The sequence below is a fragment of the Malus sylvestris genome, chromosome 1 (assembly GCF_916048215.2).
Source record: "Malus sylvestris chromosome 1, drMalSylv7.2, whole genome shotgun sequence".
Classification (NCBI taxonomy): Eukaryota; Viridiplantae; Streptophyta; class Magnoliopsida; order Rosales; family Rosaceae; genus Malus; species Malus sylvestris.
The window spans coordinates 16,326,609-16,388,427 of record NC_062260.1 but is presented as its reverse complement, the minus strand read 5'-3'; the positions used below and the strand labels follow the sequence as shown (position 1 = coordinate 16,388,427).

At 37.6% G+C, this 61,819-nt stretch overlaps 7 protein-coding genes across 8 annotated transcripts; 5 read left to right on the top strand and 2 right to left on the bottom strand.

Annotated features, from left to right (window-relative positions):
- The first annotated feature begins 5,023 nt into the window (after positions 1 to 5,023).
- Positions 5,024 to 8,162, top strand: LOC126621503 (abscisic acid receptor PYL3-like). The gene is made up of 3 exons (XM_050290013.1): positions 5,024 to 5,505; positions 6,215 to 6,430; positions 7,404 to 8,162. The coding sequence occupies exons 1-3, from the start codon at positions 5,383 to 5,385 to the stop codon at positions 7,617 to 7,619; spliced, it is 555 nt and encodes a 184-aa protein (XP_050145970.1). The 5' UTR covers positions 5,024 to 5,382; the 3' UTR covers positions 7,620 to 8,162.
- Positions 8,135 to 11,262, bottom strand: LOC126621496 (pentatricopeptide repeat-containing protein At4g01030, mitochondrial). Its single transcript, XM_050290001.1, has one exon. The coding sequence runs from the start codon at positions 11,093 to 11,095 to the stop codon at positions 8,360 to 8,362; it is 2,736 nt and encodes a 911-aa protein (XP_050145958.1). The 5' UTR covers positions 11,096 to 11,262; the 3' UTR covers positions 8,135 to 8,359.
- Positions 11,263 to 13,285: 2,023 nt separating this feature from the next.
- Positions 13,286 to 14,161, bottom strand: LOC126613941 (histone H1-like). The gene is given in 3 exon segments (XM_050281555.1): positions 13,286 to 13,345; positions 13,513 to 13,666; positions 13,668 to 14,161. Coding segments are annotated over 3 exon segments (708 nt in total).
- Positions 14,162 to 26,045: 11,884 nt separating this feature from the next.
- On the top strand, positions 26,046 to 29,864 carry LOC126614125 (uncharacterized). The gene is made up of 8 exons (XM_050281757.1): positions 26,046 to 26,328; positions 26,532 to 26,605; positions 27,058 to 27,138; positions 27,562 to 27,646; positions 27,915 to 28,012; positions 28,176 to 28,263; positions 28,770 to 29,118; positions 29,475 to 29,864. Exons 1-8 carry the CDS (start codon positions 26,074 to 26,076, stop codon positions 29,726 to 29,728), a joined length of 1,284 nt encoding a protein of 427 aa, XP_050137714.1. The 5' UTR covers positions 26,046 to 26,073; the 3' UTR covers positions 29,729 to 29,864.
- Positions 29,865 to 36,500: 6,636 nt separating this feature from the next.
- On the top strand, positions 36,501 to 40,016 carry LOC126614234 (rhodanese-like domain-containing protein 4, chloroplastic). The gene is made up of 8 exons (XM_050281848.1): positions 36,501 to 37,289; positions 37,903 to 38,005; positions 38,096 to 38,182; positions 38,582 to 38,656; positions 38,762 to 38,836; positions 39,135 to 39,215; positions 39,311 to 39,484; positions 39,618 to 40,016. The coding sequence occupies exons 1-8, from the start codon at positions 36,670 to 36,672 to the stop codon at positions 39,663 to 39,665; spliced, it is 1,263 nt and encodes a 420-aa protein (XP_050137805.1). The 5' UTR covers positions 36,501 to 36,669; the 3' UTR covers positions 39,666 to 40,016.
- A 191-nt stretch (positions 40,017 to 40,207) lies between these two features.
- LOC126614634 (histone H3-like centromeric protein CENH3) lies at positions 40,208 to 42,149 on the top strand. Of its 2 annotated transcripts, XM_050282366.1 has the most exons (5): positions 40,245 to 40,660; positions 40,763 to 40,797; positions 41,055 to 41,130; positions 41,781 to 41,874; positions 41,954 to 42,149. In XM_050282366.1, the coding sequence occupies exons 1-4, from the start codon at positions 40,600 to 40,602 to the stop codon at positions 41,834 to 41,836; spliced, it is 228 nt and encodes a 75-aa protein (XP_050138323.1). In that variant the 5' UTR covers positions 40,245 to 40,599; the 3' UTR covers positions 41,837 to 41,874; positions 41,954 to 42,149. The 2 variants fall into 2 exon arrangements, with proteins under 2 accessions (XP_050138273.1, XP_050138323.1); XM_050282316.1 differs by having other exon boundaries at positions 40,208 to 40,660; positions 41,596 to 42,149.
- An 11,135-nt stretch (positions 42,150 to 53,284) lies between these two features.
- Positions 53,285 to 55,359, top strand: LOC126614544 (transcription factor CPC-like). The gene is made up of 3 exons (XM_050282225.1): positions 53,285 to 53,564; positions 53,850 to 53,937; positions 55,044 to 55,359. The coding sequence occupies exons 1-3, from the start codon at positions 53,513 to 53,515 to the stop codon at positions 55,180 to 55,182; spliced, it is 279 nt and encodes a 92-aa protein (XP_050138182.1). The 5' UTR covers positions 53,285 to 53,512; the 3' UTR covers positions 55,183 to 55,359.
- Positions 55,360 to 61,819: the final 6,460 nt, after the last annotated feature.

The window sequence follows — 61,819 nt, the reverse complement described above, 5'->3', positions numbered from 1 at the left end:
GTGGGCTGCTTGGCAGGAGCAGGCTGGGCCACCGGAGTGGGCTGCTCGACGAAAGCAGGCTGGGCCACGGGAGTGGGCTGCTCGTCGGGAGCAGGCTGGGTCACGAGAGCAAGCTGCTCGGGAGGAGCAAGTTGGGCTGTGAGAGTGGGTTGCTTGACGGGAGCAGGCTGGATCACGGGAGCAGGCTGCTCAATGCGCGGTGCATGTGAATGCGAGGCTTGGGCTTGGGTCCACGTAAACTTAGATGGCACGACTTGGATTGTGGTCTTGGTACCGTGAGCCTTGGATGGCACGGCTCGGGCCGTGGTGAAGGCTCCATGGACCTCGCCACGAGTGGCTACCGAAGTAGCCATCGCGGTGGTCCCATGGTGGCCGTGGTGAAGGCACCATGGACCTCGCCGCGGGTAGCTACCGAGGTAGCCACCACGGTGGTTCCCATGGTAGAAGCTTGTGGTGATGATGCCGCTCCCCTTATTGTCGCATTTTGCCTCACGGATCTCCGGGCCGTGGTGAAGGCTCCATGGACCTCGCCACGAGTGGCTACCGAAGTAGCCACCGCGGTGGTTCCCATGGCGGCCGTGGTGAAGGCACCATGGACCTCGCCGCGGGTGGCTACCGAGGTAGCCACCACGGTGGTTCCCATGGTGGAAGCTCGTGATGATGATGCCGTTCCCCTTATTATCGCATTTAGCCTCACGGATCTCCGCAATCCCATTTCTTGAACATTAGAATTTTCACTTGTGGAATTTTCTAAATTTCTAGCCATTATATTTTGCTTATACGTTTTATCAAAGAACCTTTGCAAGTAAAAAATTCTAATAATAAGAACGTATGAAAAATATTCAAATGGACTAGAAAATAAAGAAAAAACCTTTTTGTGCGAGAGTCTTCTACGAGTATGGATTTCAACTCTCAATGAAAGCACCAATTTGTGGATGCAAATTTCTTCCTCCTTGATCTTGGACAATTTTGCACCTACAAAACAATTAACACTTTAGGTTAAGGCCAAGAGCCTCACGCGCCCACGATGAATGGGGGGGCTTTGGCCGAAGAATCTCCGATGCCAAAGTTAGAATTTAGAGAGAAGGAGTGTTTAGAGAATTTTAGGATTTTTGCCAAAGTGTTGGAATTGATTTTTTGGTGAGAATAGGTGCCTATTTATAGAGTTAGGAGGTGGCTAGGGTTTTTAGGTTTAATTTAGGTTTAATTAGCCAATTTATTATGATTAATTGGCTAATTTAAACATAAAGGAATGTTTTGATGGTTATGGGTTTAATTGGCTAGCTAATTAGTGTAATTAAAAAGGGAAAATGGTAGAAAAGGTAGAGAATATGATAGGCTCTTTTTGGATGGGAATGGCCGGCCCTTGGTGTGATTTTGGGGTGATTTGGTGATGTAATTAGCCTTTAATATATTGATTATATTAATTGGTTGAGGATGTTATGGAATGTTTGAAATAAATGGCTAATTGAATAAGGAAAAAATGAGGTAAAAACATATATGAAATAGGTTTTGAATTGTTACCCATTTTGGGTACTTCTGACTTGGTTGATGGATGATTCTCCACTGCTCGCGTGTAGGAGACCCGGTATGCCTCGAGGGTATTTTTGTCCTTTTTGTCCAAAAAACCCACGTGTCGCCTTGTGAATATTTTTGGCTCCACAAATGTGTGCCTCCAATCTTAACTCATAAACAAATCAATGTAAATTAAATAATAAGTCTAAAGTCTTTGTTTTCTTTAAAAAAAAAACCAAGATTAAATATCTAAGTCTAACATATGTAAATTATATATCTTTTTTTTTTGTGTGAATAAATGTAAATTATCCATCTGTATAGTCAAATATAACATCAAAAGTTAATTATTTAGATGTCACTAGTATTGTGTCTAGTGACATTTTTCATCACTTACAATAAAGAAACAAAAGCAAGTGTTGTAACCAGTTCGATACTATACTATTTTAATGGCTCATTATGGTAATTAGTCGAAAATTTTCTGCTTTTAGTATAAAAGAAAGTTGTAGAAAATGAAAAAAGAGATTACATATAGATCGGAGAGAAGTGAGGCTTATGGGGAAGAAGGTCCTAACCTAATGATATGGGGTATTTTGGTTTGTTAATGTCGACCAAAGTAATATTCACAAAGAAGAACAAAGTTGCAATTGGAGGTAGGGTCCTAAATATATGGCTTTGCATAAATAAGAGAATAATATATTTTATATTTTTGGTTAAATAATGAGAGAATAAGTTTGAAAGTGAGCAGAGAAAAAAAAAAATTAGGTTTTAAAAAAGTAGAAAATGACAAATGATGGACCAGAAAAGGAAAAAATAAAAAACAGAAACTGGCCACTTGGCTTTTGTTTCTTAATACCAAACCGTGTCAGCTCTCTTGTCTCGTGTGGATTTCACATGGAAAGTGTGAAGAACTCAAAAGCAAGTGGCAAACATAACACAAACAAAAGCTAATGCCACTCTAACCGAAAGTGCTAAATATAGCTCCGTCTATAATTATAACCTTGCAAAAAAAAAAAACTTTTTAATGAAACAATGTCAGACCATACTCAAGTATCATCACCAACCGAATGGGCTAAACATAACCATCTCAATAATCTATTAGTTTTAAGTTTCAATTTATTAGTTAATTTAGTTAAACTACAGTCGAATTTTTCAAATATAGCTATTGAATTTGAATTAATTATTGCAACTGAGGAGTTGAGTCCGAAATAAAAGATTAAGAGGGGGGCTTACATTTGGCATGCTTTTTTGGTCAAATAATAGCATGGTGGGCTTCACATAATTGTACCCCTACCATCGGTTAGAGGTATTTTTTTGATAAATCAGATCATTTTTTAGCTTTTAAACCTTTAGCCCTCTCCATTAAAGATGACCTAAGGGAAGCAACAAAACTTGGACCACTAGCTGGGAATATGACCAAGGGAGATGGCTCTGTTGCCATGGAAGGATTTTCAAAAGGTTCACGCTTGCATTCATCACATTCCATTTATAGGTAAACAGTAAACTCAAAGGGTAAAACCCTAGATGTAAGTAATTCCATGACTTGAGGGATTGGACTACTACTCTAATCATTATTCCTCATCTTTATTCCAACTCATTGATATTATCCTTTGATATTGGTGGAACGAAGATTATATTCATTTATTTTCTAATTCAATCTTTGATTCGAATGCTAACACAGTTAGTACAACTCCCCTTTCGGTCGGTCAATTAATTGTGTAAATTTTTTGTCATTATCGATTAATCGACACAAGTTTTTTATTTAGATTTTAAAATGCTGAAATTTGGGTCCAATTCGAGAGTTGGAATTTCTATGTAAGCTCTTAAGTTTATTCTATTCCTTAAAAGCATGAGTAACTCAGCTAAGGGTGGGCAAACAAGGATCAGGATCCTCTCCTAAGCAGATGGAGAGGATCCTCCTGACCAGGCCCATCAGGCCGTTCATTTTTTATCTAACGGTTATAATTATTATAACTTTTAGAAGGGCCTCCTGTTTGTAACTGTTGGATAAAAAATGAACGGCCCGATGGGCCTGGTCAGGAGGATCCTCTCCATCTGCTCAGGAGAGGATCCTGGTCCGGCAAACAAACCGATTCATGTTATAAAATCAAACCAAACCGAAAAAATTAGTTTAGTATGCAATTTCTCTCTCCTCCTAGCTAAATTTAGTTAGTTACTGTTTAAAAAGTTATGATAGCTAGGTATTTAGCTAATTTATTAGAGCATCTTCAAATGAAATGTCAAATTTTTAAAACATAAAATATAAAATTGACAGCCTATGTGACATTTTGTCACTTTGACAACTTTTAAAGTTTTATGCTCCATTTGATATGTCAAATGGTTGTTTTTTTAATAACACCTCACAAATTATTAACTACATCCCATATACTGAAATCACCCAATATTTACTTTTTAAATGAGAAAATATCTTAATACACCCATTTTAACTTTCCAAAAAACCCTCTCACCCCTCACTTCAAAAATAAGGCACTCTTCATCACTTTAAGAAAAAACAGAAGAAAAAATCTCGTTCAAATATAACTATTATTTTATTACCTTATAAACTATTATAATAAATGTTTTACCAAAAACAAATAAAAGTAAAAATGCATTTAGTAATTAACTGAAAAATGAGGGCTGATAATTCATGTTTTGTCTCATCATATTTGAATTTTTGATTAGAAAATATTACTGCTGTTTTTCTTACTTTTGACATTTATTTGGACAGAGATGCTTGAGTTTTTTTTATTGCATTTTTTTTTGTATTAAAGTAACAAAACAAATCTCATTTGGCTTGCGTTAAAGATGCTCTAACGCAGGCAAGTGGGCATCGTCCCCAACCCCACTCCTTCAAATCTTGACTTTAAAAATCATCCACTTGCTCAGTGGCTAATAAAACAAAGCCAGCAGAATCCATACCTACTAAACCCATAAAGCTAACCCAATGAATGGCATCCCCACTTGACCACCCAACAAACCAACCCAGATAGTGGTCTGTCGCCACACAATTCATCACCACCATGCCAACCTAGACAAAATTTTGTGGGAATTTTTTTCATATTATTTTACTGGTAAAAAAAAAAAATGAATAAACTGTACAAAGGCATAAAGCACTTTTTTAATACAGGACAACAAATGGGGCCGAAGAGGCTCGTTTTTAGTTAAAATGGCTAGAATTCTGCACTCGAATTTGAATCTCACTTTTATAGTACACAGAGTAATTGATATGTTCTTATTACGTTGAAGGTGTAGTGTCTAATAATGATATGACAAGACATTTAAGTCTATATTCACATAAGATGTTACCTAACATTGTACACACGCATATATATATATATATATTTTGTTAAGTATACACATATTTTATAAATCTACCTATAATTTAAATAAATTAATTGTAATTATCTTATTATTTGTAAATTAGTACAAATGGACCCAATGGAAAAAGAGAAGGCTTTGGGCATAAATTTTGGAATTAAAAATTTAAATTGTCGGTGGGGGAGAGTGGACTCTCCTCCTCCTCTCATAGGTTTTATGATAACCCGCCAAGCTATAAGCTGAGGCACTCCCCTTTTCACACCGAAAGCCTCTCTCTCTCGTCCTCCTCTTCTCCCTCTCTCTCTCTCTCTCTCTTCAAGAAATAAAGAAAGGAAAAGCATTTTTCTCTCTCTCTCTGGAAGCGTCAGTCTTGTATTGCCTTCTCTTCTCTCTCTCTCTCTCCCTCTTCAAGAAATAAAGAAAAGCATTTTTCTCTCTCTCTCTCTGGAAGCGTCCGTCTTGTATTGCCTTCTTCCTCATTTGTTTGTAGAGAAAAAGAAGGAAACGGTGTGAGGGTTGTGAGATTGAAAGGAAACAAAACTTTATCGGAAAATGAGCATCGGCGGCGGCGACTCGGTGGAGGCGGAGTACATAAGGAGGCACCACAGGCACGAGCCCAGAGAGAACCAGTGCACTTCCGCTCTGGTCAGGCACATCAAAGCCCCTGTGCATCTCGTAAGCCTCTCTCTAACTTTCCCTCTCTCCTTATCTCTCTCTGAACCGTCTGACCGAGCTCTGAATTGTGGTTCTTTTTATTTGGGTGGTGTTGATTTGTATGACTCTTTGTTAAAGATTGGATTTTTTTTTTGTGGGTTTGACTTTTTTTGGGTTTTGGAGATCTGGGAAATTGGGGATGATGGGAAGTTTTTCTGGGTTCTTTCTTATGTTAGTTCTTCTGGGGCTTTTATTACTTTGTTCAATTGGGTCGGATATGTGTTGAGAAATTGTTATTAGCTTTTTGGTCTTTGTAATATTCGAGTTTGTTTGTTATTTTCACCTAATTTATGGTTGCTAAAAGTAATTTTGGTGTTGAGGATGATTTAGTAAAATTGAATTTTGTATGGTTGGGCTTAATTTCAGTTTGTTGTACTTATTTTGTTAGGTATAATCCATTTGGTTGTTGAAATATTGTAAGATAATGTAAAAGAACTATGAAAATTGGAAGGGGGTTTCTTTTTCTTTTGCCGTTTTTTCTTTAATTTTAGCTTGCACGCAAAGAAAATGCTTCCTTTTTTTTGCACTTTCTCAGTAGCCAAACAAATTGTTAGTTTTTTAATGGCAAATATCTAGTGGAAGTTTGACGCTTTCCTTTTGGGTTCACTGTTGTTTTGTTTTTGATAAGATGTTGATTTAGTAGTGTGATCAAGTTGGTTTATTTTATCAGGTCTGGTCCTTGGTGAGGAGATTTGATCAACCGCAGAAGTACAAGCCGTTTGTTAGTCGGTGCACCATGAAGGGGGACCTTGGCATTGGGAGCGTTAGAGAAGTGAATGTTAAATCTGGTCTTCCCGCAACAACCAGCACTGAGAGGCTGGAGCTTCTTGATGATGATGAGCACATTCTTGGCATCAGGATTGTTGGCGGTGATCATAGGCTAAGGGTAAGAAGCTTTCTTGTTCTTTTTGCCTACTGGCGTGTTCTTGCTTTATCCAGCTGATTGTCAAATAGGAAGTACACTTGTGTCTGCTGCTTTGTAGCCCTTGTGTTTTAATGCCACGCGTATGCGGCACATTCCACAGCTCCACGCTTTACAAATAACTCGTGCCATCACCATGGATGGCTATGTTAGTTTCAGGTTAACCCAAGTAAAACTTCGGGTACACATGGCAGTAAAAGTGTAAAAAAAAAAAAAAAAAAAAAAAAACTACTGTATTGATTTGTAGTTTGGGACTGTTCCATCTGCGTGCCTGAGGGTTTCTTATATGTTAATTTGTGACTGCTCTTTAATCACCAGCATATATTTTAGGGTTCCCTGGCTGTGAATACATCACGAGTAACCGTTTAGCTTGGATTTCAATGCTTTTGACAATGTTTTTTCGTTTTAATATCTTAATTTTCCAAATTGTGTTGCAAATAATTGATTTGTTTTGCTTTCTATTTATAGATGGAGTGGATAGAGAGTGTGTTTGACTGCTAGCATTAGCTGCTTGTTTGTGATAGCCATAGGCACTCAGTCGTGGATCGGGCCATGTGTATGTCGAATTATCTCACATGCTACATATGCATGGTATGAGGAATGCATGTAACATGTGCCTGCAGATATTGGTCCTTGGTGATTGCCCTTGGCAATATTCTCAACTTGTCTCAAGACTTAAGCTTAAAACATGTAATATTGATAATGGCAATTTTTGTCTGGCTTTTAGTTTGTTGGAATTTTGTTTTAGGCAGATGACGCTGCCAGGATCTGGCCATCACATGCATGAAATAAGTATATTTTGTTAATTTATCATGCTCAATTTAGTTTTCTATTTTTTTTCGTTAATATTTGGATCATATTGTTTACACTTCGGTATTATTATGTGGTACAAGTATGCTTTCCCAACCTCATTTCTATATGTTCTTTGGATTTGCAGAACTACTCTTCAATTATTACCGTCCACCGTGAGGTTATTGAAGGAAGACCAGGGACACTTGTTATTGAATCCTTTGTAGTGGATGTGCCTGATGGGAATACCAAGGATGAGACATGCTACTTTGTTGAGGCTCTGATCCGGTGCAATCTCAAGTCTTTGGCTGATGTCTCAGAGAGGATGGCTGTCCAGGACCGAACCGAACCTATCAATCAATAGTGGATTTGGGGGATGGCACAGGAGTACGATGGACTATAGCTATACCAACCATGTGGTTTTTTTGTCTTAGATGCTTTGTAGGGATAGTACGAGCTTTCCTTCCATTCACAGAAGCTTTGGGAACATTGCTGCTTTTAGCATTTCCGACTGATGAACATCCTTCCTCACTCTGGTAACGATGCTGGGGTTTCTCGTATTTGTGTTTCAAGGACGAGCTTTCTAGGTTTTTATAAGCTCTCCATGAAGGGAAAGGGAAAGCTACTGTGAGTTTTATTGTTCCTGGGTTTCGTGCATGGTGATACCGATGTTAGTACGACTCTGATCTGTAAATATATGTCTTGGAAAGAGATGGTATCTATGGAATTGGGGTTTTCATCTTGTAGGACAGGGAGGATTCAGGGCGTCGAGCCGCTGTTCCGTTGTTTGTGTGTATACTTTATGTATTTGCATTCTTAATAAGTTATTGTAATCGCGTTACTTCCGTTTTTTCTTCTTGTTGGATAATACGTCGAAACTTCAGTAAAAATGGCCTATTCTTTCTTATGATATCTCTGTAAAACCTTAAGAACATGTACATCTCAGGGGCTTTCCTAGTAACCCAAGTTCTGTTAATCTTAACCGGCTGGCGGTTGAAAAACCAGCTTCAGCAATCCTCGCAGAGCTCTGTGCATTGTAAGGAGCATTCACCAAAAACTTGACCAATTTGGGCGAAGTTTTCACTCCATCTGCCTTGATCTTCCTCACCAGCAGTCATTGCAGGTACACTCTCCTTCACTAAAACGGTGAAACCGGACACCATCCTTGAGTAAAATCTCGCGTTTACGTGCTAACGACATGTATTTTGCTGCTGTATGGCAATCGGAACAAACTCGTGTGTTCTTAATCACCCTGATAAGTTCTCCACTTTTCGTATTCATCAGTCCGTAAGTAATGGCCAGTTTCTCTGTGTGACTTAGCAGCAGCTTCTTCTTCTCCGCCTCATCAATGTTCTGATGTACACAGCTAACGTCAGGCTCATACCCGAATTTCTTCATCTCATGAACCAGATGATACAATTCAAAATATATTTCTCCTGCATCGGTATGAGGTTTCCCTTCGGCAGAGAACACATGAACTGTCTGATCAATTTGTATCCAGCTCCACACAGGCCCGTTTTTCACCCCGGCATTCTTCATCAAATCTTTAAGACGCTCTACATCCTCCCATCTATTTGACATTGAATATAAGTTCATCATCAAGACATAATTGGCTGGATTATGAGGTTCCAACTCAAAGAGATTCTTTGCTGCAATCTCTGCAAACCTCAAGTTTTTGTGGATTCGACAGGATGTGAGGAAAGCACCCCATATGGTTGCATCCGGCTTTAATGGCATCGTTTGTATAAAATCCCAAGCTTCGTCAAGATAACTAGCTCTTCCGAGAAGATCTACCATGCAAGAGAAATGCTCAATTGTCGGAGCTATGTTATAATCGGTTGTCATACTATCAAACAAGTTCCATCCTTCATCAACTAAGACCGAGTTCTTGCAACCAGAGAGCAGAGCTGTAAAGGTTATAGCATCTGGCTGCACACCTACTCCTCGCATTTCTTCGAAAAGAGAAATAGCCTCTTTCCCAAAGCCATAAATGGCAAACCCCATAATCATGCAGTTCCAAGAAGCTAAAGTCTTGTTCTTAGTCCTCCTAAAAACCTCATGGGCACTTCTGAAATCACCTGCCTTACAGTACATGTCGATGAGTCCTGTGGCTACATATACATCCTCAACGAAACCTTTTCGTATACTGAGACAATGTATCTCTTCACCCTTGTGCAACAATGATAGGCCTGCACAAGCTTTAAGTAGGATGGATATGGTGGCAGAGTTTGCCCTGATACCTTCTTTTTGCATTTGGATGAAAAACTTGAGTGAGCCTGCGTAATTCTCATTGTGCGAGCAGCCTGATATAAGAGCAGTCCATGAAACCACATTAGGAGTTAACCCTGAACTTTTAATCCGATGAATCACAGCCAAAGCTTCCTTATGGAGGCCCCTCATTGCATACCCCGAAACCAGACCATTCCATGTAACTAAGTCGGGCTTGATTCCTTCCTGACTCATGTTATGTAATAGTCTTTCAGCATCTTTGAAAATACCCTTGAAGGAATACCCTGAGATCAATGAATTCCAAGCAAAAATGTTCTTGTTCTTCATATTATCAAAAACATTTCGAGCACTGGACAAACAATCATTCTTCACATACATGTCTACCAACGAAGTTCCTACGTAAACATCATACTCATCAAGCCCATTTCTTATCACGAAACCATGAACTTCTTTCCCATGTTTCAAGACACATAACTCAGTAACCGCTTGAAGAACACTAGTGATAGAGCTTGAATTTGGCTTAAAGCCCGCTTTTTGCATTCGCTGCAAAACCACCAGGACAGCTTCATATGAGCCATGGTTAAAATGTCCTGACAGAAGGCAATTCCAAGTCACAATGTCTGGCTTCACATAAGACAATTCCATTTCATGGAAAAGAATCCAAGCATCATTCAAACAACCAAGTGAAGCATAAGAAGAGATAATCGAGTTCCACGTCGATAAGTTACGATCTTTCATTGAATTAAAAACTTTCCTAGCTGATTCTAATCTGTCATTTCTTGAATACATGCTAATAAGTGAATTGCATATTGACAAATCTGAATCCAATGCCCATCTTAAAACATACCCATGAATCTGCTTTCCTGCATTGAGAGCTCTAACTTTTCCACAAGCTTGTAGTTCTTTGACAATTGTAGAACTGTTTGCTTCAGCACGTGAAAACTGCATACTTCTGAACAATTCCAATGCCTTCACCCATCTCCCATTCTTCAAGTTGAGCTTGATTACCTCATTCCATAAAATATCTTCCTTCTCAGGCATTTCATCAAACATTTGGTTGGCACTTTCTATGCCCCAACAACTCTCATAAAAATTGATCAATGCACACTTCAAATACACATCAAATTCAAAACCCCTTTTGATCAAATACCCATGAATTTCCACCCCAAGCCACAACTTCTTCAAACTTGCACAGATTTCCAAAACAACACAAAAAACTTTGCTATTAAACATCGCTCCACCTCCATGAAACTCACAAAAAAGCTCAAGAATTTGTGGGTCCCCCCCAAATCTTCTAAGTTCATCTAGGCAAGAACTCCATGAGTGATAGTTTTGTGCTGAGCTGGCAAACAAAGCCATTGCAGCAGACCTACAATCACCAAATTCCAAGTAATATGTGACCAAATTATTTCCCTTGGCATCCATGTTACTCTTTTTAGACAATTTTATCATCTGGGCATGCCTTGCTTTCACTAAATTCAGAGTTTTGACCTGACCCAAGTCATCCAATAAGGTAAAGCCTGGAGCTTTTTGGGTTCTTGGGGGGTTGAAGATTGTCGGGTTTAAGAGGAAAGGTGTGGAGAGGTGGTGAAATGGAGCTAGTTTGTCCATGGAGGTTAGGTAGTTAATAAGGAAAGCCAAGGTAGTTTGGCTGTGAAGAAATGGCAGTTATGAGAATATTGGGGAGATTTCATATTTGCAATTGGAAATTGGGAAAGTATTTGGATTTTTGGATTCTTTTGGATAAGGTTGATCCTCTTACGTAATTCTTTTTGAACCGGCCGGTTATGTCAGAATGATTGCTATTGGGTCCGGCCGGAGTTGGTTGAACCCAGTTAAAACACTTTTTGTATGCCATTTTAAAAGTGGCAAACAATTTAGTTGGTCGAGTTTTGATACTTTACGTGTGCTGCTAATTGCTATATGTGATGTGAGTCAGAATTGGTGTTGTTATTACCGGATCAGGATCCTCTCCTGAGCATATTGAGAGGATCCTCCTGATCAGGTCCATCGGACCATTCAATTTTTATCCAACGGTTACAAACTGGAGGTTTCTCTAAAAGTTATAATAATTATAGCCGTTGGATAAAAATTGAATGGCCTGATGGGCTTGATCAGGAGGATCCTCTCCATCTGCTCAGGAGATGATCTTGATATGTTATTACCTTTGTTGGTTAGAATATCTCCAACCGTTTTAGGAAGGCAAGGACAAGAACTGTGAAGTTGCTCTTCCTATTCATTGAAATGTCTTTGTGCAAGACCACCATTTTAAGGCGAGGAAGAGCAAGAGCGAATACTATTTACAAAATATTATTTTTTTGTATGCCTTGAATGTGTGTACCATGTAAGTTTGTTTTTTGAAAACAAATTTTTTTGTTTAACTCTAATAAATTAATTTTAAATAAAAAAACAAACATGCATTACAATTTACAAGCAAGCATGATTAGTTAAAAAATTAATTAATTTGTTTAAGTATGTTGAAGAAAAAAATTGCATTTTTTTTACATGTGGATAAATCTTGACCATTGATTTTCAATTTTTTTAATTGAGATGCACCAGATTGGGCCAAGTGACACAACCTAAAATTTTCAATTTTCACATTTTATTTATTTTTTAACCAAGTAATTACAATTCCAATTTCCTTTATTAAGTTGTTAAATATTTTAAGTTTTTTAATATAAATTAATATAATCTTATAGTTAATATACATTTAGTCATCATAGATCCTAAAAATAAAGACCTTAAGAAAGCAGAACTCATATTCCAGTTGCCACTAGAATAAAAATTAGTGGTTTCTGTATTTAGGCATCTACTACCATAAAAAAGGAAAAAGCTCTCATCGTTCTCTATTCTTTTTGTCCAACATTAAGATGGTACAAATTCGAACTTAATTCTAAAATTGTCAGAGCATGTAAAATTGATATTATTCCTGACAATCTCTCTAATATTTTGAATTGAAATTACTTGCTTAAAAAATCACAAACATAAATATAAAGACAATTTGTCACCCCAAAGAGTCTTAATTAAATTCTCTTCATCACTTATCATCTCATGACCAACTTCTAGATCTTCTAGGACCCTTTGCTCACGTGTGTGTGTATATATTCTTCAAGCTAATTATACTTGTGCACGTCACACTCAATCATATACCTAGTTGCGCTTAGTGCCGTCCGAAATTCTAAGGAGACTTGCTTAAAGAAAGATTTTGTATGGACTTTTTGTCACTTCAGGTTCCAAAAAATGCTAAGCGCTAGTCGGACAGCGGACTAGGGCCTAGTAGGGGGCCTAGGCAGATTTGAGTAATTTATTATATATTGTATAAATAAATGTCTACTTATACTTGAATATTACATAATTTCATTGAGATACATAAATTGAAAAATAAAATGACATATAGATTATAAAGTACTAGAACATAATGAAAACATGAGAAACAAGCATATGATATGTGTTCATCTAAGTATTTGAAAAAGTATCATACAATTTATTGAAAAAAAATAAAATGCAAAATGAAAGTTAACAATTCCTGTCTATCTGAAAGTTGCGACCTAGGCGGGTCTTGGTGGGTTAGGCGAGTGCCTAGGCCATTTAGGCAGATGCCTAAGCAGGTCTAGGTGCTCTTTCTTAATTTTCATACGCTTAGGGAGTAATCGGGGTGGTGATCAACTGCCTAACACCTAGGCGGGGCCTAGGCTGTTGTGAATGAGTCTCACATAGATGGAAGGAGGAACCTTGCATGAGATTATAAGAGGTTGGGCTACTCCCCATAAAACCAATTGGCAATATGATGAGTAGCCCAACTTACTTAGAAGTCCATGCAAGGTCCTTCCTCTCATCAATGTGGGATTCATTCTCAACACACTGTTTCATGTATGGTGAATTTTCAAGCTTAACATGTGGATAGCACAATGGGTGACATGGAACACGTGTGGCCGTTTGGCTTCACACGTGGGACAACCTGCTCTGATACCATAAAGAAGTTGAGGTTCCATTATAAAACCAATTGGCTTCGATTTTAGAGCAGCCACATTAGGCTTGGCAACATCTTTTGGCTTGGCGGCGTGGGCTTTAGGCTTAGCATCATGCTTAGGCTTTGTTGGAGTAGTCACTTTGGGCGTTAGAGCAATAGCTTTTGGCTTAGATGCGGGTTTTGCCTTAGGCTTGGTTGCAGCAGCCTTTGGTAGCTGGCTTTTACCTTCCCTTAGGTTTCGCAGCAACAACTTTTGCCTTCAGTTTAACGGCGGACGTCGGCTTCTTCTTCACCAGAGAAGCAGGCTTTGGAGTCGATGACTTCACAGGCGGGAGCTTGAAGGAGTTTTTGACCTTGACGATCTTATTAGAACTCACAAGCTTTTTCAAATGGAAAAGCAAAAGATTCTTGAAGTTGGGTGGCAGCTGGTTATGTTTCTCCTCGATGTACTTAGTGATCGTGTACTGGCTCGAACCAGTCATTTCCTTCAACATCACAATCGCTTCCTTAACCATCTCTTCATACAGAGGATGAACCGGAGCACTTCTAGGCTTCCTCGAAGCGGGTGCCTTTTTCGCCTTGGGCTCCTTTGCCTTGCTGGCCTTTGTCGTCGGTTTGTCGTCTGCGGTATCGGTGGTAACTGGCTCAGGAGGAGGATTCTCAACCATCTTGGTCGCGACGACCACAGAGGCTTCTTTGGTCGCCATAGGATAATTCGAATTTTAGGGTTAGTGTATGGAAATAAAGGGGAAATAGAGGACTGAAATTTGAAAGAGGGGAGAGAGATCTGGATCGACCAGCAATGTACGTGTGTGAAGCCCAACTTTCTTCATATAATCAGAGTAGGTTGGCCCGCGTGTAAAGCCCAATGGCCACATGTGCTGCACGTCACTTAATTTGTGTTGTCCACGTGTTTGGTTTGAAAATTCACCACACGTGAGGTGGCGTGTGAGAATGTGACAGTAAAAGAGTCCCACATTGGTGAAAGGAGAAACCTTACAAGGAGTTTATAAGAGGTTGGGCTACTCCCCATATTGCCAATTGGTTTTATGGAGGAACCTCAATTTCTTTTGCCAATTAGTTTTATGGTGGAACCCCAACTTTCTTCATAGGCGGCGCTAGGCGGTGGATTTTAGAATAGTGCCTCACAGTTTATCGTGAATTTATGTACGCACATTATAAAACATTGTGCTAAAAACATGAGGTGACAAAAAATCCATGAAGAATCTCACTTTGATTCTCCTTAACATTTCTCTTATGCCGCATCTCACCCCTAAGCTTCACTTCAAAGTTCCGACCAACTTAATATATAGTTAATTAATTGATTAACAAGAGCAAGAACTATTCATGGAGGCTTTCACAAGAATAAAATTAATGACCAATTGTATTTGTCCACCTCATTCCCTTTCGTATCATCTCTTTAGATTATTAGTAATTTTTTTGGTGTTTCCCTACCTGCTTAAATCGATTACCTCACCAGATCCATCTATTCACTTCATGATACGTGACGAGTATGAAGTATAATCTACTTCAATGACTTATCTTTTTGTTTCATTTAGAAGCCACTCGTCAAGGATGAAACCCTTACCCATTCCTTCTTCACCTGTGCATTCTACATATTTAGTTGCACCTCCTAGCGGGCACATGCACAGAAATTTACATCTCAATATGACGTAGGATTGGAAGAGCAGTTCAGATTGGCGAGTTTCAGCGTGAATAGTGATTTTCGTATGAATATTGTTTTTGGCGGTGAATAGTATTATTGAAGATTATACCAGTCTCAAGATACATTTCCGGAAAAAGAACGACGTGATGAAATGCATCAAACTCGTCCCTATACCAGATGGATTTAAGGAGTTTAATGATGCCCGTTCATAATCTATGTGTCGTAGGAATATTGTTATGGGCGACGATCAAAAGACCCCTCTGCAAAATGTAAATTTCTATAATAACCTAAATCAATTAGTGAAACCAATTAATTTGATTCGTTTCCATTTTAGTTTTATTAGCAAAGTAGTAGTGTTGCTAATTGGTAATATGGAGAGTAACCTAACTTATAAGCTTATATAATGTCTTTTCTCTTATCAATGTGGGTGCCTCGTCATATGTGAGGAATATTCAAGTCAAATACATATTTTCGAGCTAGATACGGGGACGAAACAACTGAAGTGACGTGGAGTACGTGTGGCCGTTGGACTTCATATATTGGATAACTTTCTCTAATACCATGATGTTGAGGTTTCACATAAAACCAATTGGCAATATAAAGAATAACCCAACGCTTACGTAAGATCTCTCTTGTCGTCGTATAGGATTCATCTCAACAATATCATCATAGAGTCACCGAATGTGGAGCGTCCATTAATTAATTGCTGAGGGTAACAAATGAACATGAACCCCAATATCTTTTTTTTTTTAGTACAGCATGAACCCCAATACTAATCATAAAGCCTAGTGAGATACAAATCATGTGTGCGAGGACGGGCATCAGACGATGATGACCTACAGCTTCGATAAGCTATGGCTCAAAATTACAGCTCCGACGAGTAGAAGAAACCAAATTCGAGAAAGAAGCAAACTCATCTTTCAAGGGTATCCCACGAGTATCAGAGTAGGTTGGCCCATATGTGAAGCTGAACAGTCACACTGCTTCACTTCACCCAATTCGTATTGTTCACGTTTTTTACTTGAAAATTCGCCATACATGAGGAGTGGGTGAGGATGTGAAGGTAAAATAGTCATACATCGGTAACAGGAGAAACATTGTAAGGGTTTATAAGAGATTGAGTTACTCCCCATATTATCAATTGATTTTATAATAGAACCTTAACTTTCTTCAACTTCAGCTCTGGTGAGTTTTTTTATTCTTCTACGTCTGTAATTCCTTTACTTGTACTCTAAAACTTTGTTGCTCGATATCACATTGTATATATAAAGGTGTTAACCTGTCAATGAAATCTATCCAATTATATCAAATCCCTACATGGTATCAATAGTATTGATGGTCTGGATTCTTTGGTCCATTTGCTCTGAACACAGAAATTCGGAGGATCTAAATTCGTATTTATGGTTTATTTTTCTTGTTAGCCGCTCACCCTCTCCTTTCTAGACCCTAGCTCCCTTTCGGCCACCCCCTCCTTTTGACGTCAAATTAACACATCCTCAAAACACTTGATTTCAAGCCCTTCAAAATAATTAACTTCATCCAATTGGTGTACAGAAATGTACTGCTAAATAGAGATGAAATAGGTTGGAGAATTACAGTAGAAAAAATCAAAATTGGAATGAAAGTTCAAAGACTAGAAAACAACTAAAACGAAAATTGAGCCACTTTTAAATCAGAGGTCCTCCCTATCATATATATCCTAACGATATTTTGTACCAAATTGTGCGCCATCGTTTGTTTGTACTATTGTACACTAACGTGCTGGTTTCTCTCAAATTGTTCGAAAACAATAGTTATATAAATTGGAGCATTTTGTTTGATCAACGACTGTCTTATAGCTTTACAAAATTAAACATGATTTGAATACAATGTTTCTTTGAAAACTGCATTTACTCACCTATAATACAAGAACAAACATAGATTAAAGGGCCTTTTGGTGCCATGTAACTTTCTCATCTTTGCTTTTAATTTCACCAATTTAGTACTATTACCTTCCAAAATTCGCACAATTAGGTGTAGTCATACGTTGCCTAATTGGTAACTTTTCTAACAGTATTAGTTACTTCAGCATGCATGTCGTCAATGCTGAAAATATAGTGCAGATGTTTTAAAGAGTTTATGCAACAAAGAACATCTAGTATGAACCATAAGGTCCTATACATCTCAAGTTTTCTTTTATATTTTTTACTATTTTTCCATCTATCTTAAGGAAACATGCTTACAGCTTAAGAAATTTTGGTAAAAGATAAAAGACCAATGGGCAGCGACTGAAAAAGTATAATTATTGGAGAATGGGAATTGAGAAGCTCTTACATGAAAGCAGGAACTGCTGTTCACTCTCCCTGGAGACTTCGACCGTTTGATAAATTATTGTCAAGTGCATGCAAGATCTCGTGACGGAGTCTGTCCACAGTTGGATCAAGCAACAACGGACCATATGTGGAAGCAAGGCACGTCTTGTTCCATACCCCGACAATGGCCTCCGACTATGTCTCAGGATCATGGTAGAGACGTTGAGATGGCAAAAGCCGGAAGCCCTTGAAGGGGAGGGAACAACCAGTGCTTTAAAGCTTAATGTATAAAGTGCCCTGCAAATACTTCTTGTCTTTATGAATTTTGAGCTACGGCCATGCATATTTATAGGTTGTAGTCTTGTACATGTGTAACATTGTATGTGCCAATTATATATAATTTTTCTTAAACAGAACGCACGGAGGACACATATCCTACATAATATGGGATACATAATAAATATAATCGGCACATACAATAATTCTTCGTGCGATAGAAAAGAGATGAAGTTGTACATAGACTATGGAGCAATGTGGGATTGGGACATGCGCTGACTTCAAATGTGTGGCAGAACAAGAGATTCTCAGTGATTCCCATGAAGGGTTGGACTTTTGCTGCACTTGATATGCGTGGCATAACAAGAGATCCTCAGGGATTCCCACGAAGGTCTCCGAAAACCAAATGGACAAAAATAAGTGGCTCTTAAGAGCCAATGCAAATGATCAATCACCATAAGCTGAGAACTGAAGAATAATAAAGCAGTGGTTTTCTGCATTATTAGGTCGCAATCTCCTACCATAAAAAAATACATATTTATTATTCCTCATCCTTCCCATATATATTCAACACTAAATCAACAAACGAATATAAAAGTTAGAAGTTTCTTCATCCAGTAATTTAAAGTTGTAAGTTTCTTCATCCAATCACAAAGGTTTGAAAACATGATTCTTAGATCTTCACCCAAAAGATTATTATTAGATTCCCTCATCACATATCATCTCATAGCCAGCTTCCAAATCCTCTTGAATCCTTTGCTGTTACACACCTCTTCGTCAATGCCAAATGACATGTTTAGAAGCTGCACTTTGTGCCGCATCTCACTCCTAAACTTCACTTGAAAGTTCAGACCGGCTAACTATAGTTAATGAATTGATTAACAAGAGCAAGAACTGTTAGTGGAGGATTATATAAGAATAAAAGGACCAACTGTATATGTCCACCTCATTATCTCTTTGTTTCATTCGGATTGTATTATCTGCTTAGATTATTATTATTTTTGCTGGTGTTTCCTACCTGCTTGGATCGATTACTTCACCATCCATCTATTCACCTCAAAACAAGTGAAGAGTATAAGTATAATATCTACTTGGATTAATTATTATTTTGTTATGTTCGGATTGTACTTCACCACCAGGAAACCCTACCTACTATCCTCCATCTGTGCATTTGAAGACCTCGTAGTCGTACCGTGCAAAAGAATTTACATACCAATTGACCAATAAGTGTGTGTTTATTCTTTGTTTGATTCATCTGAAAATGTTAAATGGTTCATTTGTTTGGACTGAAAATATGACAAAAATTGGGTCTAAAAGCTTTGGTTTCCGGAGCCCATTGTTTTAGGGTGGTGCTATATCCACACATCCATTTTCTCACACACCCCTCTTAATTTTTTAAGGTTGGATTGTGTGAATGGAAGAAGATTAATGGACAAAAATTAACAAAGGTGTGTGGAAAGTAAAATGAAATGTGTGAATAGAATTACCCTTGTTTTAAGTGGGAGTTGATCATATTTGGGTTGTAGCCTTATGGGTTAAAGTGTGATTATGGGCAAACTGTTTTTGTGGTGAAAATTATGTGATTGTGAGGCATTCTTGGTAGTAGACTTCAAATGAATATATTTTGATGAGGAGAAGGGAAGGCTAGGGTTTGATGGAGCACTATGCATAGAGCAAGTGGAAAGAAAGGGACACAAAAACAATATTTCTCAAATTCAAGCTTTTTAGCAAAATAATCGCCATTGCCATCACACACACACACAAACACCGTCTACTAGCGGCAAATAGTAGTGGCACACTTGAAATCTTTAAATTCATGTTGATGTAAATTTTTGGCCTACGTATAAGGCCAATGGGAAATTTTAGGAGCGAACAGTTTGGCACGTATGGTGGGATACTTATAGGCAAAATTAAATCATGAACAATCCTAGTGTTTTTCAACATACTGTCGATAATTATATGATGATAAGGGCGAGTGCTACTTTCTTGAGTAACTATTTTATATCTGGATGATTTTCCAGTATTTCATTCTTTTTGTCACCAGCGAAGGAACTGCTTAATTAACTCTGTAAGGTGGGCATCATACGGAGGTGGTTTTTATTTTTTTTAAAATTTTTTTATTTAGAACAATCGACATTATCTACATTAAGGAAAGAGAGGGTGGGCTTAGCCTCACAACGGTCTAGCAATAATGTGGTTTAAATTCGCCTTTGGAGAAAATCGAACTTGTTTGTACCATACTTTTTTTTTTTGGAGTACATCGATATTTTTACACTAACTGAAGGGAGAGTTCGGCAAAGCCACACAATGGGCAACCTAATTTGGTATCGAATTCGCCATCCACGAGATTCGAACTTAAGACCTCTCACTTCCAAGTAAAGAGGAATACCACTAGATCGTAGTACTGAGTGGCTGTTTGTACCATACTTGACCAATCTTGAAACTACAAAGCACCGGTCAACTTCATACCTTTAAGGACCCACTGAGGGGTTCATGTTGAGGCTCCCCTGCCGAAGCACAAGAGTTTTCCTCCACCCAGAGGCCAATCACAGCACGACACGTGTCAATGTTAGAATAAAGCTCCTAGAATCCCACATCGTCTGCGAACAAAAGATGAAGACTCTCCTCAACTTTAAAAGAAGACCATTCTCCTACAATTAATAACTAATGCCATTATTGTACTTAAACTCATCATTAGAATCCACTAATGATGATTATGCTTGAACCTATGTATTGTGTAAACCCTTCATTATTAATGAGAACTGCTCTACCCCGTGGACGTAGCCAAACTTAGGGTGAACCACGTACATCTTGTGTTTGCTTCCCTTTCTCTATCTCTTTACATTTCATCCTCAATAGGTGATTGGAGTAACCGTACGAAGGTCACAAACTCAACACTTTATGTTGTTCCAAAGTCTCACCGATTTTGTGTATCAACAGAACTTAAGACCTCTCACTTATAAGTGAAAAGGAATACTACTAGACCGTAGTACTAAGTGGCGGATCTCAGAGGTTAAAATGGCAAGAGATGCTTGATATGAAGAACAATTTTCTCAACCAACCCTACTTTTGGTATTTGACTTATATTTAGTAGTGATGATAAATTTTTATTGTGTATTTAACAATTTTCTCATTTGCCAAACAGAAAAGTTTATGTTCTTGTAGTGTTTTTATTGATAATGTGTTTTGATAAATTCACGACAATCCTAGGGTTTCAGAAAATTCAAGTAGCAGGCACTTTGCATATCCTGTATTGGCCTTTCCTCCATGATATGTGTAATTTTCTCTTAAAAATTAAACGTTAGGCGTTCAAATTCCATTATCTAACTCACTGTTTAAATAGGGACCACTATACATGAGAATGTCAGTTAACATTTCAAATAAGAGAGCAAAGAACTTGGAATTGAAATATGTAAGATTTGAGGATTTATTTGGTAACCGGACACACTTGGAATCACAGTACAGAATGTAGTAGGGTTTGAACTAGTTCATTGGTCTTTCTTGGTAGAAAGTGCTGCTCTTTTGGTCCAACATAGCTTGGTCTATCTAATTTGATTATGCATTCAAGATTTACAAAGCTAAAGTTGAAAAGAAATTGGATTTGAAAATTAAAGTGGTGATGTCTGATAGGGAGAGAATACTATGGCAGATACATTGAAAGTGGTAGGAATTTAGGACCATTTTGCATTGTTTTCTAGACAAGAAGGTATTGTTGCCCAATACACCAATCCTGATACACCACAACAAAATGATGTTTCAGAGAGAAGAAATCGAATTTTAATTGAAATGGCACGAAGTATGATGAGTACATGAGAGAACCAATGGTTTCAAGTTTTACTGCCCAAATCACACTACTAGATTCATTGAGACCAGAAACGCAAGGTTCTTGGAAGATGATTTTGATTCAACAGAAGAAAACAACAATCGTGTCATTGTCAACAAGAACCTCACCATAGAAACTATTCCTTGCAGTAGTCCAAGTAACAAGGAAGAACGTTATTCTAAATATCCCCGCCTAAAGTTGCCTAGGTGTTAGGCCAACTAGCCACTGCCCCAGTTCATTTGAAAATTAAGAACGGGTAAATAGACTTGCCTAGGCACCCCTAGACTTATTTAGGCACCTGCCTAGGTCGCAACTCTCATTTAAACAAACAATAAATAATGTCCATTTTGCATTTTATTTTTTCTAGAAATTGTAAGAGGTTTGCTGAATACTTGGATGAACATTCATTATATGCTTGTTCCTATGTTTTCAATATGTTCTATTATAAAAATAACATATATGTCACTATATTTTGGAATTGATTTATCCCAATACAATTATGTATTACTTTAAGTATAAGTAGATATTTATATGTTATATAAATAAATTTAATTAAAACTAAATAAACACCTAGGCTTCCGCCTAGACGCCTAGGCGCTAGGCCCTTACCCACCTCCCAACTAGAGCTCGGCACCTTTTAGAACCTTGATGAGGAATAGACTCAAATGCATGATCAAATGGACTCAAATAATGAAGATTGGTTGAAGACAATGAAGTCAGAATTGCAATCTATGAGTGATAATGGAGTGTGGGAGCTAGTTGAATTGCCTGCAAGATGTAAACCAATTGGTTGTATGTGGGTTTGTGAAACTAAAAGAAAGGCAGATGGTGAGATTGAGAGATATAAAGCTTGTTTGGTTGCAAATGGCTTTACTCAAAAGGAAAGAAAAGACTACAATGAGACATTCTCACTTGTCTCAACGAGTGATTCTTTTAGAGTCATTATGGCACTTGTTGCTCACTTTAATTTGCTTTTGCATCAAATGGATGTGAAGGTTGCGTTTTTAATGGTTATTTGGTTGGAGAATTTACATGAATCAACTTGAGTGTTTTGTGCAAGAAGGAAAGGAAAGTTGGTCTATAAATTGAAAAAAATCAATTTATAGTTTGAAAAAAGCTTCAAGGCAATGGCATTTTGAAGTCGATCAAGTGATACAGTCTTAAGGTTTTACGAAAAATCCGCTGGATGAGTGTATATATCTTAAAGTCAGAGGAAGAAACTTTGTTATCCTCATGCTTTATGTAGATGACATACTTCTGGCTGAGAGTAATTTAGCAATGATATGTGAGAACAAGTTGTTTTTGTCAAAACATTTTGTAATATGTAATAACCTGTCCCTAATTTTACAGTTTTTATAATTTTAAAAGTGTGAATTTACAAAAATACCTTTAGAGGCGAGGATGTTCATTTTCGTTGACCATCTTATCGTGCGACGTATGACTCATTCTATTAGTATATCCTTGTAGTGCTCGACTTTATGAACACGTAGGTGGACGGAGACGTTACGAAACTATGAATCCAAAAGATACCTTTGAAAATTACTATTTTAGATATTGTAATATTATCTTAGGGTAAAAGACTGTTTACTACCCTCATGTTTCAAGGTTTTCAACATTTAGTACATCAAGTTTTTTTCGTCTCATAGTCATACCTAAAGTGTAAATTTTGGGACAGTCTCATACATCCGTTAGTCAAACTGTTAAATGTGCCTTTAATTGTGACGTGATGCCCATGTGAACAATGACTGGGCGCCACGTGTTAGCCACGTGTTTTTTTTCTTCTTTCTTCTTTCTTCTTTCTTCCTCCGACTGCAATTTTTTTTTCCTTCCTCCTTCTCCTTCTTCCTTCCTCCTTCTTCCTTCCCCTTCTTCTCTTTCTTCCTTCTCCCTTCTCCTTCTCCTTCTTCTTCCTCCGAATCTGGGGAAGTTTTTTTTTTTTTTTTCCTTCTTCCTCCTCCTTCCTCCTTCTTCCTTCTTCCTTCTCCTTCCTCCTTCTTCCTTCCTCTTCTTCTTCTTCTTCTTCCTCCGAATCTGCCCAGATTCGGTTTTTTTTTTTTTCTTCCTTCTTCTTATCCTTCTTCCTTCCTCCTTCCTCCTTCCTTCTTCCTTCTTCCTTCCCCTTCTTCTCCTTCTTCCTTCCCCTTCTTCTCCTTCTTCCTTCTTCTCCTTCTTCCTTCTTTCTTCTTCTTCCTCCGAATCTGGGGAAGATGAAGGTTTTTTTTTTTTTTTTTTTTTTTTTTGAGGAAGATGAAGAAGAAGGAAGAAGGAAGAAGGAGAAGAAGGTGAAGGAAGAAGGAGGAAGAAGGAGGAAGAAGAAGAAAGAAGAAAAAAAAGAAGTTGCAGTCGGAGGAAGAAGAAGAAGAAGAAGAAGAAGAAAAATGAAAAAAGAAGAAAAAAAAAAAAAAAGAAAGCCGAATCTGGGCAGATTCGGAGGAAGAAGAAGAAGAAGAAGATGAAAAGGAAGGAAGAAGAAGGAAGGAGAAAGAAGGAGGAAGAAGGAGAAAAAAAAACCGGAGGAAGAAGGAGGAAGGAGGAAGAAGGAAGGAGGAAGAAAAAAAAAAAAAAAAAAAAACTTCCCTAGATTCGAAGGAAGGAGAAGGAGAAGGGAGAAGGGAGAAGGGAGAAGGAGGAAGAAGAAGAAAGAAGAAGGAGGAAGGAAGAAGGACAAGGAGGAAAAAAAAAGGTTGCAGAGAAGAAGAAGAAGAAGTTGCAGAGAAGAAGAAGAAGAAGAAGAAGAAGAAGAAGGAAGAAGGAAGAAGGAAGAAGGAGGAAGGAGAAGGAAGAAGGAAGAAGGAGGAAGAAGGAGGAAGAAGAAAAAAAAAAAAAAAAACTTCCCTAGATTCGGATGAAGGAGAAGGAGAAGGGAGAAGGGAGAAGGAAGAAGAAGGAAGAAGGAGAAGGAAGAAGAAGGAAGGAAGAAGGAAGAAGGACAAGGAGGAAGAAAAAAAAAAGTTGCAGAGAAGAAGAAGAAGAAGAAGAAGAAGAAGAAGAAGAAGAAGAAGAAGAAGAAGAAGAAGAAGAAGAAGAAGAAGAAGAAGAAGAAGAAAGAAGAAGAAGAAGAAGAAGAAGAAAGAAGAAAGAAGAAGAAGAAGAAGAAGAAGAAGAAAGAAGAAGAAACAAAAAGAAAAAAAGAAAAACGTGGCTGACACGTGGCGCCCAGTCATTGTCCACATGGGCGACACGTCACAATTAACGGCACATTTAACAGTTTGACTAACGGATGTATGAGACTGTCCCAAAATTTACACTTTAGGTATGATTCTGAGACGAAAAAAACTTGATGTACTAAATGTTGAAAACCATGAAACATGATGGTAGTAAACAGTCTTTTACCCATTATCTTATTATTTTAAATAATTATGTTTTATTATAATAATAAACTTTGGTCCACTCATCTTTTTGTTTTGCGTCCCCCTTTAGGATTTAGAATCGAGGCGTACAATCCTGGTGTCAAGGCATTCCCGCATCGATATCTTCGAGTCCTCTCGGTGTAGGACCCATTTTCTCTTTTCTTTGTAATCTCATTTATTTCGTAATATTCCTTTCACACTTTTCTTAATTAGTTGTATGCTTTAAACACGTTCCTGCATTTGCACATTTTCATTATATTTAAATTCACTTATTTTATTTACGTTAGTTTTTTCTTCATAACTTGCACACATGTTAAAGCGGCTTCGTCATTTTCGGGTGTTGTCCAACACGTGTCTATCTTGATCTTTGGAGGATATCGGGATCAGGGCATGTCATAATGTCTGACATGACAGAAGCTAAGTGTGTGCTTGGTATTAAGATCAGTCGTGACAAAGATAGAGGATTGTTAGGTTTGTCACAAAGAAGGTACATAGAGAAGGTGCTCGAATGTTTTAACATGGATAAGGGTGCGGATAGCATTTTCTTAAATTTAAGGGAACTTTAAAGAAAAGTACCCACTACTGTTCACTTTAACGAAAAATCACATTTTTACACTAAAAAGTCAATCATGGTACTATTCACTTTACCCTTTATTTTGTCATTTTTGTTAAAACTCAAAGTTTTCAAATCATTTTCATTAGTTTTCCTTAAATTTAATGCCTGTAATTAATTTTCGTACCACCAATATCACCTAATTTAATAACTTACATCACTATCATCCTCACATATTTTACAAGACCAGATATCAACTTGGGATGAAAAGAAGTTTGAGTACCAAACTGAATCCAACTTTTTATTTTTTTATTTTTTATATTTTACATTAAGGGGAAGAGTTCGATTAAACCACACAATAGACAATCTAATTTGGTATTGAATTAGTCATCTATAAGATTCGAACCTAAGATCACTCACTTATAAATGAAGAAAAATACTATGGACCGTAGAACTAAGTGACTAATCTATTGAAGGGATCAAATTTTCAATTAACTCAAACTTGAAATACAAGTCACTAATGGGGAGGAATTAAACTCCAACGACATGACGTTTTCTTGTACCTAGACGACCGCGTAAACAACGACATGTCATTTAACGTCAATCTTTCTCGTGTGTCTGTAAAAGTCCGTTAAACATTCCCCGCCTTTCGACATAAAAATGGCCAAGAAAAGAGAGCGCCGAGTCGCCCCGAGTGCGAAACGCGGCTACGATCGAGTCGAACCGCCGGACCAGTTCTGCGGCGCAATCCGGCAGCACACAATCACCGCATTTCTCTTCTTCTGCGTCGCTGTATCGACCGGCGTGCTCGCGTACCGCATCAAATATGCTCCGACGGCGAACCTGGCGGATTCCTACCCCGTCCACGAGCGAGGAATCGTGAAGCGTGATGTGAATTACCAAGAGATCCTCACTGCAAGTACCCTCCATACTGATTCTTTAACCAGATTATTTATTGTGTTCTGCATTTGGCCTGTTTGGTTGCCGGGAAAATGCGGGAAAATTAAGACAAATGGAAGTTATAGCGAAATGCAAGAAATGATAAGAAACTTTAGTGTTTATACCAATTTTATGATCTTACTGTGTTTTTATTGATGAAGTGTTTTGAAAAAATTCAGGAAAATGGAAAGGTTTCCGAAAATACGAGTAGGAGGCACTTTGAATATCCTGTATTGGCCTACATTACTCCATGGTATGTCATGTCTTACGATCTGTTTGGCTATAAATAAATTATGGGATTGTATTGGTTTCTAATACACTGTTTGGATTTGAACGAAATACAACGAGAATTTTAGTTAATGTTTCGAATATGAGAAGAAAAAAAAAAAAAGGACTTGGCATCCAAGTATATGTAAAATTTGGGGGATTCATTTGGTAACGGAATTATGGTAAAGAATGTAGCGGAGTCTGAACCGGTCCATTAGTCAGTCTTCGGTACAAAGTGCTGGTCTTTTGGTTTAACATAGCTTGGTGGATCTGATATGGTTATGTAATGGTTTTTCGTTTTAAAGTTTGTTGTTGTATAATAACCAAGTATTTGGTTAGTAATTTATTTAGCTTGGTTGCTCATATAATCATATTTAGACGTATTTGCATTACTTAGCTTGAAATTTTTGTGAACTCCTCATATTTCAAATTATACAGGAATTCCAAGGGCTATGATATGGCAAAAAGGTTCAACTCCAAGTTTACTCATTTATCTCCAATTTGGTACGACTTAAAGAGGTATGCTCCCTGTTTTCGTTGTTGGAGAAAGTGATATGAGTAGTTGGGGTTCTGTTTTGCACCATGTTTTTAAAGAGTTATCACTGCCCAAATAAGCAGATGGTAACTGTCAAAACTCTGCTTAGTTATTTGCTTATAGACGTGACCATTGAGGTGTCTTTTTTCAAGACTCTAGATTAGAACCGTCTGCTAAATAAATTTGGAGCCGAATCAAACTTACCGTTATGATTACTTTTTTGTTGTGGGGTGTTGGGGGGATGGTAATTGATGCTCTCATTTATGACCGTCAACCTCAAGAAGTAGTAGGAATATCTATTAAGATTTAGTAAGTTGTAGATTTATGAAGATTAAGCGATAATTAAGATTTGTGTTGCTATTTTATTTGTGGATAAGTTTTCAGTATTTCACTCATTTTGTCAACAGCCAAGGCAATAGCTTAATTCTGGAAGGTAGGCATAATGCTGATACAGGATGGATCTCAGAGATTAGGATTGCAGGCGATGCTAGGGTACGAAGAAGAACTCTTTAACCCCCTTCTCACTACTTTTCGTATTTGATTAATATTGAACAGCTGTGACATCAAATGTTCACAATCGAATCTGGGAAGTCATGGAATAAAATATGAGAGGTCTTTTCAACAGTTCGTCAACTTAGAAACAATTTAAATTCTTTTTGCTAAGTTGTAGATAAATTTCCTGTGCTTTAATATGCAGTTGAGGCACACTTTCGATCTGGATTGATAGTAGTCTCACCTGTAGCACACCTCTATAATGTAGGTATTGCCTAGAGTCGTTCTGGAAGCATTTCCAGCAGAGCTCCTTACAAAGAAGAAGCAGAGGAGTAAAGCTATTAATCTTATAGTGAACGAGTGCAAGTATGCCTCCGATCTTGACTACTTTTTGTTTGTTTGTATGTTTGTTTGTTTTAATAAGATATTTAATGATTTATGCAGTCTGTACCAAAACTTTGGTCATTTTTCTTTAAATCGAATGCAGATAAAGTACTAATTTTGTGGGGGGGGCTTTTTCTTTGATCAGGGAGATGGGATATGATGGTATTGTACTGGAATCTTGGTCAAGGTGGGCAGCGTTCAGAATTTTGCATGATCCAAGCATGCGGAATATGGTAATGTGCTAATTTTTCATGATCCAACTAGGCAAATGATGATAATACTAATTTTTCATGCGGAATTTGGGAAAACTTCTGTTTGTTGTCTGTTCAAAATACTTTTCTACTTTTCACAAGTTAAGTATATAAGTTTCACCTATTTTGAAGTGTCAGGACTTCGAACAACTGTAACTGCAATATTCCAAATTCGAACTTCATTTGCTATTTGGAGAAGCAACTGTTTATTATATTTGCCTCAATACAAAGAAGAAGGATATACAAAATTGTATTAGCCTGCTTATGAAATCTTTGAATCGGAGTCACTTTGTTACCAAATACAGCAAGCACTTGCCTTTTTCATACCTAAATCCAAGTTTGCTGAAAGTCATTATTGTTCGGAGGTGTAGATGTTTCCTATTGAACTTAGTTTGTGGCTATTCGTTGGTGCTGTTTTCTAGAAAGTGATACCATATATTTTCTCCTCAAATTATATAACATCTGTGGATCTTTGTTGTTCTGCGCAGGCATTGCAGTTTATTAAAGAGCTTGGAGATGCACTACATGGTGTGAGCTTAGAGAAGAATGATAAGCAACGGTTGCAATTAGTCTATGTTATAGGTCCACCACAATCAGAGAAGCTCCAACCGCATGATTTTGGACCAAAAGATCTTCGGAGCTTGGATGATGCTGTGGATGGGTTCTCACTTATGACGTATGATTTCTCTGGGCCCCATAATCCAGGTCCCAATGCACCTTTGAAGTGGATTCATTCCACCCTGTGGCTGCTCCTTGGTACCGATGAAGATTGTGCTCGAGCTCGCAGAATATTTCTTGGCATCAATTTCTACGGCAATGATTTCCTCCTCAAAGGAGGTATTTTTCTGGTTCTTCCTCTTTGTACAATTTTTGCTGTTGATTGCCATTGGAAAATCTCTATCTGATTTATGATTTCTTGTTCGTTATAACCCATGGGGAGTGAACTTAGGTGAATAAATAAACTTACCAATTCTTGTATGACAACTTTACGCGGTCTGGATTGATCATCTTAACATCGTACATTTGAGTAGTTTATCTAAGTATCTGTCTGTTATTGTCTCCGACTTTCCAACTCCTTGTTAATTCATTTACGAGGACATCTCTTGGAGTTTTTTTATATATCTTGAACGTGAATGAATTCTGTAGCAGTTCCTCATCTTAGGGAGAGTGCTTTAATGTTATCGAAAATGCAGGTCCGGGTGGTGGTGCTATCACTGGAAGGGATTACCTGTCCTTGTTGGAGAAGCACAAGCCCCAGTTGCAATGGGAAAAGAACAGTGCAGAACATTTGTTCTATTACTCCGATGATGAAAATAACTACCACGCCGTGTTCTATCCGTCACCAATGTCAATTTCCGTGAGGCTAGAGGTAGGTCGCTACTGGGGATGCGGCATCTCGATATGGGAAATTGGGCAAGGTCTGGATTTCTTTTTCGATCTTCTGTAAACCAGTCCTCATTTGATCTTCTACTACCTGCAACCTATTTTTTTCATTTTGAGCATGTGCTCATTCTAACAAAGTTTTTGTTAGGGGTGACAATAATTTGAAGAAATATAACACATTTCAAGAATTCGATCCATCATTTATGTTTCGTTCTTCGAAGGTCATGGGAACTTTTTTTGATATGGATGCCGAGACGGGGAGGGAACGCGGTGGCGTTATTTGAAAGAAAAATAAAAAAATGTTCATTCCGTGAACCAAACCAAACTGCCCGAATATTTTAGAAGCTACATCTAATAGATCGAGCTTGGTTTTTTCCTTTCTTTTTGGGCGCCATTGGTTGGTTGGACGATTAAGTTTATAGATCAAAAGGATAGTGAATTTCACTTTTAATTTAGAGTGTCGGAAGTTAAAACCCATTACCAAACTTGTCATGTGTTTTAATTTTGGCTTATTTGTCGATTTGCTCTCCAAACTTATATAGAGGTGTTAATTTCTTCCATGAACTTTAATTTTAGCCAACTATCTTTCTAAACTTTTATAATTAGCCAATTTTTCTCTTGAGATTTAATTTTAGCCGATTATCTCCCTAAACTTTTATAAATAGGCAATTCTCCCCCTAATGCTAGATTTTAAAATATTTCATCTAATTTTCCATCCATTTTGGTCGAACAAGCAACATGACAACTTGTTTGGACCCGATTTTACACTATCGGCCCGAATAATCAAGGTCGTTGAATGAATGGGTTCTAAACCGTTGGATTTCATATTTTTCTAGATATTACTATTGGATTTTCGTAGTAATTATCTTAAGTATAATTTTGGAAGCAAAGGAGATCAATGTCAGTTCAAATTGCTATGCGACTGGTTTGAGAGCCAACGTGGTGGGTTAAAAGATTATCTTCCATGCACTTATGGAGATAAAGATGGTGAAAAAGAATAAGGGCCAAATTTTTTCGAAACCGAATATGCGTGCAAATTACCTCAGTAATGATGGTATCTGATGAGTACCAAAAGATAAGGAATGGTGGGGTGATCAGATGGGATAGATAAAGAATATTCCTTGTGTGTTTCTATTTGATCAAAATTACAATTGCAAATTGAATTTGTGTCAAGTTGATAAAGATGAGAAAGGATGGAATTGCATGCAACGTGTGGGGTCAAGGTTAAGGCGATGCAATTCCATTGGTGCATGGTTGCACGGTTCTAGCAAGAAGGTCACGAAAAAATTTGGGTCACGATTGGCTTGCACAAAAATCGTGTGCGCGCCAGAATGCGTGAAATGTGAATTACGTGAGCACGACCCTATAAATACATGAGGCTGTGGAATGTTAAAAGGGACCTCCAATTCAACACAAAACTGCCATGCGCAAACTTTTTCAACAACTTTGAGATTTTTTATCTTCTCTTTTCGCTGACACATCTTCCGTTGGCATCAACAGCACTGTGAAAGCAACCGGTGATATCTTAAGTCGGCATAGATAGCTCTGTCACCGTACAATCAGCCGATCTCGCAGCATCTTCCATTGGCATCAACAACACTGCAGCGAGGATGGTTGATTACCTATCCAAGTCTCGGTCGAGAAGGATTTCTGAATCCTTATTGGTCGAGGTCATCTCATCAGCCTTCTCGGCGAAGTGAGGTGTTACAAGTTATTACATTCGGCACATTGAAAGCTGAATTTGATATTGAACTTCGTAAGAATAGTAACCTTGTCTTCAGGTTCGAGAGCCCAAGAGGCCGAGACGTGTTCCTTTCTCGGCCTCAATCGCAAGACGCAGAAGTCAACCGCGCACCCAACATCAATAAATTTACTCATCGGTCTAGCTCGGCCGACGAGTTGGCACGCCCCGCATTCACCTAAGGACGTAGTTAGCTTATAGATTACTCGGCCTGCGTGCCACGTAGGCTTGGTAATTTTTAGGGTCAACATTTTAGCATGCCCAGTGGAACCCAGTGCTAAAATTACGAAGTTCACATGATCTATCTCGATCAGGCTTCATGGGAAGAGTGTCATCTCCTATTAAAGAAGCAAAAACAACTCTTTGAGAGTTTGGGAAGAATTTCTGAAAGGCAAGAGGCCGGGGGGAAAATTTCCGCTCTAGCCACAACCAATATTCGGCCTAAGAAAATTGTTAATTTGGCTGAAGAACAAAGGCCACCTATTTTTTTGGTCGAGACTGAAAGTGTAGTAGGCCTAGTAAAAAATGTTCAAATTTATGAGCCACAAATTGACTCAAACAATGATTCGTCAGAGGAGTGCACCAATGACGAACAAGGCCTCAACATTGGCTTAGCCCAAGAAACCACGACAATTGATATGATTATTGGCAATAAAGCCGATATGGAGAAATCTCGTTCGGCTAAGATGTTTGAATTAAAAGCCGAAATTATTATGCCCGGGGGGCATAGTAATTGTTCAATACATTCGGCAGCCGATGATAAAAAATATTTCGCTTAGTCAAAAGTATTTGGAGATGATTCTTTATTCGGCCTAGAGCAAAATCAATTTCAAAATTTTGTTATTACAAGATCTCGACTTGGACTAAAGCATTGTTGGCCTCCTCCTGACTATGATTCGGCTACTTTTATTTCCATTTAGAAAAAAAAAAAAAATTCTGGTCGAATAGTTATACACCCAATTCCCCTCGGCCTGTTTTACAAAATTATATAACCATACATACCGAGCTCGGCGGGGTGTATTGTTGCCTTTTTTCTCGGCCTAATTTTCTCGGTGGCCCAACCAAGTCATCCACCAATTATGGGATGGTCGAGGTGGTCTATTAAGGTGCTTGAAGTCGGTGACTCCGAGGAGCAAATCAGTTTCCTTAACCATTCGGCTTACGAACCGAAGCTCAAGGAAACTGGGGGGCAATGTTTGGACTCGATTTTACACTATCGGCCCGAACAATCAAGGTGGTTGAATGAATGGGTTCTAAATCGTTGGATTTCATATTTTTCTAGATATTACTATTGGATTTTCGTAGTAATTATCTTAAGTATATTTTTGGAAGCAAAGGAGATCAATGTCAGTTCAAATTGCTATGCGACTGGTTTGAGAGCCAACGTGGTGGGTTAAAAGATTATCTTCCATGCACTTATGGAGATAAAGATGGTGAAAAAGGATAAGGGCCAAATTTGCTCGAAACCGAATATGCGTGCAAATTACCTCGGTAATGATGGTATCTGATGAGTACCAAAAGATAAGGAATGGTGGGGTGATCAGATGGGATATATAAAGAATATTCCTTGTGTGTTTCTATTTGATCAAAACTACAATTGCAAATTGAATTTGTGTCAAGTAGATAAAGATGAGAAAGGATGGAATTGCATGCAACGTGTGGGGTCAAGGTTAAGGCGATGTAATTCCATTGGTGCATGGTTGCACGGTTCTAGCAAGAAGGTCACGAAAAAATTTGGGTCACGATTAACTTGCACCAAAATCGTGTGCGCACCAGAATGCGTGAAACGTGAATTACGTGAGCACGACCCTATAAATACATGAGGCTGTGGAATGTTAAAAGGGACCTCCAATTCAACACACAACTACCCTGCGCAAACTCTCTCAACAACTTTGAGATTTTTTATTTTCTCTTTTCGCTGACACATCTTCCGTTGGCATCAACAACACTGTGAAAGTAACCGGTGATATCTTAAGTCGGCATAGATAGCTCTGTCACCGTAGAATCAGCCGATCTCGCAGCATCTTCCGTTGGCATCAACAGCCCTGCGGCGAGGACGGTTGATTACCTATCCAAGTCTCGGTCGAAAGGATTTCTGAATCCTTATTGGTCGAGGTCATCTCATCAGCCTTCTCGGAGAAGTGAGGTGTTACAAGTTATTACATTCGGCACATTGAAAGCTGAATTTGATATTGAACTTCGTAAGAATAGTAACCTTGTCTTCAGGTTCGAGAGCCCAAGAGGCCGAGACATGTTCTTTTCTCGGCCGCAATCGCAAGAAGCAGAAGTCAGCCGCGCACCCAACATCAACAAATTTACTCCTCGACCGAGCTCGGCCGACGAGTTGGCATGCCCCACATTCACCGAAGGACGTAGTTAGCTTATAGATTACTCGGCCTGCACGCCACGTAGGCTTGATAGTTTTTAGGGTCAACATTTTGGCACGCCCAGTGGGACCCAGTGCTAAAACTACGAAGTTCACATGATCTATCTCGATCAGGCTTCATGGGAAGAGTGTCATCTCCTATTAAAGAAGCAAAAACAACTCCTCGAGAGTTTGGGAAGAATTTCTGAAAGGCAAAAGGCCGGGGGGCAAATTTCCGCTCCGGCCACAACCAATATTCGGCCTAAGAAAATTGTTAATTTGGCTGAAGAACAAAGGCCACCTATTTTTTTGGTCGAGACTAAAAGTGTGGTAGGCCTAGAAGAAAATGTTCCAATTTCTGAGCCACAAATTGACTTAGAAAATGATTCGTCAGATGAGTGCTCCAATGACGAACAAGGCCGCAACATTGGCTTAGCCCAAGAAACCACGACAATTGATATGATTATTGGCAATAAAGCCGCTATGGAGAAATCTCGTTAGGCTAAGATGTTTGAATTAAAAGCCGAAATTATTATGCCCGTGGGGCATAGTAATTGTTCAATACATTCGGCAGCCGATGATAAAAAATATTTCGCTGAGTCAAAAGTATTTGGAGATGATTCTTTATTCGGCCTAGAGCAAAATCAATTTTAAAATTTTGTTATTACAAGATCTCGACTTGGACTAAAGCATCATTGGCCTCCTCCTGACCATGGTTCGGCTACTTTTATTTCCATTTAGAAAAAAAAAAAAAAATTCAGGCCGAATAGTTATACACCTAATTCCCCTCGGCCTGCTTTACAAAATTATATAACCATACATACCGAGCTCGGCGGGGTGTATTGTTGCCTTTTCTCTCGGCCTAGTTTTCTCGGTGGCCCAACCAAGTCATCCACCAATTATGGGATGGTCGAGGTGGTCTATTAAGGTGCTTGAAGTCGGCGACTCCGAGGAGCAAATCAGTTTCCTTAACCATTCGGCTTACGAACCGAAGCTCAAGGAAACTGGGGGGCAATGTTTGGACTCGATTTTACACTATCGGCCCGAATAATCAAGGTCGTTGAATGAATGGGTTCTAAATCGTTGGATTTCATATTTTTCTAGATATTACTATTGGATTTTCGTAGTAATTATCTTAAGTATATTTTTGGAAGCAAAGGAGATCAATGTCAGTTCAAATTGCTATGCGACTGGTTTGAGAGCCAACGTGGTGGGTTAAAAGATTATCTTCCATGCACTTATGGAGATAAAGATGGTGAAAAAGGATAAGGGCCAAATTTGCTCGAAACCGAATATGCATGCAAATTACCTTGGTAATGATGGTATCTGATGAGTACCAAAAGATAAGGAATGGTGGGGTGATCAGATGGGATAGATAAAGAATATTCCTTGTGTGTTTCTATTTGATCAAAACTACAATTGCAAATTGAATTTGTGTCAAGTAGATAAAGATGAGAAAGGATGGAATTGCATGCAACGTGTGGGGTCAAGGTTAAGGCGATGCAATTCGATTGGTGCATGGTTGCACGGTTCTAGCAAGAAGGTCACGAAAAAATTTGGGTCACGATTGACTTGCACAAAAATCGTGTGTGCGCCATAATGCGTGAAACGTGTATTACGTGAGCACGACCCTATAAATACATGAGGCTGTGGAATGTTAAAAGGGACCTCCAATTCAACACACAACTGCTCTGCGGAAACTCTCTCAACAACTTTGAGATTTTTTATTTTCTCTTTTCGCTGACACATCTTCAGTTGGCATCAACAACATTGTGAAAGCAACCGGTGATATCTTAAGTCGGCATAGATAGCTCTGTCACCTTAGAATCAGCCGATCTCACAGCATCTTCCGTTGGCATCAACAACACTGCAGCGAGGACGATTGATTACCTATCCAAGTCTCGGTCAAGAAGGATTTCTGAATCCTTATTGGTCGAGGTCATCTCATCAGCCTTCTCGGCGAAGTGAGGTGTTACAAGTTATTACATTCGGCACATTGAAAGCCGAATTTGATATTGAACTTCGTAAGAATAGTAACCTTGTCTTCAGGTTCGAGAGCCCAAGAAGCCGAGACGTGTTCCTTTCTTGGCACGCCCCGCATTCACCGAAGGACGGAGTTAGCTTATAGATTACTCGGCCTGCGCGCCACGTTGGCTTGGTAGTTTTTAGGGTCAACACAACTGTATGGGGCAAAAAGAATGGAAAATTAGATGGATGAATGAATGAAAAATAGATGAAATTTTTTAAAATCTAATGCTATAGGAGAAATTAGTTATTTAAAAAAATTTACGGGATAGTCGGTTAAAGTTAAAGTTTAATGGGAGAAATTAGCCAATTTCAAAAATTTATGGGTAATTGACTAAAATTACAGTTCAAGAAAAAAATTAGCAATTCTATACAAATTTGGAGAGCAAATCAATAAATACTTTAATTTTTTCAATGCCACTATAAGTTGTTTGAAAGTTGTTCGGAAATCCTCCAACAGCCACCATGGAGTGTAGCCTGTACTGCACCCGCAAAGTTTCTCAGTACTTCTAGCGACTCTTTTCTCAGCCACACATTAATTGCAACCCAAAGTCATCATCCCAGCAATCAAACAAAATAAAGTGATCAACAACCTCGCAATCTATACTCGCCACGGGTCTATCCCTCAATGGGCAACCTCTCATCTTGCATGACACGTCAGCGCCACCCTGCACCCAAAAGGCACCGGCCAAATTGCACCCACTGAAGCTAAGGCTTGTAAAGCCCTGCATCATCCTTGGAAGAAACAAAAAAATCCTGCACAAAAGACTTCAATCTCTCATTGTGGCTCAGGATTTTCCATCAATATTCTGAGAGCCCCAAAAGAGTCTTTTTCTCTGTTTCTCTCACTAGAATCTCCCTCTAGAATTATGCCATGGAGGCCCTCCATGCAGCAAGCTTGACCCCCATAAGATCACTTCTTGGTGACAGAAAAAAAATCCCATCACTGCCCTCCATTTCCGTTCCCAAATTCTCAAATCCCACAAGTTTGAGAGCTTCACAAGAGTCTTCATCTAGGAGTTTCCATGGCGGTTTGCCGCTCTTATCTTCGGTTTTCAATGCCGGGTTTGCCAAGGCTTTGACATATGAGGAAGCATTGGGGCAGTCAGTGAGTGGTGGAGGTGGAGACTTGGAAGTAGGTGGGGTTCTTGACAATGTTATCAGTTTTGTGACTGATAATCCTGCAGTTATAGCTGGCGGTTTTGCGGTTTTGGCGGTTCCATTGGTTCTGTCTCAGGTTCTGAAGCCTCCTAAGCCGTTTGGTGTTGACTCTGCAAGAAGTGCTTATGCAAAATTGGGTGAGGATGCCAATGCTCAGTTGCTTGATATAAGACCTCCCGCGGAGTTTAGGCAGGTTGGTACTCCCGATGTCAAGGGTTTGGGGAAGAAGGCCGTGTCCATTGTTTACAAAAGTGAAGATAAGCCGGGGTTCTTGAAGAAGCTTTCTTTGAAGTTCAAGGAGCCAGAAAATACCACATTGTTCATCCTAGATAAGTAAACTGTTAACCCAATTCTTTAGTTTCCGTTTCCTCATTGTTTTATGAATAATGAGTCGTCAATTTCTGAGCTTATTTCGAAGCAGTTGTTGATAATCACGAGCTGCTATCAAGTGCATTGAATTGAGATCACCTTAGAGTGTGTACATTGTGCAATTGGTTTATGTAGGGATCACTATTTCCACGGCGAAAGAAAATTTCAATTCACATTACCATTTAGTTTGGAGAAGAAACAATGGAGTAGAGAATCCACACAATATAACTCAGTTAATACTTAAAAGACGTTGGTTTTCATATAATTTCATACAAATTGTGATATGTTAGTTCAAAAATATAGAAGACAATGCTTGTAATCGGTGCTGTGAAAGGGGCGGAAGCAAGCTTAATTGAGTACCTCCATATAGAAGATAAATGAGACAGGAAAACAGGCTTTTTGCCATTTCCATTTTTAGTTTACCGTAAGGTGGATTCCGATTTAATGTCCTTTCCTTGACATTCATTTTTCACAATGCTTGTGATTTTGTGACAAACCTGGTAATATGGGACTGGATTTGTGTTATTCCAAAAGCCAGTATGTAAGCTAATCCTGCAAACTTTCTGATGAAAGCCAGATTTGATGGGAACTCTGAGCTGGCTGCAGAATTAGTCGCTGTAAATGGGTTCAAAGCTGCTTATGCTATTAAAGATGGTGCGGAAGGACCACGAGGATGGGTGGTTAGTCCCATTTCTCCTTCCACGGCTAGTCTTTGTTTCCATAAAAGTCTTGCCGATCTTTAATACTTGACGTGGATTATCATTTTGCAGAACAGCGGTCTTCCTTGGACACCACCACCAAAAGCACTGAGTCTTGATTTTGGAAATTTAGCAGATGCTCTTAGCGGTGGAGTTGGAGTAATTTTCTTCACTTTCCTTTGTTGATTATTATTCACATGTGAAAAACTATTTTCTTGTTGAACGATAGAGTACTATTTGGTTCGTACATTTCAAGAGGGATGTTATATTGTTGTTTATGTATTGAACACAAATATAAGACGTTGGATAGCCTACAAAGTTTAGTAGAAATGCTTAGATGGATGAATGGCAAGGTTAGTGAATATGGGTGGAAGTCATAGACGAAAAGTTCACTACATCTCGCTACCATAATTCATAATTCTTCAAGATGGAATAAGAAAGCTGTTGGTGTGTACTACGGTGGAAATCTGTTAATTATCGGTTTTCGGTGATTGATTCTCTTCGAAGAATTTTGATTTTAGGACGGTTCTTAAAGAGCTATGTGGTATTTATGTACAGGAGGGATCGGGTGCCTTGTCTCTTTCCCTTGGGGTTGCTGCAGCAACCGGATTGGGTTTATTGGCTTATACTGAGGTAAAGTCCGTTGCATTGTGATTTTTTTTGTTTGTTTTCCTTTTGGTGTAATATGTATCCTTCTTGAGGATATTTCGAACTGACTGTTGCACTCTATATTTTCAGGTAGAAACAATCCTCCAGCTTTTAGGCTCGGCTGCACTAGTTCAGTTTGTGAGCACGAAACTCCTTTTTGCCGAGGTGAGTCTCTCATTGTTTTGTATGCTTCAAAGTAGTTATTTTGATGGAATGTTTATCAGGGCTAATATCGTTTGTCTCTTAAATAATGCGCAGTGGCCAAAAGTTAATAGCGTACGGTTATATTATGGCATTTTTCCTCTTAGTTATTCCTGTGAAACATGTCTAACTCGTCATAAATATGGAGGTCTACTCATCATAAACGTTCTTAATCTTCGCGGCCTTGAAAACTTGCTCCATTCTCAACCCGTGGATTAGCATTTAACTTCATTCACGTAACCTAAGTAGCTTTTTATGACAGGATCGAAAAGAAACTCTACAACTAGTTGATAAGTTCTTGACCACGAAGGTTGCCCCAAAGGACCTCGTCGATGACATAAAGGTATAAGACTACAAATGTGTTAAAAGCATTTTGAACGGATTCCCACATCGCTACATCAGACTAGTTATTTTAACCTCGACCGCCTTGAATTTCAGCAAATCGGGACAGCTTTTCTGCCAGTAACTGTTAGCAAGGTTCTTCCTGCACCTGCAGAACCAACTGTAGAAGCAGCTGCAGAAGCCACACCGGAACCAAATTCAGTACCAAAACCAGAAGTTAAAGCAGAATCACTTCCCAGGATTTCGAAACCACTTTCCCCATTCCCTTATGTAAATCCTCACTTTACTTTCTGCTCGAATTTTGTGTGTGTATAATGTCTATATATCATCACCCTCACGATTAATTAGTTTGTGCAAGAACTTACCAAATCTTGCTTTCTTTCATGTTTTTTAATGGTTGCAGTATCCGGATTTCAAGCCTCCGGCATCCCCCAGACCATCGCAGCCCTAGAGAGGTATCTTAAAGCGCGTTCCTTCGACAGCAAGCAATCAAGGATTCTTCAGAGCCATACTCTTAGCTATGCTCCTGTTAGTGTGATACAAGAAGTTTTGGAGGCTACATTTTATATGAAGATAATTCACTGTCATGAGTTGGATAAAATAGTTTTCCATAAGTAGCCCTCTTGTTTTTTACTTTTTACTGCTTAAATTCAAATCCAAACAAAATTAGTTTTCTTTGGACTTACTATATAAATTCTCTCTTTAGGGCCTTTGGGGTGTATATGTGTGTTGATCATAAGATGGAATAGTCATGAACTAAGCTTATTATTTTCAATCTTTATTGGAGGGATGCGTTTACTTACTGGCTAATTTACTTTTACCTTCAACTAATACAATTATTCTTTCAGTCAATACATAATGAATCTAGTGAATTGTCCATTTCAATTAAATAATTGTCACCAAACGAGGCCTTGGTACTTTGGAAAAAGAAATCAGCTAATGTTAATCAAATGTTAGTAATTCGGTCTGTAAATTCACATAAGTCTCAAGTGAGACTAAAAGATTTTGAACAACCGTCAGCATGATTTTACTAATTCACATGTTATAATATAGATGGATAAATTACACACTCATTAGACTTCTAATATAATATTTAATTAATAAATGTACGTGTTACAACATTAATAAATTAATAACCCCGTGACTCAAAAAATTTATTGATATAAGCTTACCACTCCCCTTTTAATTATGGTTACGTAAACGAACCATAAAAGTTGAGCGGGAGTTTTTTACTTTCACTTTAAATTAAGTAACTGAAATCAGTGGTCGGAGACCCACGACGGCTCACCGAATCTGTAACAGTTTGAAACAACCAGCAAAACCGAACGACGTCGCTTCCCACAGCAGCGAAAAGCTCCCTCCTCCTCCTTCTCTCTCGAACTTCAATGGCGAGAATCAAACACACCGCCGGAAGAAAAGTCAAGAAATCTACTCCCGCACAAACTGGTATCTCTCTCTCTCTAAAATGTATGGATGTATGTGTATTTTGTTGAGGATTGTGATTTTTGCGTCTTAAGAAACCCTAATTTTCTCCGTCTTCGGCTGCAGGAGGAAGCTCTCCGGCCTCACCTGGAAATCAACCGGTACTCTTGCTCTTTATTGCACTTCAATTTCTCATTAGTTTCGGATTTTTCTTGTCCTGTGTTTGGTTACCGAGAAAATGCGGGAATGTGAGGAGGGGAATTTGGGGAAATTTTATTTGGAAAGTAATTAGTTTTGAGACAAATTGAAGTGTTTGAAGATTCTATAAATTTAGAAATCCTCTAAATTTCAGTAAATTGAAGTGGGTAGTAGGTACTATGAATTATTTGAGACAAATTGGTATTTTGTTGTTTTGCAGGCAGCAGAGGATTATGTAATTCAGTTGTTTGAAGATTCCAACCTCTGTGCAATTCATGCAAAGCGAGTCACTCTTAGTAAGTAAACTTGAGATCCAATATCTGCTTAATTAATTGTTATTTCCCCCCTAATGCTATGTAAATTTACAAGCTGTGACTGAGATGCTTGTAGTGAGATAAGATAACACCTAAACCACGAAAAAAATTGCATCTTTTAGATTATTCTGTTTCTTTTAAAAAATATATATAGATTATATCCAATCCGATAAATCTTTGGTACTAGTGGAACTTTAATTGTGGGTAGTGGATTTCGACGAACACAAAAGGGCTGTCCTCAGATGCATTACTACATTTTCTGTGTCCTTGGATTAACCGTCTGTTTAGACTTTATGACTGTCCTAAAACATGTCAACTCCTTCTGCATTTCAGCTAACTGTTTCATCTTATACTTACTTCAGGTGTCAGTTAGTCTTTGACGGTTTGTACCAGTATTGTACAATATAATTGTTAACAAACCTGTTTCATTTATTTTTGTATCCTCAGTGAAGAAGGATTTTAAAAGAAGTCGCACTTGGTGCGATGGCAAGTGCCTTCGCCCATGAGCGGTAGGTCTCGGGTTCGAGACTTGGGAGCAGCCTCTCCATAAATGGGGGTAAGGCTAGCCGACATTCACCTCTCCCAGACCCTGCGTAAAGCGGGAGCCTTGTGCACTGGGTACGACCTTTTAGTGAAGAAGGATTTTGAGTTGGCTCGTCAGATTGGAGGGAAGGGGAGGATCTGGTGAGAGCATGACAACAGTAACCGACTCCATACTCACTGATGGTAACAATTTTAGAAACAGTCAGCATTTTCTGTAATCACCTGTATACCAACTGCCTGTGATTCTGGATTCCCATGTCAGATTTCAATGATAGACGTATTATTGCAATTGTCGGGTTCTATCATTCATCGGTTTGGGATTCTGAGTGTGATTTAAGTTAACCTATAAAGCTAACTGGCATTGGGCAGAGAGGTTTATATCTCTGTTTTGTATATAAATTTTGATGTTTATGGTTCTGCAACTAATACATTATATAAATATCATTGAATTCGACATATATGATAATTTCGGAAGGATAGTCAGATTTTTTTCAGGGTACCATTTACAGAAAGATTCAGACTCATTTTTTTAGTTGGATTGCTCCTTAGAATACAAGGGAAACGCCCTTACGGTTTTAGAGTCGGTTTATTATTTTTTCATCAAAAAAAATTTGTTATAGTATTTTCTTGATAGAGTTAGCATTTTTATTAAAAACTTCACATCGATCCCATATTTTGGATGCAAGTAAAATATGGCCAATGTTTTTTTCATATTCTTTTGGTCTTTTTGGTACACAGACGATCCGAAGTCTAGAAAGAGAAGACATCCTCCAATTATCCATAGCAAAGTTTTTGCTATTATTTCTTATAAATCAATATTCTAAACTATTATCATGCGGAGGGAGAGTCGAACTTGGGTGCAAAGATGCAAGTACATTACTTAACTGACACACGTCTGCACCATCATCAAAGTTTTAGGATTGGAATTTGTTAGACTATTATGTTCATTTTTTTTTTCTCCTGATGGGAAACTTGTTATGATTTGATTTGGTATATCATAGCTCATTGTTTTGAAGTTTGTTTCGATTAATCCTGCATTATTTTTGTCCTCAAATCGATTGATCATATATAGGTATGAGATTGTTGGATAATCATTTGTTTGTTTTCTCGACCTTGCACGGTTTGAGGGGTGCTTAAGTTATTTTGAAGTTATTAAGTCGGGATGAAAACTTTAATAATGTGCGAGATCGGTTCTGCGTCTGCAAAGTCTGCAGCGTTAAGTGTGGCTTAGCGGGATACGGTAGAGTTTAGATTGAATGTTGATGATTAGCAAATTCGTTCATGATTTATTGTACTGTCTCGATGGATGCTTAGAGTTGATGCCAGGGTTGATGCTGTTTTAGTGTGTACTCAACTTGCCTGCCTTATATCCCTCTATCCCATTGTGGCAGTGAGTTCACAATGTCATCTGTTTAAGTTCCGGAGGGGCAGTTCCTGTGCCAGGTTAGTGTTCACGCAGCCGCGTTCTTATCCCGTGTAATCGTCACATTCTTGCACTTGGATTTGTAAGTGCTATGACATCTTCGGCCATATGATTTTTATGAGTCTTCCTCTCTTCTTTTTCTTTCGGTAATTTCCATCCCGGTTGCGGATCTTGAAATGTGAATATTTAGGAAGGGGTGAATTCATAACCTTCTAGTTACTTATCTGTCAATCGATCAATCCCGATATTTTTAATTTTCTGTCAATTACAAATACATATTTGTTGCTTGCTCTGTAAGTAATCAGCTGGATTCATGGACTGGCTCAAAAGAAAATCATTTTCCAGAATTTGTCCCTGATTTATTTCTTTCTACGCCACATTATTCTGCCTGTTTTTATAGCCGAGTTTGGCAGTGAGCTTGCATCCTATTTCATGTTCTTAGAGCTATACAATTTGAATTCATTTGGTAAAGAACTTTGAAATGGGAAGGTCGGAATCGACATTCGACAACTAGTACCTGGGTAGCTTGTGTACGGTTGAACATCTTATTCGAAAATTCTATTATGCTACACGTATCTTATACTCCGGGGCTTTTGGCGGGTAAATTTTTGGGCAAAAAGGATAGCTTGTGTTATTCCATGTCTTATCTGATAAATTCTATTATACTTCACGGTACTTTATATTCTGAGATTTTTAGTCGTTAATCTTGATCATTATATGTTTGCCCTAATAATAAAAATTTCTGAAATATAAAAGCTTATTAGACAATGTCATCTTATTTATTTGTTTTCTCTTTTTTGGACGATTCTTTGCTCTTTCTGTACGTCCAAGACTCAAGTTTATTAGATATTGGTAAGCCCAAAAAAGAAATAAAAAAGAAAAGGAGAAGGGTTTTTGGTGCTGGACAATGAAAGGTAGGGCTGGTCCAGAGATTTTTGAGGCTCGGGTCGACACTAAAAAATGTCACCTCACTTCATATAAAAAAATTATTCATTTTTACACGTAAGACATCGATAAAATTATATTTAGAAAAATACTTCAAACTCAATAATTTAGAAACACGGAAAAACTAATTTATTTTGTATCGAGAGAAGGAAACAAAAAAAACTTCAGGCTTACAAGTATATAGATTATGAGTTTTGTCTTCCATATGAACTTTTAAAATGTTTTTGTATAAATCGTGATGTGTATTTTGTTTTTTTCTTATTTACTAACCTCGTCAATATAAGACTAAAAAAATAATTATATTAAGGATATGTATAATTAATGAATGGGCACCAAATTAAACCTTTTGATGACACGTCGTATGATTTGCAAATTTGGTTTAAAAATTTAGTCTACACATTACCCTTTGTTAAAGATTAGACTTGAATTGGAAAGAATGTTTAAAAATAGCAATCCACATAATTACTAGCTAGTAATTAAAAATAAATTAACAACCAAACAAAAATTCGTAAAAATTGAAAAAATAAACATGCACATAGCATTTCGAACTAAGGACCTCTCGTTAATTTTAAATACAAAAAACCATGGCTTCTAATTAAACTTCTAATCATTTAGCCAAATTTTATAAACTTATAATTGTATACTGTTATGAAAAGAAATTTCTAAAAATTGGAATTTAAATAAGCACACATGGTGTTTTGAACCCAAGACCTCCTCATTAATTTCAAAGAACAAAATCACCGGTTCTAGTTAAATTTCTTTGTCATTAAACCAAATTTTATAAATTTATACTTTTATGAAAACGCATATATATATGCCACACTAATAATTTTGGTGCACCTAATTTTTTGGGCCCCGAAAGGTCACCCTACCTGCACTGGGCCTAGGCTGGCCCTGATGAAAGGTTGTGGCTGCAGATTTAAGTTATTGATGGAGAGATTTTTCAATATACTAGAAATATCACAGTGTCATAATACAAGTGATTGAATTTTTTTTTTTTTAAGTATCCAACTACTTATTGTCACATCCCGACCCAGTCCCTCATCACATCCCGGGCTCGACTCCGCCTTAGCACAATATTGTTTGCTTTGGGCCCCGACCTCACCCTCACGGTTTTGTTTTTGGGAACTCACACGAGAACTTCTCAGTAGGTCACCCATCATGGGATTGTTCTCGTGCGAACTCGTTTAACTTCAGAGTTCTGATGGAACCCGAAGCCAATGAGCTCCCAAAAGGCCTCATACTAGGTAGAAATGGAAAAATACATATAAGGCTTACAGGATCCTCACCCTTGGGCAATGTGGGATCAAACAATTCACCCGCCTTAGGGGCTCGACGTCTTCGTCGGCACACTTCCAACCAGGGATTGGCTATGAGACCAAATTGTTACATCTCGGCCCAGGCCCCCACCAAATCTCGGGCTCAACTCTGCCGTAACATGATATTATCCGCTTTGGGCCCCGACCACGCTCTCACGGTTTTGTTTCTGGGAACTCACACGAGAACTTCCTAATGGGTCACCCATCATGGGATTGCTTTCGCGCGAACTTGCTTAACTTCGGAGTTCAATGGAACCCAAAGCCAATGAGTTCCCAAAAGGCCTCGTGCTAGGTAAAGATGGGAAAATACGTATAAGGCTTATAGGATCCTCACTCTTGGGCGATGTGGGATCTAGCAATTATATTATGACACTCGGCTTACCGGAACCCGAAAAAATCTCTCATATTGATTGGCAGGCAATCCTGCATTGGGACAATCAACAGATTTAGCATTCGGAGATAATGTAAATTTGGTTTTCATGCATTTGCACTCTGAGACACAAGATAACTATTTTGTTCTTGGCAAAAGAGTGCGTATTATGATTCATTCCTTCCCCCTTATGATGTTGGTTGATGACAACCTACTTTTTGAGAGAATGCTAAAAAGGTAGCAACATGCATTCCGTTCCTCATCCCAGGACATGAGAGCAATGGATATTTTGGTTTTGCAGGGGGGGTTAGGACATCAATGCAATTTGGGATCCAGATCCTCTCCTTGTATTTTCTCGACCTTTTCTTTTTCGTGTATTGTAAGCATAAGGGTGTGCGAGTGAGTAGAAGTAAAAATGAATTTGTAACACTTTTCGGGTGTTAGGTCACATCCGTGAACTTGTAATCTTAAATTTGTGTAATATAAACGAGTAAGACAGAATTGACAAAAATCCAATTTCATAAGATTTTCTTAGATGTAGATACTGCAACAGGATAACACAAATAATGTATTTTGACTTATTGTGTCCTCAAATAATTATCTGTGTTCATAAATTGAATCATAGCTAAGCTCCCACCATATATAAATGCAAAGTTGCTAGCTTCTTCAATATATGTCACTGCTGATTGGCATGAACTTCCATGATTCAAGCTGGTAAGCCTTGAATTCTATGGCCGAACAAAACGACCAAATCCTCTATGGATAAAGCCATGAACTGGTCCACCTCACGATCTCTTCTGATCGATGATTGTGACTGGCTTTATATCATGTATATTTCCTTTGAAAGATGAGAAGATACGCAAAAACATGGATATGCAAGTTATGATTGAATTTTTATCAGTGTCGGCATTCATATAGCTCTCTGGTTTGCCTAACCAATCCATAGTTCCCATAGTCATGATGAGACAATAAATGCATGGACCAAGGGGTATTGGAAATAATTTCTCGACATTCTTTTTCTCATTCTGGACGCTTATGTTTATTTATCTCCATTGATTCTGTTTTGTTTTATTCGATCTCAAAGTCATAAATAAACAGAAGTGTTGATTGTGAGAGAAATTGTGTGCGAATATCATTTCTCATAAACTTTAAGCCCATTCTTCTTTTGCTTAATTTTAACCACACAAAAAGGGGGTTTGATCACTGCTCAAGAGATTCTGAGGTGGATTTGAACATAACTCGAAGGAACTTTCGATAAAGTCTCGGGTGGCTATATTTCTAAATCTATATTTAAAATTAATAATAAGAGTTATGTTTGTACTTATCAATCGAAATTGCATTCACAATCCAACAAAAAAGGATCAATACAATTTCAAGAGGGTGTACCTCAATATCTAAAAAAGTATGATCATATTCATTTGTGCATAAAACTATCCACCACATCAACAAAAATCAATACATATCCACCATATAAGTCCAACAGGCTAAGTGATTATATGGTTTGTTAGATTTCTTTATGTCCAAGCATTTGGCTTGTTCGTATGTGCACAAAATTATGGGCCAACATATTCATTTATGTTCTCCTTTCTGTCACAATACAACATTTCTTCCTTAATAGGCAATCAATAATTTTCTTTATTACTAAATTAAGGAACTACATAACTTCTAATTTCTATCCCTAATAAACACAATTTTGTTTTCCCTCTTGAATACTACAGCTCCCGGCTGCTAGGTTGTGGTGCAATTGGTCGTTTGTTGCAGGAGATTAATGCCATAAAATGTCTTTCCCTATCACTAATATTTTTAGTACAATTCCATCTCTATTCTCTATATTAAGCACTTTTCTCCGAATCATGTTTAGATTTTAACTCTGATTTAGATTTTAATTATCTAAGAACAATTGGTCTAGTTTGACATGATACAAGTCATGATGTGCAAGTTCCACATTATAGCTTACATTGTTGTTGTAATCTGATTGAATGTGAGCCTAACACGTTATGACTTCGATCGGTCGAGCCAAACTACGCCAACGGAAAGCATCTTATATAAAGAATTGATGTGCGGAAAAAGAAAGAAAAAAAATGAATGAAGGAAAATATTCCGAACCAGTGGTTTTCTTTCTTACAAGTGACCAGGTCTACTATTTGCAGGCCTTACAACAATGACAGATGTATATTCCTCGAGGCTAGAGCAAAACATGCATTCCCTCTTTTCCATCCACCGTTCTGCTTGCCCAAAAGCCAAAGTCAAAACTAATTTTTTAGTTGTACACACAACGTTAGTATATCAACCCGATGGTATTGATATTATATTTCAGATCGTATCAAGCAACTCATTGGCTGATTAATTGGGTCCTATAAATCAATTATGTAATTCAACTTGACATATAGAGAATCCGACATTCTCTTGTACTCGATCTATGTATCAAACTAAATAATGGATGTGGTTGTCAGGCTGCACACAACACAACCAAAGTATTCTTAAACATTGCCCAATCAAATTAGGATAGTGCTATTAACACTTTTGTTTTTCCTTTCATACGTTGTTGTTAATTTTTGTTCATTGATATTTTTTAATTAATTCGATTCAAACGATAAAAATTTGATAAGGGTGTATGTGAAAAGTAAAAATGAGTGTTTAGATAACACTACTCTAAAATTATAAACGCTCCTCGAAGGAAAATATTGAATCCGAGCTTCTGCATTTAACTTCTATAAAACTTTCGCGTTTTGCTTCATTTTAACTATTGCAAGGATCCAACAATTTAAAACAAGACACAGCATATAAGATAAATTTTAGTTTTATTTTTGTTTTCGTCCGTGGTATTTTTTACATAGATCCTATACAGATAACTTATATAGAGATTAATTCTTCTTTGGAATGAATCTAAGTTCTTACACACATCACTTTTTAGATCGAGTACGATGAAAACTGTAAATATAATTGACAAAATTTTTGAGAAAACTGTCAACAATATAATGGTGTGGTATCGTAGGATCATATTATTGTTTGATTACAGGAGTACTGAAATTTAGGGAATAAATATCACCTTGCATATCTTTCACAAGGATTTAGAGACTTTCTTGAATGCTTCTTTAACCGTTAGATCTTTGTTTAAACATACAAAATTAAGACCCAACGGTTAGATCTTTGCTTAAAACATACAAAAATTGAGACCTAACGGTTTAAACATCCAGAAACTGTACTTCATATAACCAATAATTTTTGCTTTCACAAATCAAGTTTAGGGAAGAGAGATGTTCTTTTGTGCACTTTTGTTTTTATCATATATTACCAGTTGCGTACTTGCATTTGGCATTCTGGTACTTATCTTTTACTTTGCAATCCAAGCGTATTTTTCAATGATTTACTTCTGGAGTTATCCATTAATTTACGTATGAAGTTGTGATGAGATGAAAAACCATGTTGGTGTCAGTTAGCTAGGCTCAGAAACAAACACCAAGATCTGAGCTCGATCAAGAACATGAAAATGCATCAAGAAGCCTACTTCAAGAACTTTATTAACTTCCAAAAGCTGAGAAATTAAGTGATTAAACTAAGCTTTTCAAAAGCTGTCAAACGTGATTTATAGGGAGCCCTTTTTAAGGCCAACCACAAAGGTTTTATATCTATGTTTTTCTTAGTACAAAGACCCAAGCATAAATTCGAAAGAATAAGACATAATCTTAAAAGTCAATTCTTTTTCCTCTCCTTTTTTTGACCTTTCTAATTGTCCTACCAAACATTCATCCATGCAGGAATCTTCTCCTTCTCTAGGTCTAGGCTAACCTTCAACTTTAATTAAGATATTTTGGAATATATAGTTTTGTGTATTGTCTACGTCCTACTAATGTATAAAGTTTACAAACTCATGCACAAACCTTAAGAGTTTATCTTTTTATCAACTTCCCTAACAAATTTCAGCTTTTTGGTAAAATCTAAGTGCCTTCAAATAAAGTTCGATATGAAGGGTGAAAGCAACCGTGCATTTGCAGTTCACTGGATACACAATTGATTTTTTTCCCCTTTGGACTGATATGATGACCAGCGTTCAGAATCAAATCTTGTTGATTAAATTCATAATTTTGTATGGTTAATTCGTGAAAGTGATGGGCTTCACCAAGTAGAACAAACAAGAAAGACATAATTTTTTTGGATTTACTCCTCTGAATGTTTTCTCATGATTCATACATTTTTTTCCTCCCAATGTGTCAACTGTAGTAGGAAGAAAGAAGCTTAAAAGGGGTAGTTACCAAACACCGAGTGAAAAAGTAGCGTATAAGCAAACTACTTTTAATAATATATTTTAGTGAAACAGTTATTATCACTTTAAAAATTTCATTCTACATTCCTTATAAATGTATTTTTCTTTTTAATTATAGAAAATTTGGAGTACCAAATGAAATTTTTACAATGCTAATAACAATTTCATATTTTAAAAGTAATAAATTATATTATATTTAGTGCAGAATTTTCTGAAAAAGATGGTGCGATAAATCAAAAATCAACAACTCAGAAAAGCATTACAAACAAAGTGGATTACTTCGGCTAGAAAAAAAGTGGATTATAAGTTTTAACTAAAAAGTAGCCCGCAGCCACCTTGTTTTGAAGGAAAGGGATTCTCGCCGAATCCTTTTTCTAGGGATTTCAGAAATTCCTAGATCGTGATCGTGATCGATTATCGTATATCGTAAGGTCAGTTTTCGTAAAGTATTATTTATATTTAATTTTAAATTTTAAATTTCAAATGATTTCTCACCACATGATATACGATGAACGGTCATGATCACAGGATTCCCGGGATCCCCAAAAAAATGATCCGGAGAGAATAATTTTCCTCTTTTGACTAGTAAAAAAAGAGTACAAATCCTCTCTGGATCTAAAAAAATGGGGTCTAAGGATCAAATGATCCGGATCTTTGAAATTTGATACAACGGCTATAATTATTATAACTTTTAGAGGGAATCCCTATTTGTAACCGTTAGATCAAATTTCAAAGATCCGGATCATTTGATCCTTAAGGTACTGTTTGGTACGCAGACGAGACGAGACGGGACGGAACAGGATGGGACGGGACGGGACGGAACATGACGGAAGAGATGATGTAAATATTGAAAAAGATAAGGAGAAATTTTGTCATAAAATGTTATAAATTTGTGTTCCACGGATGTGGAACGGGTCGTTCCAGGGGGAAGAGGTGGAACGAAAAATCAGTCAAATTTCGTCCCATAGGACAACCCGTTCCACAGTTTTTAGGCACACCAAACGTAGGATGGAACGGCTTCCGTTCCACGTATCAAACGGTACCTAAGCTCCCTTTTTTTGGATGCGGAGAGGATCTTGTACTCGTAAAAAAATGATTACAACACTATAGACATTTGATAGAATAACATCCGGAAGAAAAAGGGAAAAAGCAACAAGAAAGACTATATGCGCAATCAAATTGGATTTAACAGTCTATCCAAATTGCATGGCTGTTTTTGTAGGAGAAATTTTGTTGAATAAAGTACAAAAGTCTCTCGTTTTACAAAACAAATTACAATTTATATTAAGCAGTTTTAGTTTTAATTATATTAAAACATTTTGTATAAAAACTTCACACCTATTGATTGTATGGGTATTAAAAATGACAATATCGATACTATTAGTTGTGGACTACATTTCGCTGAAAGTTAACACTTTTCTAAATGTCACTATACAACTATGTATTTTATTTACTTATTATGTAACTGATTACATGATGAATGAGATAAAGCATATTATGATCTACACACACACACACCAATGTTAGGAATTATCTTTTAAGCGAAACGATAGTATTTTTATAATTACATTAAAAATAGGGGTGTGATATCCACACACCCCATTTTACTTCTTACACATTTTTTTAATTTTTTGCTGTCGGATCGAATGAATTGAAGAAGATCAATGGACAGAAATTATCAAAGGGTGTGTGAGAAGTAAAATGAAGTGTGTGTATAGCACACCCCTAAAAATAATAAAAATTTCAAAGAGGGGACTGTGGATATAATTCGGGAGGTCCTTAAATCAAATGGCTTCAACTTATGTATTGGCCAGCTTGGTCAAATTAGTAGCTACCATAATGGTAAATTTATCAGTATGACCGAATCCGAGAAGAAGCAAAAGAACGCAATCAAGTTTTAAAGTCATCAATTACAAGCTCACTTGACTTAGTCGGCACTCTAAAGTCAACATAACTCTATTCCTGACTAGAAATTCAATTACTTGGCAAACTGACACTTGAGAGATTATGCATACAAAACCCAGAACATAGCTCACTGGATAACACTATTTGAAGACAAACAGCGCCGGCTACTAAAAGAAACTGCAGAAGAAACAATTAGTGTTACCAACATGAATTATGTGCTCAACGCCATCAACAAAACTACCGAAAACAAAAGAACAGATTCAGAAGTAGCCAATAACACAAACACAAAATTAAAACATTCACTTACAGTGACATACAAAAAATCTCACCATATATGTACTTATTGACCAAAAATACCAAAACAAAATCTCAACAACATGAATTTAAAGTACGAAGAAATAAACTACAACACATCATGTGACCAATCACCAAATCAGAATGAGGATCTCTCCGTAGGACAATGATTGTCTGCGCTCCTTGTTGGCGTGTCCTTCTATTTTGTGTGGTCACGGTTAAGCCACGTCAATATTTTATATTATTTTTTTATAGCGATAATAAGACAAAAATAAATAGTAATATAAAATGTTGACGTGGCTTAACCGTGACTACACAAACAAGAGAGCATGGGAGGGCACGGGAATAAGGAGGGCAGACAATCCTTGTCCCTCTCCGTATCCTCTTGTGAGAATCTCCGTATTCACTTTGTGAGAATCTTAGAAATTCTCACATTATTACCGTTTATCGTAAATCGTGAGATCAATTTTCGTTAGATACTATTTGTATTTAATTATAAATAAAATAATTTAAAATAATTTTGAACCACACAATATACGATAAACGATTAGAATGTGAAGATTTTTAGGTTTTCACAATTGGAATCATGATGAAATCCAAATCCACCGAAACAAAATACAAACCCAGGGAGCACATTTTCTCTTTGAGATAGGCTTTTCTTGCAAGTAGTCTTTTTGTGCTTGTAGGTATTTAGCGTGTCAGTCAATATCAAGAACTAGTTGTCTTGTCAAGAACACATCGAATTATGTGTTAATTAATGTTATCCATAGTACTAACTAATACCTGTAGGATTAACATCTTGTTAGTTAATTAGTAACGGTGATTATGTACCAAATGTCTGGCCACCCATGTTTCAACCTAGGGAATTATGCAGCGCTAGTTAGCTTGGGAGTGTAACAATTCACCTTGTACAAGAGGGGATTCAACAACCCTTTGAGTCTTTGACCTTGTAATGTCTACAGGGATAAATACAAGTGTCTACAGGGACAACTACAAGTCAACAGAATTTTATTTTGTTTGTTCGGTAGGACCTGCCATTCCATATTTCCATTGCTTTCTTCTCCAAGGCATTCACGCTCTTCTCTCAATAAAAATTAAAAAAAAAAAAAAAAAGAGCTCCTTAAAAACCCAGCAATCTGTATTTCCTGAAATCCCTTTCGGAAACTATTAATCCGATTCTTCTTGTTAGTTTTATCCCTGATCAAAATTTACTTGGGTTCCTCTCCCTCTGTTCAGTCTACGGTTCTCTCCAATTCACTACTACCAACTTTTGAAAAAAAAAGAAGAAGAAGAAAGAAGCCATGGACAGACGCCGCAGAAAACAAGCCAAGACTAGCACTTCTCGCTCTGAAGGCAAACCATCCAACCCTTTCTCTTTCCCAAAAATAATTTTCTGGGTTCTCATCTTTTTGTTCAATCTTTAATGGGTTTTCTTCATTTCTTCTTTTTGCTCAAATTTCACTCTTTCTTTGGTTGATTTTCCATTTGAAAACAATGTAAAAAAGAAGCAAACTTTAGGTTAATTTCTTTGCTTCTTGCTACTAATTTGTTACCATGCTACACTATTTTAATTGATGCAGCATTGGTTGTTTCCAATAATTAAAGTCTCTATTTCTGTTTGTTGCATGTAATTTGCAGAGGTGAGCAGCATTGAGTGGGAGTTCATAAACATGACTGAACAAGAAGAAGATCTCATTTGCAGAATGTATAAGCTCGTCGGAGACAGGTAATTGCAAATGTGCCATTTTTTCCTCTTTCTGACTTTCACCTTCAAAAAGACTGGTTTTTTCCTTTTCCTTTTTAGGCAAAAAAGATATATGATCCTTTATTCTAAAGGTGAGAAGCAGAGCATTCGACCGGGCCAGATCATGAGTGAAATATCATGATCGGGTCGACCAGGTGATTGAGATTGTGATAACTGCAGCCTTCACATTTAAGATTTTTTGAAACCAAAGTACTTCCACCTCAAGCACCACCATCATATTTAATATTATTTTTTTCACCATATAATAGTTTACGAGTGTCATCTAAATAATCGTTTAGTGATTTTTTTTTTTCTTCTCAATATTTAGAGGTCATCAGTTCGAACCTACTTCCTGGTTGACAAAAAGTTAAAAAATTTGCTCCCTTATATCCATATGCTAAGGAAAATGCTTTAGAAGTTAGAAACCTACTCTTTCGCAGATTTTGCGAAAGAACCCTAACTGGAGGGAGAAATCTTGGTTAGGGGGTGATCTCCCTCCACGGTTAGAGAGAGGGGCATTAACATGGTTGATTGCCAATCCAACCACCAATTTAATTAAGAGTGAGTGGAAAATCATCATGGGTCAGGAGAGGTGAATACCCGGCTTCAGTTGGCTTCCGAAATAACTCTGAAAAACAATTGGGTTTAGCAGCAATTTAAAAATATTGTTATGTAATTTTATATTTTATTGGAGAGAGAAGATTCGAATTTTATTGGAAAATAATCATGGGTCAGGAGGAGAGGTGAATACCCGGCTTAAGTTGGCTTCCGAAATAGCTCTGAAAAATAATTGGGTTTAGCAGCAATTTAAAAATATTGTTATGTAATTTTATATTTTATTAGAGAGAGAAGATTCGAATTTTAAGCCTCTTTCAACAAAATTGACCGAAGTACCTTTCAACCAATTTTACATGAATATATTTTAAGAGATTAAGAACCATATGAACCATATATACTTCTCTTATTATTAGAATGTGCTAAGTGCAAGAATCATACAATGATTTTCTCTTATTTCGGTCTTAGCTAGTGCAAAATATATATAAGTGATTTTGTAGAATGGTTTCTAACTAGACTTGTATATCGCTCAGGTGGGCTCTTATAGCTGGGAGGATTCCAGGTCGGAAAGCAGAAGAAATAGAGAGGTTCTGGTTAATGAGACATGGAGAAGTATTTGCGAGTAGAAGAAGAACGGAGCTTACGACGACCAATAACCGATACAATTCCTGATCATTTTCCCCTTGCCAGTAGCTAGGCAGTAATTAGGTTAGGCTAAAGAAAAATTAATTTTCCCTGGATTTGTTTTCTTTATTTTTCCTTTTTAACTCCTATCTATGTGTGTCACAAGGTGAGGTAGTTGTAGCTCACCTGTCGAGCTAAATTATTGAATTGAAACTACTTACCCTCTCTCTCTCTTTCTCTCTCTCTCTCTCTCTCTCTCTCCCCCCGGTACTGCAAAGACAAAGACAACATTGGAGAATGATCAATGAAAGATCTTTGAGCTTTTACAGCCCTGTACTTAGCATTTACTGTTTGGCCTATACAGCTTTGTCTTGTTCTCCTATGTGAACAGATGACTGGTCTCTATCTTCCCCTCGCTGAATTTTAGGGTTTCATTCAGTATATATACGTATATATACATACATACATACATATATATATATATATATATATATATATATATATATATATATATCCATGCAACTTTTGTGTGTGTGTGTGTGTGTGTGTGTATCCATGCAACTTCAAAGTTTAAACTCTCCAACAGCCCTCCTTCCCAACCCAAAAAAAAAATAAATAAATAAGAAATCCATTTGAAAGTATATCTCTAGTCATGTTTATGGGCGATGCTATAATTAGAGTTAATTTAAGTGATGGAACATTCAATACTCCAAGGTTTCGTAAAATTTTCATATGTTTATATCACAGTTCATTCATCTTGACATTTGATAAATAAAAAGCAAAATTAACTTGTGCAGTACTATTTTTGCCCAATCTTTATTGCTAACGTTCTTAGATACAATAAATGTATACAACAAACGATTAGACTACAAATACATGAAAAATGTAAGCAAAACGGGCGATGGGGGATGAACGGAAAATGCATGCACTTCATTTCTGTGAGAACCTTGAGCATCAATAACGAACACGAATCTTTCATCAAAGAATAGTAGTACTCATTCATTAAAGATCAGATAGACTAGGGTTGTACGTGGAATTTGTAATTAAAGCCACAAACGAACATGCAACATGAATGCGAGTTGGTGTAGCTTGCAGCTGCTTGCTCGACTGTGTTAATGGGGTCCTTCATCTAGTTATCTTCAATGTAATTTTGGATATTGTGGTGTCTTATATGTCCAAAAAGTAAACTTTCACATGAGTCGTACGATGATACGACACATCTCAATTAGGCACTCTCCACTTTCTGACCACAATCTGATCCGGAGCTGTGATAGGTGCATTATTTTTTATATTTTCATGGCAATTATTTTTAGGTTTGGTTAAGGAATTGATTTTAAAAGAGGTTTATTACTTTCCTTTTCAATTTCAACTAATATGTGCACTTAGAACGTTTTTCTTGATAAATCGATTTTATGGAGAAATTTTTACGCAAGGCCAATTGGAGAAGGAAGCTAAGAGGTTGAAGATTGTGGTGTCCAAATTTCATAATTTTTCATGGAGCCATTCACAGTCTTGAAAGATATTTGATAGAAGTTGCATTCACGTCAGAACTGTGCAGTTGTGGGGGAAGATTCGAAAGCTTTCCCAATTTTTTCTAGTGACTTGAAATATATGTTTGAAAAGCTAAGACATAGAGCTACAAGTTCTCTATTTTCCAGAATATCCAGTACCTGAATCGACCCCAAATTAGGCATGATTTGTCTACGTGTTTCCTAAGCCAAGAAGGATTCATTCATAGTTTGTGTCATTAGTTGTTAAGGAATTTGAATTGTTTTAGGAGAATTTCTACAAGAACTTTTAGTGTTTTTCTAGTATAAATACGGTGTTCTAAGCTGTGACAACCCGTCTCTAATTTTACGAATTTATGAATTTTAAAGGCATGATTTTATGAATGTGACCTTAGAGGCAAGAGTTTTGATTTTTTTGTTGATCAGCGTATAGTGAGGCGTATGAAACTTTGCTTTAGCGTATCCCTAGAGTATTCGACAACACGGGCTCGTAGGCACGAGCAGAAGAGGATTTGGAGTTACGGTTAAAGTTCTAAGGAACTCTAAACTGAGAAATACTTTTATTTTGGTTACTATTTATATTTTTATATGTATTTAATTATAATTATTATTATTTTATTAGTTATTGGGAGAATTAAGGGAAAAAGGAAAGGGGGAGGTCGGGAAAAGAAGGAAAAAACGGAGGGGAGATAGAGAATGGGCAGAGTTGCCCAATCGGAACAGGAGAGAGGAAGATGTTGGGCCAACCAGAAAGAAGAGAGAAGTGAGGGACGAATCAGAGAAGGGAAAGGAGGTGAAAGGAGGAAGGAAGGAAGGAGAGGAACCGGCCGGGTTCCTCTTCGACCCGTGACTCGACTCGCTTTTGGAATTCCACCCTGACGTCGATTCCGGCGATTTCTCTGTAAATTGACCGTCGCCACCACCCTTACACGACTCTAAGACTCACCCCCTACCATTTCCACTTTTGAATTGAAGGAAATAGGCTCGGATTCTTGATGATTCTCACCGAGGGACTCCGGGGACACCACGACGGCGATTAGCCGTTTCTGAAGCTATCATGGACGACCACCACCATGGGTCGACTCCTCATGAACCCATGAACAAGTCCCAAGCTTTGGTTGGGGCGGCTGAACACCGAAGGAGGTGGATCGAAACCACCAAATTTCTAGGGTTTTTCGACGGGTTCGATGAAATTGAAGCCTTTCTAGGCCAAATGGGACTTGGCCACATGCGCCAATCGTTTGTGATGCCTCGATGTTTATGCTAGGAAGTTGTAGCACGGACTCCAGGTGAGTGGATCTGTCCTTGCTTATCATATTTTTTTCATGAGTGATAATTCTATAAATGCTTTTAAATAAAAAATGAGAAATCTATGCCATGATATACATATACATATATATACATATATATATATATACACACATTTATATGTTATAAAATACTATGAGATGGTTGAGTTTAGATTTCATCGTGATATATCCATATGTGTATTACTATAAATGATTCATGCAAACTACGAATGGCTTGATCCCTGTTTAGGGTACATAGACAGTCTAATAAGACGTTAGATGCAGCCATATAAGAAATGAGATTAAATAATCGAGACCATAATTTTTTTAAGGAATTGAGCAATAGGTGTGGGCTTTTGGTTTTCAGTATATATTATATACTTGATATTTTCCCAGAAATATGTGTTTAAATGAAAGTATGCCATAAATGTCATGCATATAAGTTTATAATTCGTACATGAATTGGTATATGATGCATTATATATAATTATGGTGCTATGAACACTCTGAAGTGCAAAGGTGAATACAGGACACTCAGGTAAGTTCAAGTAAGTTTAGGTAAACTCAAGTAAGTATACGGTATTAGTTTGATTGATGAGATATGTGATGAGATATGAATATGTCGTATAGGTCACTAGAGGTGACTCCAACTTATATGCTAGCCATGATTGTGAATATGTCGTATAGGTCATTAGAGGTGACTCCGACTTATATGCTAGCCATGATTAATGAGATATGTGATGAGATATGAATATGTCGTATAGGTCACTAGAGGTGACTTCGACTTATATGCTAGCCATGATTGATGAGATATGAGATGAGATATGAATATGTTGTATAGGTCATTAGAGGTGACTCCGACTTATATGTTAGCCATGATTGATGAGATATGTGATGAGATATGAATATGTCGTATAGGTCACCCTTGGTGACTCTGACTTGCGTACTATTATGAGTTATTAATCGCATGGTTATTTGATATTATTTATGAGATGCTGTGTTGTGGTACATTATGATTTCTCTGGAAATTATACAGGTGTTGTAGCGAGGGATTACATGTTTTATATGTTTTTTATTCGTATTTTACTTACAGGGCCACTCACCCTTGTCTTGTCTTCACCCTTCAAGTATTATTAGCTGAGTTTTATTATCACCAAAGACTCGCGGCGATTCTTAGTATTGGAGGCTATTCCGAGGGTATGATTCTTATATCACTTTTCTATACTTGCTTATGCTCTAACATCATGTGTGAAGTGGGTACATTCCCGCTCACCAGTGCACTCTGGTAATAGGCACTCTTAGGTATATTCACAAATTTTCCACATCATCACACTTTATGGCTTCGTCACCTTCCAGGTGTCGGCCAGCACAACTTGATTCGGAGTCCTAGTGGACATTCCGGGTCGGGGTGTGTCATAAGCTCTCTCTCATATCCCCCACATCATCACATACCATCATAACACACCATCTACACAACTCATGAAGAAGAGCTTAGGGACGTACCTTTCTATGATCACTGGTTCTATTTTTCTTTTATTTTAATTTTTATTTCTATGTGTAACTAAGTTGTTTCTAAGGTTTATGATGATCCCATGACATGAATATTTGTGAAGTACTTTGTTAATTGTTATTCGATTATATGTCGTGTTAAATTTTTAATCTTTATGGTTAATTTATTCTAGATTCGAATTTCTATTGACTGATCATCCTTAGGAATTTTTCATCTAGATACTTAAATAAATCTATGAGTATGACCAATCAATTAGGTTTATTGTAACTAGGATTAAAAGAGTTGATAAATAAGTGAGGATGACTAATATCAAGCTAGTCTTACTTGGTTGACATGATTTTTCTACACTTAATGAGTTTTTATGTGTTTAATTGTTTGTCTGAGTAATAGGATAAAGTTATATGCAATAACACATGAGTTGATGTGTAATACCCTTGTTTATACCATATTTAGGGTCTCGTATTTAGATTTCATACAAATACGCGGGGGACTTAAATGTAATTATGTGATAAAGGAAGGGACAAATATATAATAAGTGAGGAGTCCTTATTCTATAAAAGGACCCCTCTCCCTCACAATTAGGGGATGCCATATCTGGAGCCTTCTCACCCTTCTCACATCTCCTCTCATTACAGAGGCTCTCTCCCTCACTTCTCAAAGAAATACAATACAATCAGTGTGGACATAGCCCAAACCTTGGGGTGAACCACGATACATCTTGTGTTATTTACATTTCTTGCAGATTCACAGTCGGATTTACATTGTTCCAAGACTTCCGGTTTTGTGCATTAACATTTGGCGCCGTCTGTGGGAATCGATACGAAAAGTTGTGTCGGTTCTCTTTCATTTTTTTTCACATCCACTGTGAATCTGCAAAATCACAAAAACCCAGAAACAGATCCAAACCTCAAACACTCCTCACAAGCCCACAGGGAAGATAAAGGTCATTGCTTTCTTGGGTTTTGGGTTTGTATTCAAGAAGCAGATGTTCGATGACCTCCAGTGCCCCAATCCTTCCCAATTCCCGCATCCAAACAGGCCCAAATGTTTCCTCTTCCCAACAGGGTTCGATGAAGAAAATTTTCCCTTGACATGAAAAGTGCAAAGAGACATATGGATGCATCAACATCATTTGAACTGCAGCGACCTTAGCGTAAAATTTCTTGTAGCTGACTGGGAAAGATTACCAGGATTTGGCATTGGAGCACAGATCGCCGGAATGTGTGGGCTTCTAGCTATTGCAATCAATGAAAACAGGGTCCTTGTCACCAATTACTACAATCGAGCTGACCATGATGGTTGTAAAGGTTCATCCCGCTCCAGTTGGTCTTGCTACTTCTTTCCAGAAACATCCATACAATGTCGAAATCGTGCTTTTGAGCTTATAGGAAGTGAGGAAGCCTAGAAAAAAGGCACCATTACAGCAAAAGAAAGTTATAACTCAAAGCAAATATGGGTTGGACCTACACCCAAAATCATGACCGTACCTCGACCGCCACGGATAGCGACGATGCCGAGAAAATGAGGATTCTGCTTTGTGTATATAAACCGCTTCCAACAACATCTAAGTGATTGTGTCTCGTCATGTACCTTCGAGTCCCCACCCGTCTAATCAGAGGGCCTGCATCGAATCACCCAATCCTAACCCGGATCCAACACCGAGTCCCGAAACCAATTTCGTAAACCATTCGAATCAGCCGCGTAACGGTCGACTGGGTCTGAGTTGGGCTCGATTTTGGGTTCAGGTTGGGCTCAATTTTAGTGCTCACCAGAACTGATTGATGAAGCTTACAGGCATGACAGCAGTTTCTGCCTTCAAAATGCAATTCCTACCACCACCACCACTCTCAGAGTCTCTTTACTGTAAATTATCCACGTCTTAATTTTGGGAGAAGCTATTTTGATTTGAGGCTCTACCAAATTACTAATCTCATGAAAGAGAGATAAAAGCCACGATATTTGATGGTCTTGCTGGTGTTGTGGTGGTGAAGGCACACGAAAGTCGGTGAAGAGAGAGATGAGAAGAGAGAGTCATACAGAGAGAGGTCAGTGGAAAAGGAAAAAGCAAAAGTAATGACCATGTGCTTGCGGCTTTCATGCAGGTGGAATCATTCCATTTTACAGCTAGAGTACACCAGCTTGTGTTCAAACAAGGGCAAAAAGAGGAAGCATATATACCAAAGCTGCTTATATCAGTGCAGATCTTGTCGGCAAGGTTGAAAGAAATATTCTCGAGGATGACCCAAGAAACCCAGCTGTGATAATTGATAATTGCATGCGCACTTCCTCAACCAATACGGAAGCGTTGTTTGCCATTTGCCAAAAAGGGAAAAGAGAAAGCAAAAGAGAAAGCAAAAGCAAGGAATAAACACCCCACC

What these genes read in the sequence shown, in the direction of transcription:
- LOC126621503 (XM_050290013.1), top strand. Translation starts at nt 5,383, where the DNA reads ATGAGCATCGGCGGCGGCGACTCGGTGGAGGCGGAGTACATAAGGAGG. An exon ending in TCAAAGCCCCTGTGCATCTC is followed by an intron (nt 5,506 to 6,214) that starts GTAAGCCTCTCT and finishes TTATTTTATCAG; the next exon opens with GTCTGGTCCTTGGTGAGGAG. An exon ending in GCGGTGATCATAGGCTAAGG is followed by an intron (nt 6,431 to 7,403) that starts GTAAGAAGCTTT and finishes TTGGATTTGCAG; the next exon opens with AACTACTCTTCAATTATTAC.
- LOC126621496 (XM_050290001.1), bottom strand. Translation starts at nt 11,095, where the DNA reads ATGGACAAACTAGCTCCATTTCACCACCTCTCCACACCTTTCCTCTTA.
- LOC126614125 (XM_050281757.1), top strand. Translation starts at nt 26,074, where the DNA reads ATGGCCAAGAAAAGAGAGCGCCGAGTCGCCCCGAGTGCGAAACGCGGC. An exon ending in CTTATAGTGAACGAGTGCAA is followed by an intron (nt 28,013 to 28,175) that starts GTATGCCTCCGA and finishes TTCTTTGATCAG; the next exon opens with GGAGATGGGATATGATGGTA. An exon ending in ATCCAAGCATGCGGAATATG is followed by an intron (nt 28,264 to 28,769) that starts GTAATGTGCTAA and finishes TGTTCTGCGCAG; the next exon opens with GCATTGCAGTTTATTAAAGA.
- LOC126614234 (XM_050281848.1), top strand. Translation starts at nt 36,670, where the DNA reads ATGGAGGCCCTCCATGCAGCAAGCTTGACCCCCATAAGATCACTTCTT. An exon ending in AAGGACCACGAGGATGGGTG is followed by an intron (nt 38,006 to 38,095) that starts GTTAGTCCCATT and finishes ATCATTTTGCAG; the next exon opens with AACAGCGGTCTTCCTTGGAC. An exon ending in CGAAACTCCTTTTTGCCGAG is followed by an intron (nt 38,837 to 39,134) that starts GTGAGTCTCTCA and finishes TTTTTATGACAG; the next exon opens with GATCGAAAAGAAACTCTACA.
- LOC126614634 (XM_050282316.1), top strand. Translation starts at nt 40,600, where the DNA reads ATGGCGAGAATCAAACACACCGCCGGAAGAAAAGTCAAGAAATCTACT. An exon ending in ATCTACTCCCGCACAAACTG is followed by an intron (nt 40,661 to 40,762) that starts GTATCTCTCTCT and finishes CTTCGGCTGCAG; the next exon opens with GAGGAAGCTCTCCGGCCTCA. An exon ending in CCTCACCTGGAAATCAACCG is followed by an intron (nt 40,798 to 41,054) that starts GTACTCTTGCTC and finishes GTTGTTTTGCAG; the next exon opens with GCAGCAGAGGATTATGTAAT.
- LOC126614544 (XM_050282225.1), top strand. Translation starts at nt 53,513, where the DNA reads ATGGACAGACGCCGCAGAAAACAAGCCAAGACTAGCACTTCTCGCTCT. An exon ending in TAGCACTTCTCGCTCTGAAG is followed by an intron (nt 53,565 to 53,849) that starts GCAAACCATCCA and finishes TGTAATTTGCAG; the next exon opens with AGGTGAGCAGCATTGAGTGG. An exon ending in TATAAGCTCGTCGGAGACAG is followed by an intron (nt 53,938 to 55,043) that starts GTAATTGCAAAT and finishes TATATCGCTCAG; the next exon opens with GTGGGCTCTTATAGCTGGGA.